Here is a 57,739-nt window from a genome sequence, read left to right as displayed (position 1 = left end):
TCCCTCACCGCTTAATGGCCCTAAATACTCGGTGCGCAGTATATAGTTATAAATTTTCAGCCCTACACTGGCAGGTGTTGGTGTCTTATTTTGAGTGAAGAATTCTCGAGAGGAACGATAAACAATAAACAATAAACAAACAGTTTCCTGTGCCTTCAGTTTTATGACTGACCATAGAGCTAAATTTTTGTTCTCAAAAACATCAATAGACTCTTATCACAAGTACAGTTTTATGAATAAAGTTAAAAAACAAATTAAGGATTTTGTCAGTTTAGTTTAACTTTTGATTTTAGCTTTAATTAAAAGAAATGTATCTTAACTTTAAGAATGCTGATTTGACAAAAAGTGTATTCACCCAAGTTCACTAATAAGCAGCATTTGCCATGTAGAGATAGCGAAAAAATAAATGCCTTGAAATTTGATTTTGATGACTTTCTGGTAAGCCTTACAATGTATAGAATCTTGATCTAGATTTTCTTGTACATGAAATAAAGGGTTTAAAAGATATTCCCTCGAACATATGCAGTCCTGAACAAATGAAAATTAGCTTAAAAATGTACGTTACATTCGATTAGCCTATTTGCAACAGCATATCTGTACAAAATCACTCACAATAGAAAGCCTTTCGTTTGCAAAATACATCATAACACAGTACATGTAGCTCCCCCAACACTTATTTCAAGACATCCAGACAATGTTGAAAATGACAGCAGGAACATTTATGTGAACAATTTAACAAACGATTTTCATAATTATAAATTTTGGAGATGCATAGTTTTGAAATTTCTGAAGCTAAATCGTACGGGTTGAATTTTATTTGAAGTAATTTATTTCTACTATTTGAGTTTTTCTTATCACTTTGATGTAATTTTTTGAGTTATGTCGATAATATCAACACAAGTTTTCCTTTTTGATGTTAAGTGTCGAATTGTAACGAACATTTCGTAAGCGAGTTCAAATCTGTTGTTTACTTTGAAGAATTTTAGGTATCCATCAGCTTTTAATATTATTCAGAAATTGTTCTGCTTTTATATTCAAACTCATGATTCGTAAATATGTAATATTTGTGGGCTGCATGTATCATTTAAAGACTCATTCTAATATTCAATTACATGCAGAGTACTTCGTAATGATTTTGGAAAAACAGTTGTTTTTGTAAGACATACTCATAGTTTTGACCTTTTAAAGTTACCTGTGTAGACTTTATATTATATATATACAAAAATTAGGTACAAGGATTCAAAGGGGTAAATATAAATTCACAAAGAGAACGTAAGTTACGGCCATTTCATTGTAACGAACATTTTATTTCCCTCAAAATTTCTGCTTTTTCACATGATTGTGCGGTTGAAAGACATAAAGAACGATAGATTTATAACTAATTAGGCAGCCTTGATCTTTTAACAACAAATCAAACGCCATATCATGAAAATTGAACACAAATGGTAACGGACATTTCAATATGCAATGTGTTTGTGGTCTCTCCATTATCTGTTTTCTTCACATCGTTCTTGCCCGGGTAAGATCTGCTATTGTCTTCCCTCTCCATGAATTCTGTTACTTTTCTCTCAAACATTTTCTTTATCTCTTTATGTTGCGACATGCAAAGCGAGCTGTGGACAAAGATTTTGCTTTTACTTTAGACATGCAGTTTCTGTCCTGACCAGCCTTTGCTGCCAAATATGCTTGGCATCTATATTTTTTGACAATTTTACCGTACACCACCTTCATCTCAGTTCTCCTAACATTTCTTCAGTTGCATTGATCTCTTCTGCTATTACCGATGTGAGTGAAGGAGCTTTCTTTACATTGAGCATAACTGCATTCTTCTGTTTCTCATTTAATTTTGCAGCTTTCATTAGATTCTGAACTTCTTTCCTGAGTGTCAGATTCCATGAACTAAAAATCTTGTGTCTGAATTTTTGGAATCTTCTTTGTAATTACTTGTTCTTCCTCTTTTTTTTTCTTTGTTTTGCTTTTCCAGCTCTCTTATCCTTTCTCTTGCTTTGATTAATTCTTCTTTCCAACGCTTTTGTGGACCTTTTTTTCTATTTGGAAATAGGAACTACACCTGTAACTAAACAGCTCAGATTCTGCTGTTTCATATCCTCTTGTGTCTTGATAAGTGTTTTCCTCACCATCTATTTCTCTTTCACGCCTCTTTTTCTTATAGAAACGCCAAAGTCAGAAAGTCTCTCTGTTTTTGTTTTCGTTTCTTTCCTTAAAGTTTGTTTCTGCTAAGCTGTGCACTTGGAACATAACAAGCACACCTTCTATAGCTCTCTTCTTTGCAAGATACCCTTCGTTATCCTTCTGTTTCAGCTCGCGGTAGGCTTTCTGAATTTCAGCTTTACATTTGCCCATAATAGAAATCCGTAATGGAGAAAATGTTCGTTATCGAGAAATTAAATGTTCGTTACTGCATAGTTTCAGTGCTATGCAAAAGTTTGATAAGATTTTCACAGAATCAACTAATATATTGAAAACAATTACATTACGTCGCATACATTGAAAGAAAAAAAAGGAGCCATAATGGGTCTTTGCTCAAAATGTATCGTGGTTAATTTTGAAAAAAATGAAAATAAAAATCTACGATTATTTCAAATTGATCGATTTTAAATTATATCCATTGCACTGAATATGCAACATAAGTTAAGATGTAAGCACATAAAGGGAAAAGGGATTACATTAAAAACAGGCATATTTTGTATGTATTTCAAATTCTATTAGTGTTCAAACGTAGTAAAATGTTCGTTACCAAAAGTAACGAACATTTCTACCTGATTAATAGTGCAGGGGTCATGGATCATACATGGTTTATTATTTTCTTTGAAAATTTCCATTCAAATAGAACCTGCACATTTTCAACACCTAAAGTGGTATAATTTAGTTTGTGATACTATAATTCATAGCAATAAAAGAATACTCACTTCATACAACTTTCAAAAATGTACCACACAGTATATACAGCTTTTAAAATTGAAAAATGGCGCCCTTAGATACTTTAGAGATCATGTGCTTCATAGACGAAAACGTAGCATATTGAACCCGACAGAATTTACACGGTTTTGTAACACTTCTTGCAACTGACGTAACGAACATTTTAATAACGAACATTTTTAACATATTAGATTTTTGCTGTATGTTTCTATTATTCAGACTGTTTCCTTTTTTTATTTTTTAATTCTTGTTTAGTTTGAAGTTCATAACTTAGAACGTCAACAAATGCACAATCAATAGATTGGAAGGTGTCAGAAATTATAGTAACGAACATTTGAGTTTAATCCAATTAACGATTATATGTAGTATTAAGCTTAATACTGCTAGAAAAGCCTGTAATTTATGCAAAAAATGTTTAACTCTGTACACATGTAGGATAGTTTTAGGTTTATTTGACACACAAGAAAAATGTAAAACCATTCTCATTAGATGATGCACCTGCATTTCCAATCCACCGTAACGGACATTTTTCAATTCTTTTCAAACCGACGACACATCTTCTACTATCAATATATTAAATATGGTCACTCACGGCCACGTATTGTTCACAATTTCAATATATTAAATATCTTATGAAACATTTTTGACAATGATAAACAAAGTATATGCCCCTATTTTCATAAGTTATAGATGTATTGTTATGATTTCCGCAACGGCGACAGTAACGAACATTTAAATTTCCATATATTGACTCTGAATTTGCAGGATAAATAAACATTGCGGAAAAGGACTGTGTATTTTTTACAACACTTGTGGTGAAGACTTTCTACTGCAATATTAATCCCAATAGGTTTTTGTTGGTATACTCGCAAAAACAACGGGAACAACAAATGCTGCTTATTAGTGAACTTGGGTGATTAATCTATTATTCAAAATTGTGAATGTTTAGAATATAACACCTTTATTTTGTTAATATTTACAGGGTATATGCTGTAACTTTCGCAAGAAAATCTCTGTCAGTGATTATCAAAAGTGTTTTAGAACAGGATTCTGGAGATTATATTTGTAATGGAACAATAAATGGAAAATCTAAGAGCGCCAAAGTTTTAGTCAATGTCAATATGCCCCTAGAAATTACAGAAGAAATGGCCCCTAGCTCACAGGAACTAATAGAGAATACTCCAGGTTTGATTAAGTGCACTGCGCCTAAGGGATATGGAATTTATTTGACAAAGAATGGCAGATCTATTAGTCAAGGTAACTATATAAATAGACAATTTTTTTTCTTCAGAGATACAAATAATACATTTGGAAAACAATGGAATGATGTACATAAATTTTTTCCTGTGTTTCTCTCTAAATTGAAAGATGCATGACATTGATTTGATGAAATTTCATTGGTACAGTATTTGTCAATTGTGTGTATGACGGTTTTGTCTTATATTTTATTTTAATATGTTATAAATTTTACACATTTACATAAAATAAAAATCCATTTAATTCGTTTTAATCATGTTTTGTATCTACAACACAAAGATGACAAATTGATTTCTTAGCATCAGCAAATTCAAATAAAATCAAATTACAGAAATTTTATTTAGAAAGACTTTATAATGTTATTTCAAAATCTTAGGACATCCAAGGTATTCACAAGTGGCAGAGGGTCTTGAAGTCAGGACTGTAAACCGCAGTTTGGATGAGGGAACATTTGTTTGCGTGGTGTCTGGATCCGGCCGTATTAGGTTCATTAATATAAAAGTTACAGTGCTTGGTAGGTATAGGTGGGGAAAAGAAGATCGGAGAGAAAAAAAAACCAAGATTGACATTTGATCACTCATGTACATGTACAAGACCAGTTCAACTCGCCGTTCATTCGCCTTTCAGCATTTTAACTTCTCAGGAAACCACCGATTTAATATCAACCAATTCGTGGATTTAATGTATATGGATGAAGTGAAACAAAAACTGTGAATTTCTTCGATCTATATTTCTGAAAACTAGGACTAAACCTACTTAAGAGTAAATTCAATCTGTACAATTTTTTCGCCTAACATTAGCGTTTTCAATGTTGAAAGCAAAAGAAATACAATAAACACGCATTTTGTTCCAGACATTACTGAAATAAAATATATGGAGATAACAAACAGCATTCAAGATCCAAACTCCATAAAACAGCATTCAAGATCCAAACACCATAAAACAGCATTCAAGATCCAAACACCATAAAACAATACAAAACAGGAGCAGAGCAAACACGGACCTCCAAAACATCAGAGGTGTGATCAGGTGCCATGGAGGAGTGGACAATACATGCCAAGTAACTCATTTCATAAATCATGCACAAGGCCAGTGTCATTTGTTTTCCTTCGACGTTATAGAATTTTAGCATCTTCTCTGGAACTGCTGACTTAATATCAACCAATTTGTGCATTTAGGGCTAAAACTATCAAAATAAATACAATCTGTACAAAATTTCATTAGTCGTGACTACCTTCAAGCTGTCAAACCGTTGTCACTAAACCTTCTACAGTATTGTAACATACATTTCCCAGACTTATTAGATTTAATTTATAGTTGGGGTGGGGGTTCAATTGAACATACAGTTAAGATTCATTATTTCTTTAAGAAACTTATTCTGTCCCATTATTCAGTAATATTAAGCAGAAAAGTTGAATGCATAGCAATGAACAGCTAAGGTGCCTCATCCAGATTATTAAAATGATAACCCCTGGTGAAGGGTATTTGTGTCAGGGTCGGACTTCATATGCTTTGATTGATTGATTAATTGATTGTATGTTGTTTAACGTCCCTCTCGAAAATTTTTCACTCATATGGAGACGCCACCACTGGCCGATGAAGGGCTGCAAATTTTGTCCTATGCTCGGCACTCAGGGCTTTTGAGCAGTGAGGGATCTTTTTCGTGCCAGCACCTACTGCGACACGGGGCCTCGGTTTATACGGTCTCATCCGAAGGACCGGTCTCCACGTCCCGCAGTGGGATACGAACCCGCGACGTAAGGATTGACTCCTTACTTCGCGACTCTAGAGCAGACGCTCAAACCACTGAAAATGCATTATTTCTTTGAAGTTCTTCTCTAGTCATGAATTTTTATCTAACACACTATATGAATGCCCATTAAGTATACCTCTTCTAAAATTGCGACATATATGTCTTCCAGGTGAGGGGTACATGTATATATGTGTATGAATGGAGCTTTATTAATCGCATGGATAACATGCGGAATACTATCATTTCAATGAAAACCCTCTTGTCTGCCCCATTATATTTACAATATAAACAAAAACACAGTTGTAGTAAGCAATTATGATTTAAACAGTGTTAAATTTTGGAGAGAATTAATTTTGTAAGAAATTTGTACTATAAGAGAAGTCCTTACCATGAGCTATTCACCCATGATTCTAGTTACTGTACATAATGTAATTGATAAGTCAATTTTACAATTATATGAAAGAAACTATACATTTTTCTAAAAATATCAAGAAAAAGAAAAAAATAAATTCTTAGTCTTTATAACTGAAACATACCGATCGAGGCAGGACACTCACACATAAGTTGATTTCATAGGGATTTCAACAACCTTATTTACATTAGGATGCCGTAATTTTAAGACCATAGAGTTTGATACATCTGTTTTTATTTAAATATTTTACGAGACGTTAATGGTAATCTAGAAAAATACTTCTATGATAACCGTGATGACTACAGTATATATAGTTTATATGTAAGAGTTTATATATCTCAGTTGATTCGATACTCAAGTGCATAAGATCTACCTATGTACAATTTCTAAAACGAGGTAAATTATTGACAAACAAGTTAATGAAAAAAGAATATCAGCAAGACTGCTGATTTCATACTAATTGTTAATCTATTATTTTCACACTAAATTGACGAAGACTTTACCGTTATTTCTCAATCATGACAAAAAGCGCACGGTGGATGTGCCCGGTCGACAGGGGATGCTCACTTCTCCATGACACCTGAACCCACCTCCGATGTTTTGGAGGTCCGTGTTTGCTCTTCTCCTACTTTGTATTGTTTTATGGACACCGTTCGTTATCTCCGTAATTTCATAGTCACTGGGATCGTGTTATACCCAGAATGTACTTTATTCCGACTAATTCATATTTCGGAAACAAAGAGTTTACAAAAAATCAATGAATCCTTGGGTCCAGGTTGAAATACACCATAAAGGCTATCAATATCTTTATATATATTAATGAGACAAGTCACTCGATTCTTACTACGATGGTCTATGTTAAGTATTAAAAATTGCCTTTCAGAGTAGAATTAATTTTGACACAATCGCTTTAAGAAAACAAAAAACTAACTGAAATTCTGAATAAAGTATGATTTCTGTCAATTGTTTTAAAAAAAAATCTATCAATTTTTATAGGTCGTCCAAAAATAATAACTTCCCAAGTGCTGGACAGGTCGTGGAAGGAAATGACTACCGCTTCGTGTGCAAAGCTACAGGAAGGCCGTCTCCAAAGTACCATTGGTTTAAGGTGATTATTTGTTCATATTCCTCATTGACAAAAAGACAAAAAAAACTGTAAATCCCAGCAGTTTGTCATGAGTACCTTAACCTAGTTGGTATGAACATTAAAATTCAATAACTCTTTGAAAATCTACATTGACCATGAACTCACATTCATCAAGTATGTGGGGATATTTATGTATATCTTTAAGTATATGATGACCGTCAAGCAAAAACCACACTGAAGGGAAAATTTTGACATTTTGAGTGGTTTAGTGATCCTGATGGACAATTTTCTCCTCTTTCAAATGATATATAACATGTAGTTGTTCAAAGACTAAAAATTAGTGAAATTTTCAAATAAAAAATACAAATTCTTCGTCATGTCGCCGTGTTTTATCGGACAACGTCAATTTTTTTTGTTCTCATATTTCCATAGTTTTATTGTAAAAACTGTACAAGAAAAATCACTTCGGACAATAAATGGCATAACATAAGTAATTTTTATTTAATTACATTGTTATTGTCACTTTTAATGATCGATGATTTTAGCATTTTAAAAGAAATATCAGGTTTTTATCCCCGCCCCCCTTAAAAGAGAGACACCAGATGTTTTGATTCTTTTTTTTTTTTACAATCATTTTCGTCAGTTTATTTTCCTTTTTAGGGGAGGAGGTTTATTATTTATATGGTCTATGCTCGTAAATTCTCTAAACTAATACTTTTATGCCACCCCCCCCCCCTAAAAAAAAGAAAGAAATACATGTACACAGTTCAGACCAGATTCATAGTTTGAATGCTCTTTTGTTTCAGAAGTGGTTTTTTTTTTCGTCATTTTATTATTGAACAATTTGAACAATTTCATGATCATGGTAAGTCGAGTCGATATGAATGAAAGTAACTGTTGCGAATTGATAGTACATGAACGCTGTTGATATCAAAATTTATAAGGCCACTGAAAAACTTCCCTGTGTCTCACGTATATGAATTTGAATAAATTCGGAATACAGAAATTTTGTCTGCTAATAAGCTTCATTCTGATAACAAACGGCCCTATCATTTTCCAGAGAAAGAGATTGATTGTACTGTTTAATGTACCTCTCGAGAATGTTTCACTCATATGGAGACACCACTGCTTTCCGGTGGAGAAAAAATTTGTATTATACTCTATCCAGATGGTCATTGAGCAGGTAGGGATCTTTTTCGTGCCAGCGCCTACTGCGACACGAGAACTTGGTTTATACGGTCTCATCCGAGGGACCGGTCTCCATGTCCCGAGGTGGGATTCGAACCCGCGACGAGAGAGAAAGTATATTATTTCACACATAAATTAAATCAAGACATTCGTCGAAAATACTTTCTGTCGATGTGGTTTTCTTTTTCCAAATGAATTTATTCTTCTTTGGAGCAGTTTGAGGAACAGATTCGATTGCATCTTTCTAAGACCGCGGAACATTATCTGGCAAAATTGGAAAATATACAGCTTACGTCATTTTCTATCTGTTACAATCAAAACATTCAGTGATAGACAACGAAATGGGCGGGTACAATTCGACGCGGGCGTTTGGAAAACATGGGATTGAAATTGCAGATCGAAATTCATTTTCAATCCACCTCAGCTACGCTAGTAGGCACATTATTACTGATTGACCCAGAAGACAAATGATTTCAATTTTGGTACAGTTTGAATTTTTTTTTTTTGTCCAGTGCTTTAAATGAAAAAAAATATTTAAGGGAAAATATTTCATTTCTATTTGGTAAATATATGTTTATCTTTGTGTTGGGGGGAGGGGGGGGGGTGTTTGAACGATTTTTAAATAAAGTTGTCCAACAGTTTTCAGTGAGCATAAGTATAAAACTCATGCACTCATATAATCCTAGAAATAAAATATATGCCTGTTAAGTCATGACCTGACACGACAATTTTTTACCCCCCCCCCCATTCTAGAATCAAATATCTCCTGAAAAATAATATTTGTCTTGTATAATATTTAGCGTTCTTAAAATTATAAGCTAAAACTCATATTATGTTGACGGTGCGACCGTTAGAGCAAGCGCAAACTCTTATATTGTTTTGATTTAGATCCGGCTCGTCAAACCGCCCGTGAGTATTGGTGCGTCTAGACTCTGACGTCACATGACGTATGTAAGTCGCAATATGCCGAGAAAAAGCCTGAACAGTGCTGAAAGTTAATGAAGAACGTTTTGTTTTTTATTTATCTTCAATATATATCCATTAAATCAAGGCGAGTAAACTTTTTGTTGAACATTTGGCGTGATTCTCGCGAGAACGTAGCTAAAAACAAGTGATGCATTGTGGGTCGAAATTACGGCATCAAAAAATTCTAACGAATGAATGTGCAGTAGTCCGAATTTTCTCTTCGCACAGGCGTTGCTTTAAGAGCTCGCTATGCGAGCGGCGCTTCGCGCCGCCTCGCTGCGCTCGCTATTAATGTGAACTTCAAACAATATGTATTTGGGAGTTGAAATATAGTTGATTTTTGGATCATATACATTCACTCTTTGCTTTGAAATAGCTCAGGTGGATTGAAACTGAGTTTCGATCTGCAATTTCAATCCCATGTTTGAAAAAACGTCCGCGTCGAATTGTACCCGCCCATGTATATTTCCAATTTTTCCAGTTAATGTTCCCCGGTCTTATTAATCTCACTCAAATGGCCTGAAGAGCTTTATCAAAGTAATTGTCATCTCTGACACTGCATTAAAGATGCATATATAATACACATTGCTGCAATATAATTTATACCCACTGAAACTTTAAATTTTCGCACTGAACTTCCAGTAATTGGAAGGACACCCCACCCCAACCCCTTTCTTATGTTCAGAAAATGCGAATTTGTCGCGCCTCGTGGTGGAAAGCTAGTCTCCATGATGAATAAATGTCTCGTTTAGGTAAAGAATTAATTATTTGAAAAATGTTTCCTGCTTATAATTGTAGGCCTAGACAACAATTTTTCTAAAATTAAGACAATTAAAACATTAGCTACATGCGTATTCGTTTCAGCTATTCATATGAAAATGTATTACCAGGAGCGAATTCGTAATTTGCAGTGTGGCTAAGGTCCATATTTTTTTTAATAAAAAAAATATTTATCAGGATGAAAATTCCGCACAGGGTAAAGTTTTTAAAACGTAAGATTTAGAGGGAGGGGTAATGGCTGATTTCTCTTTTAAGCACGCGTTTCGTGCACCTGGCGTGGCATTTGTTTTTATATTGAAAAGAAATGATACATGAAGCATTGTCCCATGTACACTTTTAAATAACACCTGATTTGGCCTATAGAATCTAAAAGTTTCCCTGAAATACACCTTCGAAAACAATGACCAAAATGTACGATCATCGCACATAAATTCTGGACATAATAAATGCGGATCGAGATTTGAGAGTGACGTGAGACACATTCGTGCAAAAATCATTGAAACAATTCCTTTTTTGAGAGAGAAGGGGAGAGAGCATTATACTAACAGTATGTACATGTACCAAGTAATGTATACCATACATGGCCAAGTATGAACTCCGAAAATATTGCAGGTCAACTTGTCATACAGATACATGCACGTGGAGCGGAGTCAAAAGCTCATAAGAACAGTTCCGTGCATAATGCACCTGTTGTAATTTTGTTGAGAGGGGTGCAACGGGTTGTAAAAATAACCTTGAATATGATGTTAATCCCACTGCATGTTTACTTCCTGTGGCTTATCCCCCCCCCCCCCCTGAAATAGGATTTTCGAGTTTGGACATTTTGCTTGTCAACTTTTTTCAGGTAAGTTAATTTTTTTTTCTCTGGCTGTCCCCTTTCAAAAACGATGCTAGATCATTGTACAGTTGTGTAATTGTGGTTTGATTGGTTGATTAAATGACACATTGAAATTTTAGCTTACATGTATTAGGCTCATGCTAAATATTTCATCAGTTTCAAGTTTTATTTGAATCAATTTAATTAATATAATTTCTATAACCCAATCAAAGTATAAGTAGTTGCTTATACCCACCCCAAACCATGTAGTACTAGGATACAACATAATTTACAGATTAAATGATTTTATTTTCATGATAATTTCTCATCTTTTCCTAAAACATGTAGGCTGCATTTGTCTTTGATTAACTGATCGAAGGATTCATAATGTTGCATTATTATTCCAACATATTTAAAAAATTAAACAAAAAATATCAGTTTGTTTTTTAACTCATTTTAGCAAATATTGTATAGAATGAATAATTAACAGTTCCTTCTTTCCCCTCTAAACATGCAAATAAGATACACGCAGATACCGAAAAATCTTTGGAGGAAGTGGTGAATACTCAACGCTTCCTGTTGCCAGGTAACAATAAATAAGTATAATGCAGGTTACTTCCCTTCGTTAGCAGTATCTGTACATGTTGACATGTTAACACATGTAGATTATTTTAGACACATAGGAAGTGATTTCTTTTTTTTTATTTTTTTTAGGGGGGTTGGGTTCCGGACAAAGAATAAGAAAGCAAAACAGAACGAACTTTTTCATTTGTCATAGTCAAGTATATTTTTCCGGCCAAATTTTACTGAGGGCTTTGTTTTCCAACTTCAATTATATACTGATAAATTATATTTCTGTGACCCGCCTCCCCATTTCTTCAAGCTTGTTTTTGATTTTTGGTACATATTTAGTTTGCAATAAACTTACACACCTTTGTATGAAATCCAACGCCTTAGCTTTACACTTAGTTTTCTATGCTTTATATCATAAACATAGAAAAATATAAATAAATAGTGACAAAATAATGTTGAATACGTGTAGATCTATGTCCATTTTGTTGCTGCCCTGGTCTAAAGATAAAATGCCATTTCTCCCCCATATTTGTATTTTAGAAGTAAAAAGAAAATTTTCTTCGAAAATGAAAAGAGGGTGTTGCAGTTCTTTTGTTATTTTCCCTAAATGTGTAGCAGATTAAAAGAAGAATTTTTTTGTTGGAGAAACTCATATTAATTTTTTTCAAATGCAACAATATACAAAGCACAACGAGAAACAATATTTTAAAGCTGCATATTGACTTCCAGTTTGCCATTAAATGATGTGAAAAGCAGTCTCACGGCAAAATGTATAAGATTTTCCGTTTTTTAAATAGGGAATCCCTATTGTTCTGAAAAAGTGCCTCCTTGAAACAGAATAATTTTGGTATATACACAAAGGGGCAGGAATTTTCTTCAAAACTGCCATTTCCGATTTTTGTTTCAAAGAGGCACATTTTTAAAAAAAGCAAAAATTGAAAAAAAAATTATTCTCCAAACGAAATGCAAAATGTGTACATTAAATAACACCGCAAAACATCGTGTCCGAAGTGGTCTAGTGGATATGTAGGTGGGTTTCCACCAGTACTTTTTACCAGAGAATGGGTTCGAATCCTGGAATGGATCATTTTTGCATATTTTTTTTCATTATGGTAGTGCAATGAAAATATGTCTATTTTGAAAGAGAGAGAGAATGTCAAGAAGTTAATTGAGTAATAACTATATATTAGAAATGCAGGATTAAATTGTTTTCCTTGAATGATATGCTGTGACTTAAAACTAATGCTTTATTTAGTTTTATTTTGAAAAATAAAGTTACTGTATTGTTTAGATAATTTATATTTTACATACTGTAGTTATTGCGATTTTGAATAATTCTGGTCTCTTAGTTAGCAGCCAAGATTTGATTTGAAACAAATGAAATGTCTTGGATGTAGCACCAACAGTGTGATTATGGGACTAAGTTTTTATTTCATGAAAAATATTTTCGCACGATGTCTACAGTATATCTTTCAAAATGCTGCTTTAGCCATTGTGCATTTTGTTGTTCCGACATTTTTCGTGCAAAATGACAAAAGTGTTTTGCTGTATCAAGCAGGAAATACCCGCCGTAAACATAGTCCTCTACGTAGCTGTATCTATATTTAGACATAACGAGGTATCTAAAATGTCCTACTCGATACATAGGGAATAATCGCGAGTTTCTGCAACACCCTCAAATTTATAAAGGCGAAGATCGTGGTATTTTCACCTTCAGTTTGCTGTAAATCATTTTTTTTTCATACTAAACAGTGGACTTAAATAATTACACTTACGACTACTCATTATGTTGTTTAGTTTAAGCATTTTCTGTATGAAGGAATATTATAATTAATTATGTGTGTTCACACTGCATTTATTTGCACAATTCGGCAAACATTTATGACGTCAACTTTAGCGCTCGTTTTCTCGATAACGTCATAATGCACATAAGGGTGGTTTTCGCTTGCCGGTCATCATATACTAGTAAACTTGTGACAATCTTGTAGGAGTGGAAAGATCATGAATAAATTCAGCTGATACTTTTAACTTGTGTACAATATGTATGTGAATTTGTGTGACTGAATGTTTTCTTACCGCTAGATGAGTTATTACTGTATAAAAAAAAAACTCCACACATTGTGATTAATTTGCTGTTGAACCATTGGTATGATCAATCATTAAAATAATTTTGCATAATTTCTTGGTAACGTACTAATCATTACAAAAAAAAAAAAACATAAAAAATCATTAGATAAAAAAAAAATGCTTGTAAAATAAATGTTCAACGTGACATATTCTGATATTTTAGGATGAAAGTAGTGATGAGCTAGGAGGAGAGAGGTTTGAGGTTGACAAACAGACAGGAGAATTGATCATTAAACAGTCGAGGAAGGAAGACGAAGGTCTATACAGATGTGAAGCAAAGAATGAAGTTGGCGTGGACAATGCAACAGCACGGCTTATCGTGATAAGTAGGTTCAACTTAAAAATATAGAATGAAAAATCGAAAGTGAGAGTGAATTAATAAGGACATCTGGAAACTATGACAACAATCTTGCAGAGACAAGATAAATTATAGTATAAAGTAAAAATTTTAGATTGCAACTGGTATTAATGTATCGTTTCTGACAAATCTAGATCTGCAAAACGATAATGAGAAAAACCTGACGTCAAATACATCTAGCTGTGAACAGGTGCTTGACGACCTATGCTCTCCAACATCATACACCCAGTGTAAGAAGAAAGGCCTGGAGTTGTTACAGAAGGACGCATTGCGGCTGGAGATAAAGAAGACTGAGACCGAGATAGAAGTTCTGGAAGTGCAGAAACTCAAATTTCAGGAGGAAGTTGAACTGTTAAGGCTTCAAAAAGAAAAGCTGAGGGGAGAAATGAATAAACCATAACTTCTGTTATGTGTTCTATTTGATACGACCATATAATTTTATCTCCTTTACATTCTTATAGAATTTGTTATGAGTTTTTCATTACGTTTAATGAACGTGTAATGCATAAAATTTGTAATATAAACTTATACATGTACATGATAATATATATTCCTCAATTATAACTAAATAATTTCAAAGGCGTAAAGGTGAAGATATGAAGCACGCTTTAGTCTTTAACTCTAAATCAGATATATCGACTATGTATTATAAATTGTTTTCAGATTTTATCAATTATTAATATGAACTCGTGATTAACTTACTTTTTCATTGGTCATTTGCAGAATTATTTTGTTAAAAAACATTCTGATTGTATATACACGTACGCTGAAGTTGACATAAAAAAGATGCTTGAGTTTATGATTGACAAAATCTATGTTGTTTTTAGAGATCATGTCTTCCAACAATCTATTGGAATTCCCATGGGTAAAAATTTCGCTCCATTTTTACCAGACCTTTTTGTATTCATAAGAAGCATAATTTGTGCAAAATCTTATGTGTGAAAGAAAGAAAACACTTGCTATTTGGTGTGGCCTTCAATTCGACATTGTCAATTAATAATGATAATTTCCATTTTTATGTGGAAATGCTATATTATTATCCTGGTTAGCTTGAGATGAAACATACACCAGAGTCTGACTCCTTTATTTCATATTGGAGTATTTTACTTAAAAAGACGTCAATGGTAATCTAACAACCAAAGTCTATGATAAATGTGATAGCTTTAACTTTTCTTTGGTCAACTTCCCTTACACATGCAGCAATATATATTTATCACCTGCATACGGAGTTTAAATATCTCAGTTGATTCGATTCGCAAGAGCATGCTTTACCTATGAACAATTTTTAATACGAGGTAAATTATCGACAAACAAGTTTATGAAACAAGAATTTCAGTAGTCTTATTAATAGTCATCAATTCGTAAGTTCTATGATCGATACAAAGACTTTGTCGTCAGCAAATACAATTTATAATTGAGTCAAATCCTGACTTCTTACAAATTGTTAGTTCATTATTTATACACTGAATCGACGATGGATTTTCTGTAATTATTTCCCGACATTGACGAGGGGCACGCAGTGGGAGTGACCGGTTGGCAGGGAATGTCCACTCTTCCATGACACTTGATCCCACTTCTGATGTTCTGGAGGGTCGCGCTTGTTCTGCTCCTATTTTGTACTGTTTTATGGACTTTGCTATTAATATACTGTTTATATTGATATACTGTGTTACCTCCATATCCTTCAACGAATGCTAGCTTCTATCTAATAATATAACTAATAATGAATTTGCTTTTCATGAAAGAAGGATATGGAGATAACAAACAGTAATCAATATCAAAAGTCCCTAAAACAATACAAAAATAGGAGCATAGCAAACACGGACCTCCAAAATATGAAACAGGTATATTATTCATAAGTTTTCTGACGATGCCAATTGCGATTAATGCGAAAAAATTATTCATATTATGAAAATTAATGGAATGACACGTAATCTGATATTTTTTAAATTTGTTGTTGTTTGTAAATTTAAAGGTTAATCTAAGAAAAGGTTGTTTCTGTTTAAATACATCTTCTTCAACACTTTGCAAACAAATGGTTTTCATTTCATTTTTTGTCTACAAAATGATAACAGGTTTATCTGATTGTAGATTTCCCTTGGATTTTTATCTTTTTCTTTCACTCTTCTTTAAAGTCTAATAAATTCTTGCATTTTTTAAATTTAGTTTGATACTGATTACTAGTAGTAAATTCAATTGAGCAACATTTTAAGTCATTTTCCTGTAAGGTACGGAAGCCCGTTGAGACCTGTTCAGAGAAAGAAATATTTTTATTGCGTTTAATCGCAATAATCATTGCGTTTGAACGAAAAACTTTGCGTTTAATCGCAATAATCAATGCGTTTAAAACGTAATAACAAATATTTCTTTCTCTGAACTGGCCTCAACGGGCTTTCGTAGTAAGGCATGTTTTCATAAAAAAGTAAAGCAATACGATATAATAAGATTATTCCTTACAAATTGTATGACATTCACGTCGAGATGTTAACAATTTGTATTCTACATTAACACATTAAAACATTTATTTCCTTGTTTTTTAAATAACGGTTACTAGCTTATGTACATCGCCGAAGGCGTTTATGCATAAAATTATCACGCAAGCCAATCGATTGATCATCTTCATGAAATTGAAAAATCTGACAGTTATTCCTTATATTTACATGCTTTGATTCCGCCAATCCACATGCTCCAAGCCCTGCTTCTGTCTAGCTGTTGGCCCGCCCTGCACGTGGTTTTTTGGAACCGCGCCAATACATTTATGGGGAAATAAAGTACATTTACATTTGGTAATTTATCTCGGACATAGCCATTGGGAATGTAAATATTAGCTTATGTTTATCGACGATAATTATTACAATCATTGCACTGAGGTTTAAAAATATTTCTATGAATTCATCTTACTTACCATATTTATATTTTTAATTGGAGTTTTAACGATAGTTTGAATGCCCTGGAAAAAAAATTTATATTTAATTTTAAGGAAATAGATTTAAAATATTATCATTATCTTTTTATTCCACTTCTCTAACAGGAAAAAATGTATTTTCTTCAGGAATATGAAATCATTTGGTTATTTCAGGGGTTATTTCTATCTGCACTTATAAGATAACCTCCATGATTATTTCTATGGATAATAAGTGCTACCTATCAATGAATCAATGAACTTGAAGCGAAAGGTCTGAAATCCGTGATAACTGAGGAAGTTCAGCCAAAATGTTTGTAATATTTAGTTGTACACACAGCAAAATTACATGTTCTTTATTTCGCTATGGTGCCTTCTAATCCGGACATGATAAAAGTGTGATAAAAATAGTTTTATTCGCTGTGAACGAATCTGAAGTAAACGTATACAAAAGTATGTGAAAGTATTCATTGAATTTTTTTTTCTTAAAATGATTAAATGCAGTGCAGGTGTACGAGTTTACGCAATTGCAGGGAAAAAAACAGGAATTTCCACATCCAGCTTTACCAGATAATCTGATAATAAGAAACAAAAAAAGACCTATCTATCAACATCTTTTTGCAAACATGTTTAGCTCACCTTATATTACTTATATAATGTTTTCACAAAGGTTATTTTACAATGTTATTATCTGTTACAAAATAGAAAAAAAAATTGAGATGAATCAATTAAATGTGAAAATGACTCTTTTTAGTTACGTTGTAAGAAAACATACAGTAAAGTGGAGTAATTTTTATTCGGGGTGGGTGGGGTGGGGGGGGGGGGGGGCAATGTTCATGGGTAGCCAAAATTTTCCTGGTTCGTGGAGACGTATTTTCGTGGATAACAAGTTCTAAATTAAATACATAATAAAACAAATGGTTATATATACCTTCGTGGGGAAGAAAATTCGTGGGTCAGGGTAACTGTCGAAGGCCATGAACATTGGTCTCCAACGATCATTGATGATTCTAAAGTTTTTTTTTTTTTTGTATAAGATAATATCCAAAGTCAAGATAATACAGAATATTTTGATATCTATTTGTTTTCTATGTGATTACTCTTCGCAAGTTCGGTGAGTTAATTTCCCAATTATTCAAACGGAATGTAAATTTCCTAAAGCGGTGAGTCATTGAAATCTATTACACATCATTTTTAAATCTAAATTTACAATTTCATTTCACAATTAAATAAATATATAAGGAACTATTTTCTAGTTTTTGGGTATACCATTGATGCCAATGCTAGTTGGAAATGTGAAAAATTATCCTTCGTTTCTAACTACATATTGTTGATGCAGTGTCATACCCAACAAACCAGATTATGGCTCCTTAGATTACTCTCAATTCTTTATATATTTTATACATTTTATCCTGTAAGTTACAGTATGACATCAACTTATTATTAGGTCAAATGTTGACTGATCTTTTTCATACTAATGGTGAGGTGATTTTTTACGAACTGAAATATCAACAGATATTTGTGCTATTTCCCGATCATGATAAGGAGCACACGTTGGTATACTGAGGATGCTCACTCATGATCCCTCCTCTGATATATTGGAGGGCCGTGTTTACTTTGCATACGATTTGTATTGTTTAATGCTCTTTTGATTATGAATACAGTTCGTTATCTCTGTATATTTCATCTGTGAAATTCAATTGTGCCATATCAGTAAAATGCAACACAAAAAATACATATATTAATAAATTAAAGACAAAAACTTGGAAACACCTGAGTACGACTCCTTTTTAAATCCATAATTAAACACTGTTAAAATTAAGATAGTAAAAACTAGAATGATGATGGCTTTTCAACTAGGATAGAAGTAATAAAACGGATCCAGGAAGCAAAAGAAAATAAATTGAACCTTTTTAAATAATTTTCTTAAATCCCAATAGATGCTATTTTCAAAGAACATTAATTTCATAGAAAAGATCTTCTGTGAACGTACTTGATATTCGTGTGCGAAAAACTTCTACAAGTTTAGCAATCATCCTTAATTTTGTATATTGTATTTATAACACTCCATTATCTTTTGTATATGGTGCTTATATTTCCAAATTTATTTAATAAACAAGAGCATCCTCCGAGTACGGTTAGTTTTTAAACCGAGGCAGGATATTGACAGATAAATCAATGTTACAGGGAAACCAATTACATCGATTCAGGTCAGCATTTCGTAAAATGGCTCTGTTAGCAAATTTAGCAATATGACAGGCGCGGATCCAGAAATTTTTTCCAGGGGGGGGGGGGGGGGGGGGTCCGCCCAGTTCAAAAAAAAATCCAATCCCAGAAATTTCTTGACATTTTCTCATGCTTTAATATATACATTTTTTAACCGTGGAAATTCCAGGGGGGGGGGGGGGTTCCTGACCCCCACGACCCCCCCCCCCCTCTAGATCCACGCATGAATATGATACAACCAAATTTTTATTTAATAAAATAGAAATTAACAAAAATAATTAAGATTATATGGTAATAAATACCTGTATTGGAAAAAAAATGATTTTTTTTAGTTTTTAGAGTTCCAGAAATAAGAAATAAAGTGCTAATATAAGTTGCAAATCGTGGGTTAAATGCTGTCGCGACTAACTCTTTCATCGTCTGATATAGCTAGTGTAAGAAAAAATTATTTAAAAAGCTAGGTGCACTAAGCATATAACAATGTAAGGGATTCGAACATATTTTAATCTTCTAAGAAGCACTCCTGGCCTCAAAGAATTCTAAGAAGTGATCCATTCACTTTCCAGTGACGTTAAAAACACTTGACACCATACTAATGTTGAGGACGTTACAGTAGGCTAGCTAAAAGTTAGCCGAATGAAAATCCTTTAAATAGTGAAGAATCATTTTACTCAGCGGTTAAAGCAGAAGAAAATTTCTTGCATCCAGATAAGAGAAAACAAAACAAATAAAAAATACCACAATGATTACCGTGGATTATAAATTTTTCATTATTTTTATGGCATCTTGTGTTCCTTCAAATGCTCACTCTCTGCTGACTGAAAATAATGAGACAAAAACCAAGGATATCGATATTCTCAGACAATTGTTGAACCAGGAGACTTTATTCAGAATAGCTTTGACCAAAGACGTTGAGAACATAAAACAATACCTTCTATCAAAACAAGAAGCTGCAACAAACCAGGAAAATGACATTTCAGAAGATCGCCAAGTATCGGAAGAGAGAAACTTTATTAACTCATCATTTTTGCAGACTATTGCAGAGAGCGTCAACAATCACAAAATAGAGGAAATGAGAAAGGAAATGTCTTTACATAGAGAACAATTTTCAAAATTATCTGAAAATTTTACCAAGCTTTCATCAATGCTCTTAAGAGGCTTTGAGAGACTTGAAAATATGAACGTGACAAGAAACCCGATGCAAAATATTGCTGCGTTGGATATCGACGTTCAAGGTAAGCAACCAAACATAAAATTATTTGTGATCATATTTCAAATTAAGAACCTTCTACTAATTTCAGCGTAGCGAAGTGGTTAGAGCGTATGTTTTAGAGTCGTTAAGTAAGGAGTTGATCCCTACGTCGCGGGTTCGAATCCGACTGTGGGACGTGGAAACCGGTCCTTCGAATAAGACCGTATAAACCGAGGTCCCGTGTCGCAGAAAGAACTGGAACGAAAAAGATCCCTCCCTGATCAATGGCCCTGAGTGCCGAGTATAGGGGAAAAAAATGAAGCTCTCCATCGGCAAACGGTGGCGTCTTCATATTAGTGGAGAATTCAGGAGAGGGGCGTTAAACACCAAACAATCAATCAACCTACTAAATTCAGCACACGGCTTAATATCTTTATATTTTTTACGAAATTTTTAATATACATTGTAATCACCAAAATAAGTATTTACATAAATTTCTTATATTTGCTTAAAATTAGTGAAATCGGTGGAAAAATATAATTAAAAATACCTTCATCGACCTAAACATAAAAGTCCCTTTATTTTAAAATGTATCACATGTGGATGCTACCTGAAAAGATACGTAGGGAGATTTGACGGAACAGTTAATATCTACAAGTATAGTGCCCGGATAGGGCTAATATCGCAAACTGCTCTATCCGGACATCATTGTAATCACCTTATTTTTTCTTATTTGGCTTTTATGATGTTGTTCATAAAATAATCTATATATGAAGCACAAACAAAGAATCTGATGTTTGAAGAAACATTAAGTCAAATTAATTTTATAATCATTTCATGAATTCATTAGAACATGGAATATATAATCACATTGTTCAAAAATGAATTTGAGATGTTTTTAATATAAAATGTTAAATGAAGATATAAAAATTTCTTACTGAAGCACTTTCCCCCTTTTTTAGAAAACATATTTTTATCTAATAGATGTCAAATTTTTCGAATTTCGTTTAACGTTTCTCTATCCTTCAAGATAGACTGAAAAAAAATACAATCAGTTCCTTACATTAAGAACATACAAAACCTTTAAAAATCATCCGAAATGGAGAATTATGTGGCTCAATTCAGGTGTGGAATCCCTCCACCTCGCGAGGAAACCGGAAGATACACCGGCAAAAAGCCGGGAGAAAGACCAACAATTACCCGAAACCGAGATTATTTTTTGTTAATTGTCCTTTTTATGAACAAATCAGACATCACAAATTTGCAGAACTTTCACAATTTTCGATTTTTGGACCACTATGAAGAATCTAAATAATTGATGTCAGTTTGTCCAATAAAACTTGCAAAGTTTTTAATACAAGCTTATTCAAAGACACATAATACACTTATCCACTGTTTATGAATGGGATAGCTCTTTTATCAAACCCGCGACAGGGAACTATTCTCCGAGAGATAAGCGTTTTATTGTACTGATGTATAATATAATTTTTGAGGTTTGAATTTTTTTTGGAGTGATATAATACTGCAAAAATAATCTGAAATCCTGATGACAGAAATCATTTCTGTGTGATTTCTGATTTGTCACAAAGCTACTGAAGTTATTATGACATTATCAGTCAATAGATTTTTTGCTGGAAATCAAAATTGGAGGCAAAAATTGCATGAAAATTTCCGAGGGTGGATAACAAAAACTATACTTTGAAGCTGTTATTATCAACATAAAGTTGGAATAGTCAACTTTAAAGTCAAATTTACCCTATTTAAAGCTGGAATTATTAAAAATAAATACTCTCAACAAACACGAAAAGCCCAATAATTTTGCCTTTTATTTAGATAAAAGGTACAAGGACTGTCAAGAAATTTTGAAGCAGAACAGGAGCCTGATGAACCAGAATGGTGTATATACGATTTATCTTGGGTGTAACACACCACGGAGGGTCTACTGTGACATGACAACCAATGGAGGCGGATGGACGGTACAGTACTTCTATAAATAAAAAATATTCTCTAAAAACAAATATAGTCTATAGTATGTGTAAGGAAATATATCGAGATAACGAACAGTATTCAAGATTAAAAGTTCATTGAACAATACAAAATGAGGCCAAAGCGAACTGGGGCCTCTGAAACATCAGAGGTGGGATCAGGTAGGATGGAGAAGTGAGCACCCCTTGCTGATCAATCACATACACAGCATGCTCCTTGTCATGATCAGAAAATAACGGAAAATCCGTCGTCAATTTAATGTGTAAATTATAGAATTACTATGTGTATGAAAAATGTCAGTCAGCATTTGACTCAATATAAAAAAAATTTGGGGGACAAGGTCATTGCCTTTACCAAAGAACTTACGAAGTGATGATTTTTAACGAGACTGCAAATATTATTGTCAATATTTTACCTCGTTTTAGATACTGTACGTACGTAGAGCATGCCGAGATAATATTCTATTACAAGCTCTCCATCTTGCCATCTGCCATTCGATTATCTCAACGGTATTACATTTACACTCAATACAGTTAGCAATAATGAGTATTACATTCACTCACTCACTCACTCACTCTGAAATTGATAGAAATGCTTTCTTTTTATTTTACTCCATCAGCTCTGCAACTTAACATCAGTTATATTTTTACTCACACGTTGAAACCTAACTATTTAGCATGATCCTGAAAAAATAACATTAAGTTACTTCAAAAGTGTACCCTGCGTGTACCCTGCATTTCTTTTTTACTATAAATATGCGTCCATTTTTGTAAGCTTAATTTGAAAACAATTTGGAAATAAAGAGATACATGTATGACAGGTGATACAGAGGAGATTTGATGGATCGACAGATTTTAACAGAGGATGGAAAGACTACAAAGAAGGTTTCGGAGATCCTGACAAAGAATACTGGTTAGGTAAGATGAATATAATTTTAATGTTCAGTGCTGACAATGTTATTTGATAAAAGAAAATCAATATGTCAAGGATTTTTTAAAAAACTATTTTTTTTATCATATGTTCGCATTTAGTATGCATTATCGAGGCATTTTGCATTTAAAATGGGGGATTTTATATTTTTAAAGGGAATGACGCAATACATTATCTGACCGATAGAAAACAAGACGAATTATGGATAGACCTAGAATCATTCTCTGGTTCATTTGTGTATGCTAGATATTCAAACTTCTCCGTTGGAAGTGAGAAAGACAAATTTCAACTGTCTATTGCAGGATACATTGGAAATGCAGGTAAAATATTGCATACTTATATGTGTTCTTGAAGGCATCATATCATATGACCTTAAGCTTGTCAGCAAATACAATTTGCTGACTGACGTTTTTCTTTCTAATTGTAAGTCCATTATTATTACAAGAATTGAATGCAGATTTTTTTGTTATTTCCCGATCATGATAAGGAGCACACGGCGGGTGTGACCAGTCCACAGTGGAATGCTCACACCTTCATTGCACCTAATCCCACTTCCGATGTTTCAGAGGTCCGTGTTTGCTCTGCTCCTATTCAAATTGTGTTCTGATTTATAGACTTTTGATCTTGAAAACTGTTCGATGTCTCCATAAGTTTCATTTTGCGGGGTCATGATTTGAACAAACTTGAATCTACACTACCTGAGGATGATTCCACATGAGATTTATCTTTCCTGGCCCAGTGGTTCTTGAGAAAAAGATTTTAAAAGATTATTTCTATATATTCCTAGGTAAAACTTAATCGGTCATATTGGCCCAACCCTACCCCGGGGGTCATAATTTTACAAACTTGATTCTACACTACCTGAGGATGATTCCACATGAGTTTTAACTTTCCTGGCCCAATGGTTCTTGAGAAGAAGATTTTTAAAAATTTTCCTAATAATATTCCTATGTAAAACTTTGATAAGCCATTTTGGCCCCACCCTACTCCCGGGGGCCATGATTTGAACTAAGTTGAATCTACACTACCTAAGGATGTTTCCCTATAAGTTTCATCTTTCCTGGCACAGTGGTTCTTGAGAAGAAGATTTATTTTTAAAATGCCACCAAATTTTCATTAATTCCCAATTATCTCCCCTTGAATTAGAGCGTGGCCCTTTGAACAAACTTGAATCCCATTAACCAAAGGATGATTTGTGGCAAGTTTGGTTGAAATTGGCCCAGCGGTTCTTGAGAAGAAGTCGAAAAAGTGAAAAGTTTACAGACAGACGGACAGACAGACGAACGGACAGACAGACGAACGCCGGACAAAATGTGATCAGAAAAACTCACTTGAGCCTTTGGCTCAGATAAGCTAAAAAATGTAGACTTTACATTTAAATTATTAAATTCCCTTAATCACTCAATTGATATAAGGGAAAAACAATTACATTAAACGGCACAATTTTATTTTGATCTATATTCTTTAAGTGTTAAAAAGACAAAAAAGAAAGGCTTGCACCCCTTATCTTCAAATTTTGTTTTGTCAATCTCAGAAAATATAATTTTACAAATGTAGACCTTTAATTTGGTCAATCCATGAATAAATCGACTTCACAGAAAAGCAAATTGACCTCTCACTTCGTGCTCGGTTGACATATGCTTTTCTGTGAAGTCGATATATCGACCTCATGAAAGGGCTATATTTATATAAAAATTTTTTCTAATTTTTTATTTTGAGGAGGCATTTTCTGTGAATAATTTTATGAACTCTGTTGAACACAAGAAACTTTTAGAAACTGCAAGATTACCATTAACGTCTTTTCAAGTAAAATATCCTGTGGTATCTTCATCACAAGCTCACCGGGATATATCGTATCTACATAAGAATAAAAATAACCATTGTTTATTTTAAAAAAGACGTTAATGGTAATGTAACAGCCAAGCTCTATGATAAATGTGAGGCCATATTATTCTCAATCGTCAACTTCCCTTACATATTCAGCAATATACCTTCATCACCTGCATACGGAGTATATATATATCTCATTTGATTCGATACACAAGAGCATGATATACGTATGAACGATTCCATTCCTAAAACGATGTTTATTGACAAAGAAGTTGATGAAATAAGAATATCAGCAGTCTCGTTTTAGATAATAATTTTATATGTTCTATGGTCAATACAATGACCTTTTCAGCAAATACAATTCGTCATTGAGTTAAATGCTGACTGAAGTTTTACTTACTTATTGTTAGTCCATTATTTATACATTGAATTGACGACGAATTTTTCCGTTATTTCCCGATAACAACGAGGAGCACACGGCGTATGTGACCGATCATCAAGGGATGCTCACTCCTCCATGGCATGTGATCCTACCTCTGACGTTTCGGAGGTTCTAGTTTTCTTTGCTCCTATCTTATATCATTTTAGGACTTTTTATCTTGAATACTCTTCGTTATCTCCAAGTGTTGCATTGCTTAAAGTCCCTCTCGAGAATTTTCCACTCATGGAGACACAAATACTTGCCGGTTGAGAGCCACAAATTTTGTTCTATACTTAACACTCAGGGCCATTGAGCAATGAGAATCTTTTCCATGCTAGCACCTTATACGACACGGGACTTCGGTTTATATGGTCTCACCAAAAGAACCAGTCTTCTTGTCCCACAGTGGGAATCGAACCCGAGACCTAAGGATTAACTTCTTACTCAGTGACTCTAGAGCAGACGCTCTAACTACTGCGCCACTTTTGTTGTCGTGACTGATTCAGAATAACTTTCTCGGTCTCAAAATGTTGTTTGAATATAAAAGCTCTGGCTCAGAGGTTATCCTGAATCATGCGCTAAAATGTGGACTTTATTTCTTAAACATTGATTAAATATATGAAACTATTATTTATGCCCCCTTTCGAAGAAGGGCGGGCATATTGCTTTGCTGCTGTCTGTCGGTCTATCTAGTTTCCGTTCATTTTCTTCACAACCGTTGCACATACTGAAATGAAATTTGATTTACAGATTTATCAGATGAATATCTAAATCAAGTTCTGTTTTGGGTACGATCGCGCCATTTTTGTAAGAGTTATGCCCCTTAGACGTAGAAAAATTCCACTTATTTGCAGTTTCCATTCATTTTCTTTGCAGAGGTTGCACATACTGAAATGTAATTTGGTATACAGATTTTTCAGCTTAATATATAGATCAAGTTATGTTTTGGATATGATTGCGACATTTTTGAAAGAGTTATGCCCTTTGGACTTGGAGAAAGTACAAAAATTGTATTTTTATCAGATACAAAAAGACACGCACTCATACCTGGAGCACTTAAACGAAAATCCTTGACGGTACCCGACGCCATAAACATAATACATGTAACTTTTCTCAACAGAATCATCGTTTTACCTCAACAGATTTCGTTTGTCAATTCAACCAGTCGTCAAAAGCGAACCCAAACTGTTCAGGTTTCATACGTAAAATAATATTTTACACTTCTTGTCTCAGATCCTGCAAAATCTAAAACCTCTGTTTTCGTAAAAAAGACTTATAGTACGGAAACACGACAAAATTATGTAATGGAATGCAGTTTTTACAGCAATGCAATTTTGAAATGATGGTCTCCCTTCACGCATATCATTCTGTAAACTGTCCCTTCCGAACGAAAAATCTTCTCTGGGGCAGAGTGCTATTAAAACACTGACAAACAGCTTACTTTACCTTTTTAACCCGACTGTTTAAAGAATTTATAGATCTCTGTCGTGTTTTCCCGATGTCTACACAAAATTTCACAACTGCTTTCTCTTCCACTTTTTCCTTAAACGTCAATTTTTCGAACAAAGAATATCCTGTCTTGATAGGTTTTAATTGCAATTTCTCAGTCATTTCGAGTATTTGAAAGTTCAAAATTTCTAGGTTTTATTTTATATGTTTTGTCAACCTAATAATGTACAAGTCATCCAAATTTCCTTGGAAATTTACAAAATACGAGGGCTGTTCAATAAATAATGTCCTGAACTGTATGGCATACAATACAGATATCATATGACATTAAACTTAACTTTCTCTCATAACTGAATCCTTACTGAATTTATAACAGTTCATGTGACCACTTTTCATTACATAGTTTCATCGTGAGAAGCTGAGAAACAAGGGCTTTTCGAGACATTGCATTATAAATGAAGGGTAGAGAATCAGTAAACTAGAGTGAAAATAAAAGCTTTATTAAAGCTGCTGTAAAACTTGTTAGAAATCCCAAAGAAATATTCACTGAAATATGTGTCATTTACAGCAACCAATGCCTGTTTTGTAGACAAATGAGCGGGTGGATTTCAATGATAATAAATTATATAGTGGGCATCAAAAATGGGTACCGTCCTTGCCAACAAAAATTTTAACAACTTATGTACTGTTCGCCAAATTTTAACAAATAGTATTTAGTAATGTATGATTTCAGAAGGAAGAAACGAGTCCAGGAAATCGTTGGGTCTACCAATTTCCAGTATACTAAGGGTCATACCCAATAATGAGTTCTAAAACAATCAGAAATTGGATACAAAATGTTACGGACATGTGTTTTAATTAAAAGAGATTAATAAGTAATATAATGAAGACTAAATCATTGAAAAGCGTCTTTTGCTTCTTTCTGAGCACCGAGGACATTATTTATTGAACAGCCCTCGTATACACATGAAATTTATAAAGTGATAAAAAAAACTTTTTAATTAATGTTTGCCGTGCTCCGGGTCCCCATCCCAAGCCTTATAATCCGGTCATAATTGTAATTTTATGTTTTTAATTGAATATTAATTTACATTTTGTATGATTACTATGCTCATTATAAATATAAATGACACAATTTTTATTATAATTTAACTTCTCCACGAACTTTACGGACAACCCTCTTATACTTACAATAATATAAAAAAAAGAAACACTGCTTTATTAAACAGTGATATAACATTCTATATATATATATATATATATATATATATATATATATATATATATATATATATATATATATATATATATATATATATATTCAAATGTTTTAGGGGACATGATGATAAAAGCTCATGATTTGAATGGAATGTTTTTTACAACAAAGGATCGTGATAATGACAAGAACTCCGCCAACTGTGCAGTTAAGCATCGCACTGGAGCATGGTGGTATAATAGCTGTTCATGGTCAACTCTCAACGGCGACTATCAAACCTCAAACAAAAATAACAGGAAAGGTCTGTCTTGGGGAACAAATTTTGAAATCATGAAATCTGTTAAAATGATGATAAGATCGAAATAAAATATACGAGCAAACTGGAAATCAGATATATTTTTGATTATTTGAAAACTTTTGGAAGAAAACTCAAATGAAGAAATGTGAAGAATCACATTATTGTACGTATAAATACTTGATATCTGTTAAATTGTCAAATTTTCATTTAAGTTACTAAAGACAATGTTTGAGCTATGCTATCAGAATATGCATTTATTGTATATAAATATATGTACACTTTAATGGTGTTCATTATGCATGTTTACAAAATAAAGCATGAATGTTATTTGTCTTTTTTTAATCTCTTACTAGTACTGTTAGACTGGGTTTGGTTTCACGAAAACAAATTTGGCGGATATTTGGTGAATAAATATTATTTTTATCAAGAAATAAAGAATAGACTTAATGAAATATCTTAAAGCATAAGAATAAAAAAATGAAAAAGACCTTGCAACAACCGGAACAGATACAATTGTCTTGTTGGGATAAGGAGATAGCGAACAACAATCAAGCTGTTAGTCCACATAAACAAATCAGAATAAACTCAGACCTCTGATTTCAAACTTAATTATATTTTTAAAAAATATTTAAAATCCTCATACATGAGACCAGTTTTAATATTTGAATTAATTTCTCAATTAAAACATAAGCACATTCCAAACTGCGATAAACATGAGTTGGTATTTAGTAATTTTTGTGAGGACTGTATAAATTAATTTGTTCTAAATGTGCTAGATCTGACCATGATGATCATAACTGGGATGTCCTATCAACAATAGATAGCAATTGAAAGAGACAGCTCACAGATTTTCTCAAACGTATCAAAGAATTTACCAGAAATTGATGAAGAAATAAAAATAAAATCAGAAGAAAGAGTGCAATTCGTTGTACATCAGAGATCTAGTGTGCTGGGTATATTATCCTTCATTTCCAATTACATATTGTTCATGCAGTGGCATACTCAACAAACTAGACTATGATTTCTTAGATTACGCTCAATTCCCTATATGTTTTATACATTTTATTCTGTTAGGTCAAATGTTGACTGATCTTTTTCATATTTATTTTGAGGTGATTTTTTACAAACTGAAATATCAACAGATATTTGTGTTATTTCCCGATCATGATAAGGAGCACACGTCGGTATACTGAGGATGCACACTCATGATCTCACCTCTGATATTTTAGAGGGCCGTGTTTACTTTGCTTCCGATTTGTATTGTTTAATGCTCTTTGAATTTACGGTTCGTTATCTCTGTATATTTCATTATTTCATCTGTTAAATTCAATTGTGCCATATAAGTAAAATGCAACACAAAAGAAAGCTTATATTAATAAATAAAAGACAAGGCTTGGTAACTCGCGAGTACCACTCTTTTTTAAATACAAAATAAAAACACTATTAAATCTAAGATAGAAAAAACTAGAATGATGATGGTTTTTCAACTAGGATATTAGTAATAAAACGGATCCAGGAGGCAAAAGAAAATAAATTGAAACTTTTTTCATAATTTTCTTTAATCCCAATAGATGCTATTTTCAAAGAACATTAATTTCATAGAAAAGATCTTCTGTGAACGTACTTGATATTCGTGTGCGAAACACTTCTCCAAATTTAGCAATTATCCTTAATTTTGTACATTGTAATTATAATACACCGTTATCTTCTGTATATGGTGTTTACATCTCTAAATTTATTCAATACGCAAGAATATCCTCCGAGTACGGGAAATTTTCAAACCAAGGCAGGATATTGACAGAAAAGTTATTGTTACAGGGAATCCAACAACATGGTTTCAGGTCAGTATTTCGTAATATGACTCTGTTAGCAAATTTAGACATATGATACATCCAAACTTTTATTTAATGACATAGAAATTAACGATACGAATTAAGAATATAAGGTAATGAATACCTTTAACGGAATAGATTTTAATTTTTGTTGAAAATTCCAGAAATAAAAAAAATAAATTGCTAATATAAACTGGAAATCGCGGGTTAAATATTGTCATGACTAAGTGTTTTCTTTCATCGTCTGATATAGCTGGTGAAAGAAACAATTTACATGTATATAAAAAGCTAGGTGGACTACCCATAACAATATTAGGGATTGGAACACATTTTAATCTTCTAAGAAGCTTTCCTGGATTCACAGAATTCTAAGTACTGATCTATCCACTTTCCTGTAACATTAAAAACACCTGACTCCCTACTAATGTTTACGTTATGGAAGGCTAGCTAAAAGTCAGCCGAATGAAAATCCTTTAAATAGTGAAGAATCATTATACTCAGTGGTTAAAGCAAATTAGATTTTCTTGCATATCCTTCTTGCATTCAGGTAAGAGAGAACAAAAAAAAAAACACAATGATTACTGTGGATTATAAATTTTTGATTATTATTATGACATCTTGTGTTCCTTCAAATGCTCATTCTCTGCTGACTGAAAATAATGAGACAAAAACCAAGGATATCAATATTCTAAGACAATTGTTGAACCAGGAGACTTTATTCAGAATAGCCTTGACCAAAGTCGTCGAGAATATAAAACAATACCTTTTATCAAAACAAGAAACTGCAACAAACCAGGAAAATGACATTTCAGAAGATCGCCATGTATCGGAAGAGAGAAACCTTGTTAACTCTTCATTTTTGCGGACGCTTACAGAAAACGTCAATGGTCAGAAACTGGAGGATTTGAGTAACGAAATTTCCTCACAAAGGGAGCAGTTTTCACAATTATCTAATGACTTTAAAAAGCTCTCAGCAATACTCTTAAAAGGATTCGATGGACTTGAGAATACCAGTACGAATATATATCCCGTGCAGAAGTCTTATGCAAAGGATTTCGGAGAGAGAAATGACCTACTCGGTAAGTAATCAAAATTTATACCATAATTGCACTCTAAAGATGTGTTGTATTTAACTATTTTATTTAGCGCCTTAAGTGAAAAGCAGTTTTCTTTCTTTTTCAAGTACAGAGCTGTTTGGGTTTTTAATTCTTTATTATTAATATATCATAGTTAAAAAGATGTACTAAATTAAGTTTATGCTGATTTTTAAGGAACTAATTTCCACTTATTATAGTTCAAGTTAAGTAAAAATACTTTAATCTTTTAGTTATTTAGTTTTCAATAAACAATTTGGAAAATGAAAACGATGAAGTTAAAAAAATAGTTATAACAAGATTATACAAGGGGAGGAATTTTAGTCATTACAGAATAAGAACATTTACGTGAACAGCACCTCTTTGCTTTATTAAATGCTTACCGGCTACGTAGCCTAGTGGTTGGGTGATTGGTTTTTGTGGTCGATACGTATACTTGTGTCCTCAAAAATTTGAATTTTTCAATTAAAATTTGTATTTGACAAAAAACAAAAAAACAAAACAAAAAAAAAATTGTTTGAAAGATTCAAATTTTTGTAGAGGACACTTGTTATCCGCTCCACGTTAAATCCTGCAACGGAAACACGGGTAGAAACTGTTTTTTCTGAGCGATCGACATTAAATGCATATGTAAAAGATCTTTTGAAACCTTTAACTTTAAGATTTTAGTGTTACCGTGGTCGTTGACACGATAAAGAACCCTTAGTGTGTAATATCCTTTAGTGGCCGAGTCTATACCAGACTTAGAGGTCCTTCACCGGTATAAGGTTGACTTTTTATATGAGTGATTTTTAAAAGAATATTTACATACACTTAACGGTAATTGAAAAAGAGTTTTGTCATGTTCCTTCGTTATTTTAGAATTAACATTTGAAAAAATAGAAACTTTATGTCTGAAAACGTTTATAATTTTCTATGTTCTTACATTTAACTGCTTTGTATCTGCATGAAAACTTATCTTTTACCACAAAATGTACATATCGTCTTTGAATAATGAATCCCTGCACATTTCCAATTAACAATTTACTTCGTATTTACATATTTATCAAATTATGATTTTAAAAAGTAATTAAGTTTGAACACGAAGTCTTCAAGTGTTCTGGTAAATGGTTTTTCAACATGAAAATTAAATAATAAAAAAAATATATTGTGAATTTTTCTAGCAGTATTCTTATAAAACATGTTTGAATGAGTCCTTGATATAACTGTTCTTAACATATTTTGGAGACAAAGACGGATTCTTCTCATTTATTTAGGTAAAAGATACAGAGATTGTCAAGAGATGCTGAGACAGAACGAAGACCTCGGGAACCAGAACGGAGTGTATACGATTTATCTTGGATGGAGGGTCTTCTGTGACATGACGACCAATGGAGGGGAGTGGACGGTATTTTTCATCAATTAATATATACAGTCAAACCTGGTTTTATCAAACTCAATGGGAAGGGGGTAAAACTTCGAAATTTCCGAGGAGTCGATATATTCAGAGTAGAATAAGGGGTTGGGACTTCTAATCCCCCGATATGTATTCATAGTTTTTGAAAAATTAGTGTTCGAGATACGGAGGTTCAAATGCATACTAGTAGTATGTGGTTCAATATAAGAATTATGCTATAGATCCAGATGAATAGTGAAGATAACGAACAATGATCAAGCTGAAGTGTCCATAAACACCATACGTCAAGTTTGGAGGAGATCAAATTCAGCTATGTGTTCCGTATCAGAAAAGCAGAAAAATATTATGATCATCAACTTCATTTTCTTCGCAAATGTTTCAGCTTTAGATCTTGAATACTGTTCGGAGGGGCGTATAAACAGGGGGGGGGGGGGGCAATGGGGTCTGCCCCCCCCCCCACTTTTTTTACCATCTATGCTTATACTATAGGAAATGTGAAATGAAAACCTGGTTGCCCCCCCCCCCCACTTTTAGTGATGTACCGACGAAAATGTAGTATTAGAATAGGTACTGAAAGTAGTTAACACATAGAAAAAGTTTACCTCCCCCCCCCCCCCCCCCCCCCCCCCCCCCCCGCCCATGAAATAGGATTTTCGATCTATTTTTTTTTTTTTGCTTGTCAACTTTAAATAAAAAAAAAAATTTTTCTCTGGCTGCCCCCCCCCCCTCCCACTTTCAAAAACGATGCTACGCCACTGGTTCGTTATCTCCATATGTTTCATTTCAGGTGATACAGAGGAGATTGGATGGATCGACAGATTTTAACAGAGAATGGAAAGACTTCAAAGAAGGTTTTGGGGATCCTAACAAAGAATACTGGTTAGGTAAAGGGATATTTCATTAAAATAATACTCAAGTTTGACAATGTGATGATAGTAACGCAGCATATCTAAGGAGATTTTGTGGTTCATTTCAAAGAATCAAATGACCATGTTAATCAGATGATATTATTATAGAGATTTAGAACACTGATTTAGTTTTTTTACTGTGAGACAAGATTCTGGTTGGTTCTTACACCAGTAACTACAATATTTTTTCTGTCATTTTTTTCTGAAATGTAGGTTATCATATATACTGCATTGCACGCAAGGCTACCCTGACGATAGTTAACTATGGTTTACTATAAATAACTATAATAAACTTTGCTTTGCTACAGTTTTAAACTTTTTAATGTAATAGTAATAGTGATATAAAACTATTCAGTATAATATTTTTCCTACAATTACATGTAATGAAGTATTTTTACTATGGATTTCAGATTGTAATTTTCTATGTTCTCCAATTTAGACATGAACAAAATGAAAGTATTACTTGTATACTCACATTTTATTATAAATTTTTCCTCGTTGTTATTAAGAATTAAGCATCGATAATTCAAGTAATGTTCCGAAGTAAAGTATCACAGTGAACAAAGTATTTACTTTTTAAAGTTAAATATATGTAATTTTAATGCCCCCTTTCGAAGAATGGAGGGCATATTGCTTTGCTGTTGTCCATCGGTCGGTCTGTCGGTCCACTATCAGTTTCCGTTCATTTTATTTGCAGAGGTTGCACATATTGAAATGAAACTTGGTATACAGATTTATCATAAGAATATCTAGGGCAAGTTTACTTTTGGATACGATCGAGACTTTTTTGTCAGATGTATGCCCCTTGGACTTAGAAAACTTCCAATTATTTGCAATTTCCGTTATTTTTTTTTTTTTTTTCACAGAGGTTGCACATATTGAAATGAAATTTTGGTATACAGAATATCATTTCATATTCATTTGAATATCTAGATCAAGTTCTGTTTTGGATATGATCGAGCCATTTTTGACTGAGTTATGTCCCTTGGACTTTGAAAAATTCCATTTGTATGTGGGAGGGGGTCGTAAGTGTTTTACAAACATCTCTTGTTATTTGGGTATTGATCCTATATCCTGAAAGAAAATAATGGATCTTCGTTAGAAATTACTTTAATCAATCATATATAAATGGTGTTCACATTTTACAGGGAATGACGCACTCCATGATCTTACCGATAGAAGAGAACAAGAATTGTGGATAGACTTGGGACAATTCTCTGGCTCATTCGTGTACGCTCGATATTCAAGCTTTTCAGTCGGGAATGAGAAAGACAAATACCAACTGACGATTGCAGGATATAACGAAAATGCAGGTTACCACCTTTTTATTGAAGTTAAATCCTTCAAATGCAACGAAATCACCCTTAATATTTCGCGCCGTCACGGAAGTGTAGTCGGTATAGCGCTCGCTACATGATCGGGAGGCCATATGTGTTCGAATCAAGGCGGGGACTGACTAAGTCGATGAAAATAGATAGCGACTTTCGCCAAGCATGAGCACTTTATGATTAAAATTGCCGGTCCTGTGGATGAGGCTATAAAACTGAGACCTTGTTTCACAACAGTCCTCATCGATCACTGACCAGTGGCCCTGAGGGTCGAGTAAAGGTCGAAATATAATGCCTTTCACTGGTATATGGTGATGTCTCTACATTATCAAACGGGACGTAAAATAACAACAACAATCAATCAATGAATCCGACGCAAATAAAACCTAGAATGAAACTAGAATGAAAACGCCCCGGATCTTAAATTTATTATTCCATTCACGGTAGCTCAGTCTCTTAGTGAAATTGTGTTTGCTTTGAAATCGGGGACCTGGGTTCGATTCTCATTTCTATATGCACCGCGTCAAACCGGACTTAAAAATATGAAGAAACTGTTCATCACCATGTGTCTGGCATTAAAATTCAAAGCTGAACACGACTCGTAAAAAGGCATGCGCCATTTTCGATATCATTATCTATGTTGTGGAAAGAATAGAAATACGTCTTGATCGTATAGTGGTTTATTTTAGACTCTGTTATTAACTATAGAAACATAACGTACAGTATTGTGACGTAACAATAACGTTAACGTACGTTACATAAACCCGCGGATAATCCGTGACACTCCGGGCACTGAAATGAATTATACTAGAATATTAAAAAGTTCAAATCAAATGAACAGTTCATTGAAATTTAAAATAAAAACAAGTTCATAATCACTTAATTAAGAGGTCCATTCACGGATTCTTTCTTTGGCTTTTGTTTTTGTCACTCGATCCTTTTCTGTTCAGACACTGTATCTGTCAGGTTTTGTATTAGAGTCTTAGTTCCGGGGTGTTTGTGACGTAGTTCTGACTGTGTAAGCTTTCTCCAACTCCATGTTTCGAGTCCGTAGATTGGCATTTTGTTTATTATCTCTGCCATGTCCCTGAGATTCTTTTCCTGTGATTTTTCTTTTTCCTTCTCCTCAGCCTCTGTACGTTTTTCTGTCATCTGAGGTTCTTCCCTTAGTGCGTCATCACGGATCCTTGTGGCGAACATGTTATCTTTCTCCCTACTTTCCACAGGGTCCTGTGAGGTTTGAAGCTGATTTTCAAGTGTCTGTACTCTGATATTTAGCTCCCTTATTTGCCTTTGAGTGTAATCATATCGTGACTGAAGACTGCTGTTTTTAGCGTTAGGATGCTCCGAGTGAGTGCTGTAGGTTTTGATATTTACAACTTGATTCTGTAATTCCTGAACCTCGTTATGCAGACGTCCGTTTTCGCATGCTAGTTTATTTATCTGTTCCATCGTATCCTTCATCCCATTCTCCATACGAGTCTGAAAATTTCTTTGTTGGTCGAATTCTAACAATCTCTCTAGCATGGTACCATTTTCTCGTTCCAAAGTGTTGAGCCTTTCTGTCTTAGTCTTCAACTCCGACTTAAGTTGCTGTATCTCGTTAGTCAACTTGCTACGTTCTTGAATTGAGTCCACAGTCTTACTCATCGGAGTGGAAGTTGATTTCCATAAAACGCTTTTATGTCGTTTTTCAACGTTCGATTCTGTGGATTTTGGGTTGCTCGTTCCTACAATGTTAACACTTGTTGATCTGGTGGGCTCTGGCTCGTCTCCGTCACTCGTTAGTTTCATGTCGCATATACTTGTGTGATGTTTCTTCTGACACTTTTTACATCTGTTGCGGGATTTACAATTTGCGGCGCGGTGGTTTCCTAAGCAGTTGAAACATAATTTCTTCCCTTTTAAGATGTCGAATCTTGCACTTACTTCTGTAACTTTCTTACAATCCCCTGGAAAGTGATTCTCTGTGCAACAATAAATGCATTGGCGGCTCTTTATCTCTGTTGTTTCGACATAAGGAGTTGACTCTCTTGTTTTCTGGTTGTGTCCATTATGAACATGGCGTTGTTTCTTTGAGGCTCCGGTAAGAAACATTGCTGTTGCGTGGAATCCATCGCTGTTTTCAATCTTGCCTGATTCAAGGATTTTGACTTCCTTGCTGATAGCTTTACGAAGATTGTGTAGTGAAATGTTGTCACCATCGTACTCACGTGCAATGTTTTTTCTGATTTCAGCTGGTAGCTTGTTCATTATGACTGGAATAAGTAAAGCTCCGTACATCTCTTGTTTTTGTCCTAGACACTTTAAACTCCTGACATGAGATTCCAAGCAGTCTCCATAATTTCTTAAACTGATGGCGTCGTTTCTCGGGGCATGCAGTTCCATAAGTGCTCTCACGTGAGCATTGATAATTTTTTGTGGTTGACCAAATCGTTCCTTGAGCAGGTCTATGGCGGTTTCGTAATTTGCGTTTGTGAGAGTAAATCCTACAATGGTTTGTGCTGCTGCGTCGCGTAATTGAGCCTTGAGATACGAAAACTTTTGAATTGGTGTTAAAGTTTGGTTGCGGTGAATTGTTGATTCAAATGAATCCCAAAACGTATTCACTACTGGACGAAAAAAGTGCTGAGAATCCCAAATTTTACTGATAAAGTTTGATAATTACTGATACTGTGCTGTTGTTGCTGATAAATACTGATATTTACTGTTATTATTACTGTTGTTGCTGATATTTTTTGTTGTTTCTGATAAATACTGATAATTACTGTTGCCTTTTGCTGTTGAGTCTGATAAATACTGATAAATACTGTTGAGGTACTGTCGCTGCTGAGAATTGCTGATAATTACTGTTGAGGTACTGTCGATGCTGAGATTTACTGATAATTACTGTGGTCATTGTTTTAACCTGGTAATTGGTTTAAAATAAAACAGAGGGCTATAAAAATCTTCAATTATTACTTTCTTTTACTTGAATTATCATGACAAAATTTTCATATTTCTTTAAATGTTCAGCTTGTGACAAAATTACATGACTGTATGTATGTAGGCTGATCTCAATTTCTACATTACGTTAAAAACTTTGTGAAATTTTTGACAATAATCAAATGAATTATTAATAGAATGAATATTTAGAAATAGAATTGATAAAAAAAAATTATCTGCAGAAAAAATGGAATTTTACTTTTGCATATTAAGATCTTATTGAAAAATAAACTGTAAATAAAAAGAAAATTATGCTATCTTAAAAAAGATCCATCGCCGCCTTTCCCGACTCCAAGAAAATTATGTAGGGAGATCGGTGATCTTTTTTTTCAATAACAAGAAAAAAGTTCTTAATGGATGGAAAAAAAAATCGGGATAAAAAAAGTTTCCTGCAGGTTAGAAAAGTTGGATTTGTTCCATATTCACTAGGTCAACTGGTCGAGCTGGGACAACATTTTAATTTGTTTTTGAAGGCCTTTTTTTCTCGAAAACAATTATATTTATCTTGTTAAATGTTCAGTTTTCTGGTCTATTTTTGTCGAAATATTTTAAAATTTGCTCGAAAATTAGAAATTTTATCCCTGAAAACAGGTTTGAATATGTTCATTCTATGGACACTGTTTTAAATTAATAATTTATTTATTTATTCATTTATTTTAATGTTATGTAGACGTTTGTAGATCGTCCAAGAATTAAACTCCTTCACATGTACACAGGTACAAGTACACACTGTGTGCATGTGCAACCGGCAAATGAGGCGAGCTGATTAAAAATTAGAGGTTAAGAATCCCTAGTGCAAAGGTGTTTAGTTTGTCCCTTAAAATTTAAATACAAAATCATTTTTTTATTTAATCAGTTTTGAAATCTCATTAAATTTTTTTTATTTGATTTTATGGAATGGGAAATAAGAACTGAAATAAGACTTAATTCAATATGTTACTATTAGTATATGATCAAATTGATCGATTTAATTTTCATCGGTAAAAAGTTGAAAGGAAAACACCTTTAAATTGATATCAATTGATCAGAAATAGGTGATCGACCTGTGATTTGGCTGTATTGTGTACATGTCTTCAGCCCCGGGGTAGAACGGGGTACAACTTGTATATTCCATGTAAATTGTAGTGGTCAGCGTAACAATGGGCACTAATTACCTATTGTTCTTCGTCTGCGGCTTCCGGTGTTATCAATAAACAAACTACCTACACTGTACATGTACTCGCTACTTTGGAACATTCTTAAAGTTAATGGTCGCACGAAAAAAAAAAGTTCCGTAATATTGAATTTGATGACGAATAAAATTGATAGAAAAAATATTTAGAATAGTTCCGTAATATTGAATTTGATGACGAATAAAATTGATAGAAAAAATATTTAGAATAGAACACTTTGGGACTATAATAAAAAAAAAAGATATATACATGTACGTCATGTACGTTGTACAGACTTATTTTAATTATTATTTCAATTCTCAAAGATCTATCTTTATTCAGTATTTAATTTCAATTTTTAGTTTTATGCATATTTCTTCAATCAATCATTTATTTGAATCTTTTAACCATTTTACATTAGTATACATGGACCACAAAAACCTAAAGATAAAATGTAGGTGATTTTATAACAGTAGGTCTAAAAGGCATGCGTGAATAAGAAACTAAACAAAAAAAAATTGTAGGTTATAAATGCGAAGTAAGGGAATTTAGGCCGGGGAGTATATTTTGTTTATCAGATAAAAGAATATCCCGGGGGAGGTGGTCACATGTATTTTCAATTCTGAATCTCTGCTAACGATGGTTTGAGACCGGTAAATACGTAGACGAAAAAAATTGACTTCACTTTTAAATAAAAAAAAAATGTGCAAAATATACAATCATATAGATATAAAGAGAAAGATTGTTTAGTGAAGCACTTTTTTGAAAATAAGATTAGCATTAATTGTTCACAATTCAGATGCAGGGAAACTCCACTTCGCTTAATCCGAGAAAAAAACCTTAAATGTAGGGCCTATGGATTTTGAATGTCAGAATATCGCACTCATGAATAAAACTTCAGTTCTGAATTTTGTATGGTTCATTGCAATTGATTCTCTAAAAAAATTATTCATGCATATAAAAAATTCGATAAGTATAATATCATAACTTGCATGACTTTTAAAACACACAACTAAAGAACAGACCTGGCCTTGCCCTATAGACTATCACTTAATTGTAAACAGTATTTCACCCCCTCCTTTTTGTGCTACAATCAAGTAAAATCATATAAATAAGCACCAAGTCTGTACTGTTCGTTTATACAAAGGTCTCGGACAAAAATGGAATTTAAAAAAATTATAATCTCTGCACAAAATTCTAATTTTACAAAAACGCAAGCCGTAACGATATCCCTATGGCAGAATGTATTAATAATTGACCCGATTCTAAAACGAAAGTAGACCTTTTACACGTGGTTGACATGTATTTTCCAGAACAACAAGCACAAAGTTTGCATTGATGGAAAAAGTTAATTCAAGTTATGATTTATTTTATTTTGTTTTTTAACTGACTGACCACATACACTGTATAACATGTTTAAGGAGTGGCGCATAATATTAGAAGCCATATGCCCATAGACTTAAAACTGTATATACAATGAAAAAAGAATTAGCCTAAAGAAAAACGTGTATTTCATTGACTGAAAATCATACTGCATAAGATTTATATCATGAAGTGTACAATACTTGAGCCTTAACAAATAATGTAAAAGAGAGAGAGAGAGAGCTAGAAAGCGACACAATGATATAAAATTCGCAGGGAGGACATCGGCGAACTAGAGCTCGCTGTCTACATAATATATATAAAAAAAAATAATTAAAGATGCTTCAATTTAATTATTTAACCCTGTCACATTCTTCTATAAAATAACAAAGTGTACGCTTCAAGACTAGATTTTATGACAAATATTTAATACTGCCTTGTTAAAATAAGAGCTTGATTTAAAAGAAAATAGAAAAAAAGGGGAGGGGGAGGGTTTCAACTAAACTGATGTGCTCATTTTCAGTTCTCCACACGGTAAAATAAATTGATATTTACAACCATTGACTGTATTGAAGCACTAAAGATACCCACAAAAAGCTTTTGATGACAGTACACTTACATGTGAGAAAAAATATGAGATGCGATTTTTTTATTTAACCTTTATGAACAAAAATTATACTTTTTAAAAAAGTACTTGGGAAGAATAACCACTGCTGATACAACAGAATAATTTTCCTCAGATAATGTCATCTACGTGTAAGGAGAAATTTAAAGAAAAAAACATAAACAATTATGAAAACTTATGTTAACATTATGGTGTAAAAATAATTATAATGAAATTAATAGCAAAAAACTGAAAACAAATTAATAAAACGTGACTTTTTTTATTTAGAATAATTTATTTTGTAATTGACTGATATGAATTAAAGTTAAAATACTTAAAAAAAAAACAAAAACAAATAATCATTTCTCAGGCTATTTTAATCCATTCCAAAGTTAAAAACAATGACCACAGTAAATATCAGTAAATCTCAGCGTCGACAGTACCTCAACAGTAATTATCAGTAATTCTCAGCAGCGACAGTACCTCAACAGTATTTATCAGTATTTATCAGACTCCACAGTAAAAGACGACAGTAATTATCAGTATTTATTAGCAACAACTAAAATTATCAGCAACAACAGTAATAATAACAGTAAATATCAGTAATTATCAGCAAGAACAGCACCGTATCAGTAATTATCAAACATTATCAGTAAAATTTGGGATTCTCAGCACTTTTTTCGTTCAGTAGTGATTCCATTGTAATATATCCCCGTCAAAATCTGGAAGATTTAGCTTCGGTAATCTATGATTATTCGTAGCGTGGTTGGATGGTAATGACAAAACATTTTTCTGCCAATCTAGGTTACTTTGTTCATTGAGATCAGAGGCAGGAAAATTGTTTAAAATATTCTCACAAGCCGTTTCACTTGAGTTAATTGCAGCTGACGTGTTTACGTTACTATCATGAATTTCTAAGGCGGATACAAAACACTCAACACTGGCGTTCAAAGTTTTACATGAAACTTTTTCCGTAAATTTTTCTGTTTTCTTAATTTTGCAATCTAATTCGTACATATACTCATCTGTGTTTGTGATTTCTTCTTCTATGTCCTCTTCAGATAAGGCGTCTAATATTCGTTCATTTAGTTCTTGTAGAGTTTGTCTTTTCTGTGTTAGAGACTTCCTAATTATTTCGATTTCCTCCGTTACTTCACTGGCTGTATTTTCTTTCAAGTCCAAAAATCGTCCGAAAAGTTTCGTTACCGCTGATCTGTTACCGGCCCGTATGGCTTTCAATCTTCCTTCCATTGTGCGTATATTATGTAAACATTCCGTCGATCACGGCACCAAAATGTTGTGGAAAGAATAGAAATGCGTCTTGATCGTATATATAAAATACATGGTTACAAGCCTCGCCCTCTATCACGTTTTCTTACCCTCGCCCAAATATCGCTTATATTTGAAGACAGTAACCATGTATTTTGTTTATCCTGCAAAACAATTTTACATTTGAACGTCCAAAACAAGCTATTTCCAACAGATTTAGGCACATCTCTGCAGTTGAAACTATGACGCCATGGCGTAAACATTGCAATATACATGACGTCACAATGCTTTTAGAACGTCGGAATACATGCACGAGGCTTTATTAGGGCAGTGACCGGATAAAGCTTTGGTTTATTAGGTTACCTTTATTAGGTCAATGCAAGGGGTAGATGCAGGATAAAGTGGTTTATTTTAGACTCTGTTATTAACTATAGAAACATAACGTACAGTATTGTGACGTAACAATAACGTTAACGTACGTTACATAAACCCGCGGATAATCCGTGACAATCTACAATACATCAATAGGGTATACTCTTCAGAATCGTAAAACCTGAGTGCTTTATTGTCACAGGTTCGCGTTATTGGCGTGGAATGGCGACCCGTATTTGTGCCGGTTATCTTGCATTACCTTTGTTTACATTTTATTTGATCACGTACCAACTAGAAATTCATTTCCCAGTGATTTTTTTTACATTGTTGTTTATTACTTATATTTACATTTGAAAAGAATAAATTTCGAGTGAAAATGCATTTATTACACGAACGGGCCGCCGTAGCTATGTTGTGACGCGCAATGATCTAGAAGTTGTATGGGCTAGAAAAGTCACCTCGCTCCAACATTTGAATGTTGACATTCATGTTTAGCAGTCCAGTTCAGGAAATATCTGTTTATAGTGAAAGAGCAATGATCGCTGCTGAGAATAATTTAAGTATTTCAGGTTTTTAAGATATTTAAAGTCAAAAGCGATGGTATCACCTGTTTTAGTTTACAGGTGAAAAAGAGTATTCAAAACATTATTCACATCGAAAGAAGATTTATTGTACATCTTGTGGTTGAAAAATATCCAGATATTGTTTATTATTTTATCTTTTTCGCCGTAAGTAACTTAGACATATTCCAAAAAGAAGTTGAACCGTGACAGAAATATGTAGACAATATATCACCATGATTACCTCGCTCTGTGATTCGGTCGCACAAGGACCTTTGACCCCCAAATAACATTCACACAGAATTGAACATATTTTCCTTTCAACAGGTTCATCTCAGAAAGATATTTGCAAATGTTATTATTTCCAATTGTCTAAACATTCTTTTCTATATTAAAATACCTACATCGTATAAATTTTTCATTTGAAGGTGAACTTCAAGATGTAACTTTTTGGGAGTTGAACTATGTTCAATCTCCCATGGTCATCACGTATTTAACATGCGCAGTAATTTGTGTTGATTATATAGAGCTGAAAGCGAGGCTACTGTGTCGCCCGATTTACTCAGATGATATTCAACAGAAAACATGCATAAACATCCGCGACAAATAGTTCATGTCTTTTTCTCCTGAATTAATCAAATTTTCATAATGTAAGTAAATGTAATGATAAAGTAATCTTATTTTGAATATTAGATTTCGTTTAAAGTACATATGTAAAACTAAATTATAGAGAACCTTGAAAGTTTTTCGTAATGGAACTCATTTTTAGTGAAACGTCATACACTGAAAGAGATACGAACGACAACTCTACATACTGTCGGCAAACTTTAAATTTTGTCTTATTCAAACTTTTCATGAACATTTTCTTGGTTTACTTGAATTCATCAATGCATAAAAACTTTAGGAAACATGCGTATTTATTACTAAATCAGCAGTATCACCTGCCAAAAGCGGTAAAACTAGTATTCTGTTATAAATATTAAAACCAAAAACAGACACCGATGTTTTCGTAAAATCGCGATTAAAAACAACAAAATGAAGTATATTTTTTTAATAAAAGAAAATTCTCATTTACATACCAGGTAATTTGTACGCACACAAACTCTCACATATACCACTGTTTTTTATGTTTTGTCAAAAAATATTAAATTTGTTTTTAACTTGGTATTGCTCTTTTCTTCACAATATTAAAAGATATTAAATTCTGACGTACTCCATGTGTAATGTTCGTGTACCTGGTAATTGAAATAGATGTACATTTTTATTCACAGAGAAGTTTTATATAACAAACCTGTTAGCTTTTAAAAGGATGCTGTGTTAAAATCCACATTTTATCAACATTGATATTATTCCTGTGAAACTGAAATTTTCATAACACATGGGTAAAGGTGCAAAGGAAAAATATATTACAAATTTGAAGACTGTGAGCTGTGATATAAATGATCAACCGCCTCTAATATGAATATAATGGCAGTGTCCATGTTTTGCAATGGGAAACCCAAAATATGTGTAGGATGAAAAAGTAATAGAAGAAGCACAACGGCAATATGTAATAAAGATTCTATGAAAATTTTGTTCAGTGGTGTTAGAGGAGTTGAGGATAAGAGATTGGTATACCTAAAGCGTAACAAACAAATGGACGGAAATCACGATTAATAAATACCCTCCCGCTTTTCAAGCAAGGGGTTTAAAAAAGGACTAATGTAGGCAGGCAAACATTATGGCCCATGCATTTTTTGTTATTCAATGTCTCTGAATGTCTTTCTCAATCAAGATTGTTCCAACTCAAAAAATGTTAAACAGTTGTCTGTATTTGAAATAATAATACTGTTCACTCACTTAACCTCCCGATCAAAGATTTTATTTACACCATGTTCAACTCCCATGAGTGCTTTCAGTACTTTGATTTTTTCAAGTATGCTGTTGCTATGTTTTAGCCACCATATTGCTCTCCACCGCAATGGATTATTGGAGGTTGGAATTTTTTTTATGGAGGACGATAAAAATTTCATTGAAAAATGTACAGATTTCAACCAAAATTCCCTCCGTTCATACACGTTGTCAATGATGCTAGCTACGTGAGTGGCACTTTGCTGCGCTTGCAATTACTTGTTTGAAAAAAAAAAATTACAAACAACTATTTATATTGCAAAAGTCATAAAACAAAACTATCATTTGCTTCCCAATTCAACAAGACTTTTTTGAGACCTTACTTTAACGGCTCTGGTGTTTCTGATTTTATCGCAAACTTCCTAGGAGTTCGGAATTTCGACCCCCAATGCATGGAAAATTATGTGTTTTCTTTTTTTTTTCTTTTTTTAATTACGCTCGTCCCAACGGTCACATCCTAAAATATATTATTTAAGCTGAGAGCTAAAGATGGACAACTAAATATCATTATTATACCTATTTTCGGTTGCAAGATTTATCATTCTTATTGCAGTTTTTACGGGGGCTACTGAAACCATGAAGTGTTGTGTTAATTCCCAAAAATTATAACCTTGTAAAAGGACAATTCAGTATAGGTTGATTTTCTCAATGTAAAATTAAATCCAAGTTCCTCTAAAATGCAACTGTAATAGTGAACCTCACACGCAAAGACAATAATATTACAAATGTACCTTTTTGCAAAATAGCAAAGGTGAATATAAATTATATAAACTAATTTATATTCACCTTTGCTCTACTAAAGAAAACAAACTTTTCGGATGGGGTTGTCCCTTGCATGTTTAAGACAAGACTTTATAATAGACGTCATACTATATATCCATTCTAATAGTTCAGAGAATAAAAAAATATAAATGAAATTTTGACGCAAGTTTTTTTTTTTAGTTCCAGTCACATCAGTGTGCACAAACATCACAACAAAGATTTCTTCAACAAGATCAACCTATATACCAGAAAATGTATTGAATACATTATAATTTTTTGTTCCAGTTGGCAGTGTACCTGAAAATGGAGAATAGTTTTTTACCTTGCTTTGTAAATTTTTTTTGTAAAATAATGTATGTCAGCTTACAGAATGCTAATATTTTCAAAATAAGAAAGAATTTGATACAATAGAGAGAGAGAATTTGTTTAGTATATAAATAGCATAGTCAGATCACTAGGATTACATTCAAGACTTTTTATGAGCCAGTTATGCCTGAAAGATCTTTTAAATTGAACCTTTAACCCGTTTAAATAGCGCCTATATTTTATCTTCCCGCTGATCTCTAATGTATGCTTTGATGATTTTCATGATACTCTTGCCCATAAACGAACTTTTTTGAGTCTGAAAATGTTCCAGCGTTTGTTAAATGAGGCTTTTCCCGATCTAATCGATCTTACTTTGGGTGACACGCCATTGCAAGGTATGATAGAACTTACCGTACTCTCTTATGCTTTTGTTAAGATTTTCTTTCAAGAATAAACATCTTTTTTAGTCTTTAAGAAGGTCAGAATGTTATATTTGCTATCGCGTGTAGCTTTAATAGAAATTTTATTAACTTCCAATCTCTGCCCTCTTACTTCATAATACAGTTTTCATTTGTGTCATTCACTGGAGGATATAAAAGTTATAAGGGGATGGAAAAGAACATATCATAAAAAATAGCACAATAAAATATGACATCCATGTAGCCACTATAGAAATTTAATGCGTCCCAGTTTTAAACATTTTGGCGTAGTCTATGCATTGTTCTTGTTTTGTAGAAAAGTAATAAAATTTATTCACTAAACAAATTCTCTCTCTCTCTCTCTCTCTCTGTATTGTATCAAATTCTTTCTTATTTTGAAAATATTAGCACACTGTAAGCTGAAACTCCATTCACTTCACACTGGCATTTAAAAATCAGCTGAATAACCCACGTTATTCTCATACAGCCTGCAAGAATGCAACTAAAGCCCTATAAATGGTGATGCTTTTCAGTAACATGGGCGTTATAATAAAGATTACTCATTTGGAAAAAGAAAAGAACGGATATTTTCTTAATTTTGAACGATTTTCTGTTAATTAAACGTGTATTCAATTAATTATTTTTTTATATTTAAAAAAAAAGCATGTTACTGACCTGAACTTTAACTGAAAAATGAGCTTCTTTCTTTAAATACTATTTCATTTATAATTCAAGATTCAAACATCTACTCATATTCATCCCTTTCTTAAAGATATATCTGCAGAGAAATTCAAGGTGAGTGCGTAATCAAAGGATGCTATGATATACGAGATAATTCACAATTCCTCACGATTATCCCTGAAATCAATGACATAAACGATAACTCTGTGTTTGTTTTCTCTTATCTTTTTCCGATGTAATCTTACCACCATGCAGTTTTTTTTCTCTTTCCTGGATATGTTAAACACTGGACAAATTCAGACTTAAGGGTAATGTTTACTCATTAAACTAAGTTAGGTTTTAAGTAGTCTAGAAAAATAAATAAATAGAAAAGTTTGAAATAGAAACAAGCATTACGTCATCTAAGTCGGCCATCTTTAATATATTAATAATATTTTTGTCTCTCTACGTGAAACCTCATTTCAAATTTACTTAACATTAAGGTACTGTACAACAATTTTCTATATATATTAAGATATTTTCTTGTTATGCATTAATAAAAGAGGCCCACGGGCCTTATAGGTCAACTGAGTATCATGTAACAACTTTCCAACAATTGAGTTTGATTCATGTTTTAAACCATCCCACAGAAACCACAGATCCTGGGGCCACGAATTTCAAAACTTTGGAAATTTTATAAATTTTATTTCATCATAAATGGTTGATTAGTACCAAAGACTGAGCTGATTTCAGAGCAATAATATATTTTTAGACTATGTATACTACCAGATACACCTGACCCAGGGGCCCTGAAATCAACCATTTTGGAAGAGGCACATTCTTCATCAGTAATATGTACTTAGATCATTGGCATAATACCCTGGAGCGAAGGAAAGGATTTTCAACGAATTCATGCATTTTCACTATATAATCAAAAGAGTCCAACCTTAACACCAGAACCCCTGACTCAGGGGCCTTGAAAATCAAAACTTTATTAGAAGCATCCTTCTTCATTATAACTATGTACATTTATCATTGATTTGATACCCAGGAGGAGAGAAGATTTTTGAAGAATTTATGCATTTCACTATATAATCAATAGATCTCCACCCTAGCACAAGAAGCTCTGATCTTGGGACCATGTAATTCATAATTTTGAAAGAGACAGTCCTCTTTAACATTACCACGTACTTGGTTAGTTTATCTAATGCCCAGGTGCAGAGATGAAGATTTTAAAAGAATGCATATATATATATATATATATATATATATATATATATATATATATATATATATATATATATATATATATATATATATATATATATATATATAATGGGTTTGACACCCAGGAGGAGAGAAGATTTTCAAAGATTTTATTCATGCATTTCACTATATAATAAAAAGAGCCCCACCCTAACGAAAGAATTCGAACCCCTGACCCAGGGGCCCTGAAATTCTCAGAACAGGCAGCCTTATTCAACATAACTATGTACTTGTTAAGTTTATAATGCCCACGAACAGATAGGAAGATTTTCACAACAATTTATTTAATCTTATAATCTTTTTAACCCTGCCCTAGCACTAGCGGGCCAGGAATTTTACAATTTTGACAAATGACTCAATAATAATTTCAATCATGCCAACAGTTTGACTGCTTGATGTCAAGGAGTAAAGAATGTTTTTAAGATTGCATTAATTTTAGGGGTTTTTGGCCCCACCCCTCTGGCCCCAGTGGGACTGGGACCATGAAATTCATAATATTTGTTTCTCTTGAAGCATAGATGCACTGTGCTAAAATTGGTAGAAATTGGCAGAGCAGATGCTGAGAAGAAGCTAAAATGATCAAATGTTAACGAACGACGGACGAAAACGAATAGCATAAGGTCACCTGAATAACTCAAGAGACTTAAAAACTCACAAAAGAAATCGCTATCAAATAACATTTTGATGAACATTTGTACATTTTTTTACCTTTAAATTTGACATATAATTGAATGAGAATGATCAAATGGCAATTAATATAATTTTATCCGTAAAAATTGAATATTCAATTTAAACTGACTTATTTATCATGTCTCCAATTTTTAAAGAAATTTAGATAAATTGAATGTGTAAAAGTTTGTTAAATCAGTTATACATAACTAAAAACCTGCATTAAATATTACAAATGTATTATAATGTGTAGCCAAGGTTCAATAAAATAGAAAACATGTGTAGATTAGGAGAGTTGACATGAAATAACAGATAATGTTTAATTCTTTAATTAGACCATGTTATAAAGTTGCATTTGAAATTGTTAACTTTGACATACTAATAAAATGTTCGGATGAAGCTTCTCTCAAAATCTAAATAAATTATTAACCTTAGCTTTGATAATATTTGCATTTTTATTTTGTAGCATCACACAAAAGGATAAATAGAGGATGGTTAATAAAATGTTGACATTAGTTGTGCTCTTTCCATCGTTCTCCTTAGTGATATCTGTGGTAAGTTTATTTGCTCTTACCTAGATACAAGAAGTAATTGATTCAATACCATTAATTTTATTTTTGTTCTGATTCAATTTTCTTTTCTTTAAATTCTTTCTCTGTATCAGATACAGTTAATAAAATATTGAACTGAGTCTTTTTGTCAAATGTTATCTTACAATAAGATTCCTCTAAACAAATATGTTGCAACATATTCAGATACTAGTACTTCGTCAGCTAATAGAAGGATATGGCGATAATAATAACATAATTTCGACAGTAAAAGGTTATTTTATAACAAATTCAGCTGACAAATAACTTAATCGTAAGGCTTAGAATATTATATTTCACATATTTGAAAGACATATATGCATAAAACGCCCTAAAATTTGAAGAAACGAAACATATCCTGTAATATGGAACGTTTTATAACATAAGTATTATGCTATCCTGCCCAAAACACATTAGAACGAATGAACTATTGCCCATTTTAATGAAGATCCAAATATATATAATGTACGTATAAAATCAATTTTAGCATGTAGTATTCTGTAATAACATAATTATATAGACGACAAAAAATACAATGGAATAAGAAACAAATGGATAGTGCTTATAACAATTTTTTTAAACAAGAAATATGAAGCTTTGTTATGGGTGCAATTAACAAAATAAATGTAAAATGAATTACAAGAAATAAAAGAGGAGGTTTTAGCCAGATTAAAAAAGGATTGAATAAGACAAAATGACAGGATATCTGTTTTTCACTCTTTTAAAAGCATTCCAAACAATGTGCCTAGTGGATTTTGATATATCAAAATTGATGGCAAACGTTTTTTATAAATTGGTACTTCATAGGAATCAAAATAAAAATTCTCAATGCTTTGTCCGTCCTTATTGAAGAAACTTTTTAATTTTTATGGAGAGAAGTACAAAGAATATTAACAATGACACTCTGTTTAAAAATACTTAACTGAAATAAAATTAGCAGGAAGTGTTATTGTAACATATGTTTTCTTAAGGACGTTGGATCCTGATCTTTGTTTTGCCAAGTATATTTTTAATTTCTACATACATAGCTTAACTAAAATTCAGATCAACACGTGGGAGTCTATATGCTTCTTTTGGAGCTACAGTACATATAATATGACTTTTTTGCACTGAAATTTGTGTCTTAATTGAATATTACATCTGCGACGTTTTCCTTTCCAATATTTTTATCCAATTAAAGCATGAAAGAAAATGAACTCCAAGTCTACTTAAAAAAGACACTTTAAAATTGTGACAAAGAAAAAGTTTCAAATTGTTTTGCATTACAAATTACTTGACCTTTCTGCACTAATAAAATGTGATTTTTCTGGCATTGAAAATTAAATAAGCAAGAAAGTTATTTTGAAGTCTTAAACTTTTTCTGCAAAAAGGTCAAAGATATCTTAAATATTTAGGAAAGATCATCAAAAGTGGTGATATACGATGTAAGTTTTCATATATTACTTCAAAAGTGTAAATTTTAGATTAAAATTAGCTCAATTTTTTCCCTGATTTCAGAATATATTTACTATAGTTGTCACACTTCGTTGAAAGAATTCACGATTATTAATTAAATAGATATTTAAGAACCAGTATGACACATTTCACTGCAAAAAACAGCTATGTGTGCAACTAGAATGGAAACATAGGAATCTGAAATAAACATTTCTGTTCTAGTTCAAAGGGGAAAAAACTGCTCATTTTCTTCTAAAAAACCTTCCGACACAAAATATAGTTCCTGGCTTAATCCTACTTAAATGGAATTTAATTGCGGTTTTTCAGATTAATTCGTATTGTAGAATAAAAATTGAATGTTAAAACTTAAAAGTGATGCCTAATTTTAGAAATAAAAGTCCGGACCAAAATTGACTCAAAGCACAGGATCGAACGTCCTTTATATGATTTTAAGTCTTATAGAACCGGTTTCCACCTTACACACCATAGTGCAATAAATCTTGATTCATTTAAATACAGTCTCATTTATCTCAATCTACTTTTTTTTTTTAGAAAATATTAATAACTCTGAATCTTCAAATAAGGGGGCATGAAAATAGATATTTGCCTGATACTATTTGTCTTAGGAACTTTTCGCCTGTTATGAAGAAAAGACCCTAAACCACTCATTTGTAATAATTTGATAGAAATCTTTCAAAAAAACTTCTATAAATATATAGTGGAATAAATAATAGATTAATTAATTTTACTTAAGTTCTAATAACGACCATTCATTTCAGGCTTTTGTTGATTTTTATAAAATACTACATCCAGGAGATAGATGTCCGAAAGAAAAGACACTGGACTGCTCACCATTAACGGAGGAGTATTGTATACCATACTATGACCTGACCAGATATGCCACTGTGTGTGCATTCGGCAACATTTCTATTAAATGTAGGTATTATTGAAAGAGTATCTGTTCTTGCGAAGATGTAGCATATTTTGCTTTTCCATTTTCACAGCTTCATGTACCTCGCTAAAGGAGTAAGAATTTAACATCAGCCAATTTTAGGAGATTTATTTTTACAGAAAATCTGTTGGTATTACGGGATTTCAAGTGATGAAATACTCAAAATACATTGTTCACAATATTAATTTATCCATTTAGGAATTAATTTTGAATGACACTTTTTGTATAATCTAGCGTAGAATTGCCTGTATACAGGGAACCCATGTTCGAGTTTAAGAAACAATGATGAAAAATTACGGATTCAGGACTGTTTCGTGGAATATATACAAACATAAAAATCAGTGTCATTAACACATACATAACTTACATAAAAGAATGGAAAGCTTTTAAGTATATCTTAATGAAATAATGTTGCAATCAGTCGTCTTTTATAAAAGAGAAAATTCTCAAACAATTTCATCTTATTAAAATTTAATATATTATTTCAATTTTTTTAAGTACTGCAAAGCAAGGTATGACTTGTTGTAGTGTACGAAATCATTGTAACAGCATTGTATCATGACTTAAATTTTGTTGATTAGAATTTAGTTTTAGTGAGTTAATCAGTACATGTATTTAGTTTCGAAGTGTATAAAATTTTCTGAGTTATGGGATCTATTATTTTTCTCCAGTTATCGTTTTGTTTTCTTTGAAGAATATCAACATATTAGAAATATTAACAAATTTTATTTATAAATAAGTTTTAACCATCAACGGACCGATTTAAAGCAATATATCTTCCTGAATTAAAACCAAATGATAATAATTTTTCCCTTTTTTCAATATATATATATATATATATATATATATATATATATATATATATATATTTGTAATTATTTTTTTTTAAATATTCAATCCACACATGTCTTTTACTTTATCTTGTGCTCAATTCTTCCTTCATTTGTAAATGAATATAGTGGCTGATATTGCATGATTTTATTTTTTTCTTATGTATTCATATATGTTGTCAGTTAAAATAAATAACCAAATGTGCAGATCAAAACTTAGAGTTTTGCACATAATCAATGTGTTTTATTAAAACCCTACATTTATTTCTTACTTAAGAAGTAAGGCTGTAGATTACGATTAATAAATTTATGTCAATTGGCCCTCAAATGTATTATTTAACGTGCCACTCACTTAAATATTTAATTACAGTAGAACTTTTAACAGAAATTTTTGTATATGAATTGGACTATAGAAAATACTCCAAATTCTTCATTTCTTTTTTAGTATAAAATTGGTATACCATTATTAATTGATGTTAGTTTAAAAAAAACGAAAGTGTTAATTTGCTTGCTTGCTAGATAAAAGCTTTGATCTTCTAGGTTTTTCTGATCAAAATTCGTCCGTCATTAATTCCTCACTTTTTGCACTTCTAATTTCCTCTCCACATCCACAAGGACAATGTCTACAAAATTTTTTGAACGACATTTTTTTGAAAGCAGAATAAACTAAAATTTGTGCAATGAAACCTAAGGAGATAACAAACAGTATTCAAGATCAGAAGTCCATAAAACAATACAAAACAGGAACAGAGCAAACACGGACCTCCAAATCATCAGAGGTGGGATCAGGTGTCATGAAGGAATGAGCATCCCCCGCCGATTGGTCACACCCGCAGTGTGCTCTTTTTTATGATCTTAAATAATGGACAAATCCGTCGTCAATTCAGTGTATAAACAATCGACTGACAATTAGAATCAAAAAAATATGTCACCATTTGACTCAGTGATAAACTGTATTTGCATTTGCTGACAAGGTCATTGTATCGACCAAAGAACTTTCGAAATGATGACTTTAAACGAAACTGCTGATATTCTTGTTTCATCAACTTGCTTGTCAATAATTTACCTCGTTTTAGAAATTGTTCATACGTAGAACATGCTCGTGCGTATCGAATTAATGGAGATATATAAACTCCGTATGCAGGTAATGAAGGTATATTGCTGCATAAGTAGGGGAAGTTGACGATAAAATAGTTAAAGTCATCACTTTTATCATAAAACTGGTTGATATCTTACCATTAATGTCTTTTTCAAGTAACATATCAAAGTATGAAACAGACAGACTCTGTAGTATCTTTTATTACACACTTAGTAATAAATACAGGTTTTTTTGCATATGCGATATGACTGACGTCACAATTGCCGTATCAGCCCTGAAGGATTGATATGGATTTGCAGGGCTGATAACCTATATCAGCCCCGAAAATCCATATCAGCCCTGTAGGGCTAAAACGGCTATTGTGACGTCAATATCACACCATTAGTAAATTAAACAACAAAAAAGTACTTGTGATCATACACAATTTTTGGTGGGTTCATATTCTCTTAATTTTAACTTTCTGAAAATAAGGTTAATCTTAATTTACAAATACATGGAATAGATAAATATCAAATTACGGATTTAGTGCATTGAAATAGAAGTAGAAACAAACCAAAATCGTATGAGACAATAGACCATGTATATGTATGAAAGATGTCAATGCATGATTATTTACTTATTTTCTTCTCAGCTTAATGTATGCTGTATTTTATTACTAAGTATGTAATAAACATATTAATACATACCCTTTTCCATATCACATCCTGTAGCAGCCCGAGACACCAATATCAGCCAGAGGGCCCTCTGACTGATATTGGTGTCTCGGGCTGCTACAGGATGTGATATGGAAAGGGTATGTATTCTCTATTTATCTCGAGCTCACTAGGGTATATCATATCGATGTTAGAGTAGAAATTACCATTGTTAAGGACAGATGATACAAACAATTTTTTCCTTTGAAAAAGATTTAATACCATGTCACAAGTTTAGAAAAGTGGATGGTTCATAGAATTTCTCCGAAGAACTGGAAAATGAAATAGACTTGGAAAATATTATTAATTAGCAAAGTAATCACCGCTTTAAATAATACATGTAAATCAAATGCATATTGACTAAACTGGGTTTCAACTCATTTTAACTTGTTTCTGATATCATATGTATAATTTTACAAACTTTTATTGAACAAACGTTGTTCAAAGTTTTTAGCGGATATCATTTTATTTTTCAAATTCTTGACAATTTTTTTTTACATTGAAACCTAAACGTTAATCTTTCTAGCTCTTAATTGTATCATATAAACATTCTTTATCATTATAGTAGGAAAACAAGAACATATTATCTAAATGATATACTGATAAAATAAACTTCTATATAAAATACGTATGACGTACTTTTTTAAGTAGACAAGTATAAGAAAGTCATACTTATCTCATAGGTTTCAAATTCCTCAAAAGCAATTTACATTTGTTTTGCAATATTTCCTACTGCATTATCTGATTGTATGTCGTTTCCAATTTAAAAGGTACAATGACATTGCGGGTTCCAGTAAATGTCAACCAAGCCTCTTTCTTTACTCCTCACAAAGATATTAACAGTAGTGAAGGAGAAACTTTAAGAGTACTGTGCAACAATATATTCAATTCAAGAAATTCAAGATATTCAAGAAATGGGGTGCATCAGATGTGGATACTCAAATATTCCAAAGAATTTTTGGACAATTTGAAATCACAATATTTTACCAAAATCAAAAGCTTAAAAAGATTTGACTTTTCAGCTTTATACACAACCATGAACCACGGTAAATTAAAGTCTAGTCTTTTTGATATCATTGAAAACTGCTTCTTCAATAAAAATGGAACTTGTAAATGTACTTACCTGGTCATTGGTCATTTGAAAACTCCTTTGTTAAATTACATATTCTGATTGCACAAACAAGTACTCAAAAGTCGCTTTTAAGTATATTTTTGTAACCAAAAAGAGAAATAGCAAGGACCAAAAATTATAAAAATATGTATTCCTGGTAATAAATATATTATATACTCCCCGTCAATGAAAAGGCAACATTCTAATTTTAGGGTAAAAAAGTATATACGCGATATAACTATGTACCAAACAAGTTAGGACATCTTTTACGTTGCCAAATCAGTTATTTAATGGGTGAATAGTTTTCATTCCATTACCGAAAGTTGATTTTTTAGCCCTCTTAACAGATAACATTTAAAAAAAAAACCCTTCCGACCATTTAATCAAAACATGCTAGTCCGCCATGTACAACATACAGTGTCCGCAGCCCGATTTCTACCTTGCATTAGGTTTATCAATGTCTTTATCTGAGCAAAAAAAATATTCTTGTGCATTTTTAATTGCCTGTTTTTCAGATACTGAGGTCGAATTTTCTCTAACTAGGCGCAGTGTAGTAACCCTTAGACTTTCGGTCAATGAACTGTCATTCATGCTTTTGAAACACAGTCAGAAAAGTCGTTATGTAGCGTATATTTGCATCTGTAGCTCTACGTTTTCTTTATTTTGAGAATTTCCAGCATTAGCAATGAAATCCGTGCTTTCGGTAATTTTGAGGAAATACAGGAAATCACATCTGGAAAAGAAAGAAATATTTTTTCCCGGCATTTTAGTACAATACTTATGATAAACAAGTACAAAACCTCAAAAACCAATTGCAAAATATTGTCAAATATTTTATCAAAATTGCTAATATTTGATTTCTATTAAGAAGGCTTAAAATCAACTTCAGGTAATGGAAATAGAATGAAAATCATTCACCCGTCAAAAACTGATTTGGCAAAGTTAAAGATGTCTAAACTTTTTTGGTACATGGTTATATCCTGTACATAATTTTCACCCTAAATTTAAGGTGTTGCGTTTCTATTGACGGTGAGTATATATATATTTTCAACATCAGGACCATTTTTTTGTCAGACCAATATCCAGAAAAGTAGTATTAAAGATTCCAGTAATTTCAAGTCAGATTTAATTCTTCGATTAATTGAGAACATTTCATAGGATGCATGTAAATATGACGCTATGGTGATTTCAAGAGTAAAAAATTAGTGGTTAATCACATTGTCGTGAATTCTTAGTCTATGTAAATCATATCCTTTATGAACCTTGAATGGTTACGAATGTTGTATATGCAAGAATATATTTCTTCTTATGGACAGTAACGGACCTTCAGATGAGACCGTGTAAGCCGAGCAGATGGTGGCGTCTTTATATGATTGAGAAATTTTCGAGATGGATGTTGAACAATATACAATCAAACAATCTTATGAACAGCAGGATAGTAATATGTCATATTAATATACAATAATTTGATCGTAAAATGTTTCAAAGTTTCC

The 57,739-nt window shown here is 32.6% G+C and overlaps 3 protein-coding genes across 3 annotated transcripts; all 3 read left to right on the top strand.

Moving 5' to 3' along the window:
• Positions 1–3,898: 3,898 nt before the first annotated feature.
• On the top strand, positions 3,899–14,667 carry LOC134260533 (uncharacterized). The gene is made up of 5 exons (XM_062743085.1): positions 3,899–4,197; positions 4,574–4,711; positions 7,359–7,470; positions 14,064–14,226; positions 14,393–14,667. Exons 1-4 carry the CDS (start codon positions 4,062–4,064, stop codon positions 14,083–14,085), a joined length of 408 nt encoding a protein of 135 aa, XP_062599069.1. The 5' UTR covers positions 3,899–4,061; the 3' UTR covers positions 14,086–14,226; positions 14,393–14,667.
• A 5,267-nt stretch (positions 14,668–19,934) lies between these two features.
• On the top strand, positions 19,935–28,810 carry LOC134260532 (ficolin-2-like). Its single transcript, XM_062743083.1, has 5 exons — positions 19,935–20,621; positions 22,412–22,554; positions 23,385–23,481; positions 23,650–23,814; positions 28,529–28,810. The coding sequence occupies exons 1-5, from the start codon at positions 20,129–20,131 to the stop codon at positions 28,774–28,776; spliced, it is 1,146 nt and encodes a 381-aa protein (XP_062599067.1). The 5' UTR covers positions 19,935–20,128; the 3' UTR covers positions 28,777–28,810.
• Positions 28,811–31,080: 2,270 nt separating this feature from the next.
• LOC134260530 (angiopoietin-1-like) lies at positions 31,081–35,355 on the top strand. Its single transcript, XM_062743082.1, has 4 exons — positions 31,081–31,619; positions 32,891–33,021; positions 33,818–33,914; positions 35,087–35,355. Exons 1-4 carry the CDS (start codon positions 31,115–31,117, stop codon positions 35,353–35,355), a joined length of 1,002 nt encoding a protein of 333 aa, XP_062599066.1. The 5' UTR covers positions 31,081–31,114.
• The last annotated feature ends 22,384 nt before the right edge of the window (positions 35,356–57,739 follow it).

This window comes from Saccostrea cucullata, unplaced genomic scaffold, assembly GCF_032062105.1.
Source record: "Saccostrea cucullata isolate Sc308-1 unplaced genomic scaffold, CSIRO_AGI_Scuc_v1 ctg1262, whole genome shotgun sequence".
Classification (NCBI taxonomy): Eukaryota; Metazoa; Mollusca; class Bivalvia; order Ostreida; family Ostreidae; genus Saccostrea; species Saccostrea cuccullata.
The sequence above is the reverse complement of the archived record's forward strand: the minus strand, read 5'-3'. Positions and strand labels throughout refer to the sequence as shown.

Bases quoted from the DNA above. Each gene is read 5' to 3' on its own strand.
- LOC134260532 (XM_062743083.1), top strand. From the start codon at position 20,129: ATGATTACCGTGGATTATAAATTTTTCATTATTTTTATGGCATCTTGT. The intron at 20,622-22,411 runs GTAAGCAACCAA...CCTTTTATTTAG, and splicing joins GTTGGATATCGACGTTCAAG to ATAAAAGGTACAAGGACTGT. The intron at 23,482-23,649 runs GTAAGATGAATA...ATATTTTTAAAG, and splicing joins TGACAAAGAATACTGGTTAG to GGAATGACGCAATACATTAT.
- LOC134260533 (XM_062743085.1), top strand. From the start codon at position 4,062: ATGCCCCTAGAAATTACAGAAGAAATGGCCCCTAGCTCACAGGAACTA. The intron at 4,198-4,573 runs GTAACTATATAA...TCAAAATCTTAG, and splicing joins TGGCAGATCTATTAGTCAAG to GACATCCAAGGTATTCACAA. The intron at 4,712-7,358 runs GTAGGTATAGGT...CAATTTTTATAG, and splicing joins TATAAAAGTTACAGTGCTTG to GTCGTCCAAAAATAATAACT.
- LOC134260530 (XM_062743082.1), top strand. From the start codon at position 31,115: ATGATTACTGTGGATTATAAATTTTTGATTATTATTATGACATCTTGT. The intron at 31,620-32,890 runs GTAAGTAATCAA...TCATTTATTTAG, and splicing joins AGAGAGAAATGACCTACTCG to GTAAAAGATACAGAGATTGT. The intron at 33,022-33,817 runs GTATTTTTCATC...GTTTCATTTCAG, and splicing joins CCAATGGAGGGGAGTGGACG to GTGATACAGAGGAGATTGGA.